At 37.5% G+C, this 54130-nt stretch overlaps 2 protein-coding genes across 2 annotated transcripts in view; both read left to right on the top strand.

Annotated features, from left to right (window-relative positions):
• TRIM69 (tripartite motif containing 69) overlaps positions 1-7541 on the top strand; it is a 14825-nt gene extending 7284 nt beyond the window's left edge. Inside the window, exon 6 of the mRNA XM_067749444.1 lies at positions 6980-7541. Coding sequence (XP_067605545.1) covers positions 6980-7521 — 542 coding nt within the window. The 3' untranslated portion in view covers positions 7522-7541. The remainder of the gene's footprint in view (positions 1-6979) is intronic.
• A 5947-nt stretch (positions 7542-13488) lies between these two features.
• On the top strand, positions 13489-34117 carry TERB2 (telomere repeat binding bouquet formation protein 2). Its single transcript, XM_067749564.1, has 7 exons — positions 13489-13552; positions 13669-13750; positions 14533-14672; positions 16898-16959; positions 20477-20562; positions 28568-28656; positions 33975-34117. The coding sequence occupies exons 1-7, from the start codon at positions 13489-13491 to the stop codon at positions 34115-34117; spliced, it is 666 nt and encodes a 221-aa protein (XP_067605665.1).
• The last annotated feature ends 20013 nt before the right edge of the window (positions 34118-54130 follow it).

The raw sequence follows: 54130 nt of genomic DNA on the forward strand, positions 1-54130 counted from the left end.
TTTTCTTTCTGTGCTTCATTTTGAATAGCTTCTCTTGCTATTCACGTTCTCTCATTTTTTTTTTTTTTTTTTTTTTCTGCGGTACGCGGGCCTCTCACTGCTGTGGCCTCTCCCGTTGCGGAGCACAGGCTCCGGACGCGCAGGCTCAGCGGCCATGGCTCACGGGCCCAGCCGCTCCGCGGCATTTGGGATCTTCCCAGACGGGGGCACAAACCCGTGTCCCCTGCATCGGCAGGCGGACTCTCAACCACTGAGCCACCAGGGAAGCCCAGTTCTCTCATCTTTTCACCTGCACTGTCTAATCTTCTGTTAATCCTGTTCAAGATGTTTTTCATTTCAGATACATTTCATTTCTTCAAAAAGTTGGGTCTTTTTATATCTTCAGTTTCTCTCCATACCGTGTTATTGTTTCGTCTACATTCTCATGCAAATAGAAGATATATATAAAATAGCTGTTTTAATGTCTTTGCTAATTCCACCACTATTGTAATTTCTAACATGTTGTTATTGCGTGAGTTTTCTTGAGACTGTAGGTCATATTTTCCTGCTGCTTTGCATGGCTGGTATTTTTTTAAATTTTTAATTGACTTAATTTTTTTAGAATACTTTTAGATTTACAGAAAAATTGAAAAGATAGTACAGAGAGTTCTTGTATACCTCATTCCTAGTTTATATTATTATTATCTTATATTTAGTGTGATACATGATTTATAATTAATGAATCAATACTAATACATTACTATTAACTAAAGTCAATAGTTTCTTTAGATTTCCTTCTTTTTTTACCTAATGTCATTTTCCTATTCCAGGATCCCATCTAAGGTTTCACATTACATTTAGCTGTCATTTTTCTTTAAGCTCTTCTTGGCTGTGACAGTTTCTCAGACTTTCCTTGTTTTTTGATGACTTTGACAGTTTTGGGGAATACTAGTCATGTATTTCGTAGGATGCCACATTATTGCAATTTGTCTGATGATTTTCTCATGATAAGACCAGGGTTATGAGTTATTGAGAGGAAAACCACAGAGTTAAAGTGCCATTTTCATCACATCATATCAAGCATACATACTGTCAACATAATTTACGACTGCTGATGTTGGTTTTAATCACCTAGCTGAGGTAGTGTTTGTCAAGTTTCTCCACTGTAAAGTTATTCCCCCCTCCCTTTTCCATACTGTATACTTTGGAAGCAAGTTACTATGTGTAGCCCACACTTAAGGAGTAGGTAGTTATGCTCCCTCCTCCTTGAGAGTGGAGTATCTACATAAATTATTTGGAATTTTGCATGAGAGATTTGTCTCTTCTGGCTGTCAAACATGATCAGTTTTACATTGCTATTTGCTGAATTTTGTTGTAATCCTTTAAGCTCTATGGATTTAACTTTGGCATTTAGTGAAGTTATTTGAAATAACTTTGTTCCTTTTGACACTTTAAGCTTTGCTGAGCCTTTAAGCTTTGTGAGAGTGGTTCAAGAGCAGCCTTTAATCTAGGGTTAACTTTGGCAATTTTCTAAGGTATTAACCTTCTGAGTACTCTGTCTGATGTTCTACATACTATAACATTTTTCCATTCTGGCTGACAGGATTGAAAACTATTCCCAGTCTTGTGTGAGCTTTAGAAATTATTAGGCCTACTGCTTTCTGGAGATTTGCTCTCTGGACTTAGTGAGTTTCACCGCATGCATGTGGCAATATTCAGCCACAGCCTTGAGGGAATCCCTTTGTAGATGTTTGAAAGTCTATGTACAGCTCCCTCCTCTGGGTTACTCTACCCTGCAAATTCTAGCTGTCTCAGGATCACAGTGTTTTTCTTCTTGTATTCTTTGCTTGTAAAATCAAATTTCACTTTTAGCAATCATTTAAAGCACAAACTGATTTTTTTCTTTTTGGTACAACTTTACATTTAAGAAAATCAAATGGGATTTATTTAATAGGTGGCTATTTTAATAATAATGTACCATGGTCAAACGCTGGTAAAATATACTTTATACTTCTTATTTCTAGGCCTTTGCTTATTCTGCAGATTCATATTTTCTTCTTTCCTGCCTTATAAATGAGGCTGTTGCTTTAGGATAGGGGCTGATACTTTTTCTGTAAAGGGTCAGACAGTAAATATTTTAGGCTTTTTGGGCTGTTTGGTCTTTGTTGAAAGTACTTAACTATGCCATTGCAGTGAAAAAGCAACCATGGACAATATGGCTTTTCATGTATTCCAGGGTAGGGAATTGTTTAACTTAAAATATTTTAATATATTTCCTTTAGTTTTGTGTGTATTAGTAAAATACCACCGAAGTTCACTCATTCATTCAACACACTCTTCTAGAGGGCCTACTACATGCTAAGCATTAAGTTGGGCTCCAAGGATATGGAAATAAAAGACAGTTTCTCCTCCTCAGGAAAGGCTAGAAGACCAAGTTAGAGTCTATAGCAACCCTCTAGGTGAAACATTATTAAGATGTAAGCCAGAGGCATGGGAATGGGAATGGAAAATAAAGAATAGATTCTGGAGACAGAATTCCTGGAGCTGAAATATACAGGACAGTAACTGGTGGTAAGGGATAGAGAAAGGTGATGTCAAGGATGGAAATACAGGAGATGCAGATTTTGGAGGGTGCTGATGAGTTCAGTTTTGGCCATGTTGTGTTGACCTACAGGACAACTAAGTGAATATATTCAAATGGGTAATTATTCTAACTGGAGCTTAGGAGAGAGGCCAGAGCTGGAATAATCAATATAGAGTGGGGGTAGCTGAAGCTATTCATGTAAATGAGATTTCCTAAGGAAACTGAGAACATACAGTCAAAGAGAGAGCATGTTATAGAGAATAACAACAGATGAAGGTCAATGAAGCGTCAGAAGAGACTGAGGAATTCTGGCAACAGAAATAAAAGAAAAACCAGGAAATGAAGTCCACATGGAATCTAAAACAAAGAGACTGTCAAAGAGAAGGGAATGGTCATTCACGCCAAATGCGAAGATCAATTTAGAAAATGACTGGAAAAGAGATATTTTAAACCACAACTGGTGACTTTGGCAAGGCCAATTTCAAAAGAGTGGAATGAGTAGAAGTTATTGTGTAGGGTTCAGGAGTAACTTGGAATGAGGCGGTAATGAAGTGAATAGATCACTCATTTGAGAAGTTTCACTAAGAAGGGAAGATGTATGAATGGAAAACATGCTGAAGGGAAGTAGCCTGTAGAAAGGCAGAAATCAACAGTATAAGAAAGGAAATAATTGGTGGAAGTAGGGAAGAGTGAGAGCTACAGCAGAGAGAGGTATTGACTTTCCACAGTTTCCTCTGAAACTGGAAAGGAGATAAAGATGGTAGAAGTGAACAATTCTGTGGGGTGGGGTTTGCAGTATGAGTGGGAAGAATTGAGGGATTCCTATAAGACGTACTGTAGCTTCTCTGTGAAACAGCAGATGAAGTCTTCTGCCTGGGAGTGAGAAGGGAAGTGTTGGAATAGGGGTTTGAGGTGGGAGTTGAAGGTTTGAAATTGCTGTTGTGAGGAATTGGAGAGGATTTGATTTGGGAAATATAAGAGTTCTGGGCAGTGCTGATGGCCAAGCAGAGAGTGGAAATAATGAATTTGTAGTGGTACCTGTATGCACAATTTTGTGATTTTCCTCCTGCAATGGTCAGGAATTGGGGTGTTAATTTGAATAGTTGAATAAATCCAAGGTTAGAGAGTTGCATGGCAGATGCTGCGGAAATAGCATAAGAGGATAAAAGTGTTGAGGCTATTGACAACAAAGCTATCACTGCTAACTGTTTAGGGAAGGATTTTAAGCCAGGAAGGAAAGAGAGATAATAAAGAGAGATAGGGGACCAGAGATGTTAATGAAGTCAAGTAATGGTTGTAGGGAGAGATGAGAGTGAGAAAGCTCAAAAAATAAAGAGTGTGGCATATCTGAATTGAAGATTTTAGAGAATGAATAGTTCCTGATGACTACAAGATCCAGAATATAGTCATTGATATGGACAGCTTGGATGTAATGGAGTCAAAAGTCACCAGCAGTAAAGTCAAGGACATGCAAGAATAGAAGAGTAGCTGTATATAAAAGATAGTAAAATCACTTGAGATGATGGGCTGGATTTGGGGTAGAGAAGTAAGGTTAACCCAAAGTGCAGGGGGTATAACCAGGAACTTTGTACATAATAGCATCAAATAGAGATAGAGGGAAATATGAAATGGAATGACAAGAGTCTCAAATGAAGAGTGATGTTTTTACATGAGGATGAGGAGTAGAGTATGGGTCTGGAAGTAGCAGTGGTGGCAACCTGATCTCTGGCATCTGAATTTAGAAAATGAATAGTCTCATGAACTTCTGGAAGCTGTTTTTTAGTTAGTTTGTTTTTTGGAAGAACCAGCCAGATTTATGTTAAATTAAGGAGGTGATGAGAGAATTCTGTAAACTGAGGATACAGGAGAGATAATTAGGGAGGTAGTTCTAAAGGGCAGAGTGGAAAGGGTTGGGTGGGAACAGTGGAAGGATGGGTGAAGGCAGAGGAGGTAAAGAACAGAAGAGTGGGGATAAAAGTACAGTAGAGAATAAATCATTAGAGGAGTCTACATTCTGGGCATTTATGCCAAGGATAACAGGAATATGAAGCATGGTGAAATTAATTAGTGTCAAGGTTTCAAATGGAACTCTAATTGAAGTTCATTTATTTGTTTAATAAATAGTTACTTGAATACCTAGGAACAGTTCCAAATTTTGAAGATATATGAGGAAACAAAACAGATATGGTCCCTGCCCTTCTAGAGACTACACTCCAGTGGAAGAGACAATGAACAAGTAAATAATTTCACATAGTGATAATTACTGTGAAGAAAACAAAGCATGGTATACTCAGTAAATAATTATTCATGAGAGAAAATAAAGCAGGATAAGAGTACAAACAGTGATAGACAGACGAACATGCTATTTTAGATAGAATGGCCAGAGAAAACCTCTCTGAGCAAACAGTCCCCTCTCCCTATGTTTTACTGTGGACATTTCTAAACATACTGAAAAGTTTAAAGACTTTTACAATGAACACTCCTACACCTACCTAGATTCTATCATTAACATTTTACTGAACTTGCATGAATAAAGTCCTGAATGATGTGAAGGAGTGAACATATGGGGAAAGAGTGTTTAGGGACAAGGAAAGAAAAGTGTAAAGTCTCTGAAGTAGTAATGAGCTTAGTATGTTCAAGGAACAGCCAAAAGGCAAAGGTGGTTGGACCAAACTAAATGGGGCGAGGGGGTGGTAAGTGGTGGGAAATGAGGTCAAAGAAGTGGGTAAATCATGTATGTCTTGTTTGGTCTGTAAGGACTCTGGATTTTACCTTGGGTGATGGGAAGCATAAGTGCATTTTGAGTAGGAGAACTGGATGATCTCATTCATGTTATGGGCAGGATAGGCTGCAGATAGGCAAGAGTGGAAACAGAACAGTTAAAAAGTTATTGCAGTAGTTCGAAGCCAGTGGTATTTGTGGAAGTTATCTGTCTATATATTCTGAGTAGGCTCAGAATATATTTTAAATGTGGAGCTGACAGAACTTACTGTTGGATTGAACATGGCATAAGAAGAAAAGCGGGGATGCAAAGCTGACTCCTAGGAATCCTCAAAACCAAGGCCGGCTGAGCTAGCTGGAGGTGTCAGAGGTTTGGTGATGAGAGCAGACTGTGGTTCTTAAAAGGTTGGCAGGAATTCTTTATGATACCTCCAAAGAAATCCTAGTTCTCATACTGGAAAAAGTAACAACCCAAAGTGGATGAGGATCTGTGTGAGAGAGAAGATTCAGCCTATATGGGAACTTTTCAGGATTCTTCAAAGCCTCTTGTTAGAAAGAAAAAATCCTTGGGATGATGGAAAAGATTCAAGCTTTTCTGAGAAGAGAGAGATAGACTGGATTGATCTTCCTTCCAAGTATAAGTAAATCCATTAACAACAAATGTATGCATATTTGTATCTGTGTCCATGATGTGAACATACAATAGTTTTTGTGTTTCCTGTATCAAATTTTGTGCCAAGGTTCAATTACCTCACATCTAGTATTTGTGTCACCTTCTTGCTGATATGCTTCCAATCTCTCTTTATTTAGAAATTCTTTTTTATACTGCTGCCTATTGATTTGTCTAAACCAATACTTCTCAAATTACCTGTGATAAAGGATCAGTTTTTAAAACTGATTATGTTTGTAGAATACGATATAAATTAATTACTTGAAAAAGTGGAATTAAAATAACAAAGATTACAAAGTGCAAGCCCAGTTTTTTAACAAAATCAACTGGCAAAATTACTGTCAGAATTCTATGAAAGTTTCCAAGAGCTTACTCTCAATTCTGTACTATCCTGTCACAAACTGGCAACTACACAGTTTGTGAACCACATTCTGATTATCAGTGGCATCAACCATTCCAGACCTCAAAAGTTCCAGTGTCTATTAAACCAAATGTAAACTTATCACCATTGTCCTCTAAATTCTGTGCCAGTTAGCTCAGTCTCACCTGCTTCTAACGGGCAAGCCCTTATCTTCTCTCTCATGCAAGCTACTGTTTTTAACTCATTCCTTTTTTGCCTTTTTTTACCCAAAGCATCCTGATACATCTCATAGATGTTACATCAAAACTAAAATGGTTATTGCCCTTAGAAAGCTTTCCTAGGACCCACTTACCTAATCTTTACCCTTTCAGCATTTGTATTTTCTTATATTTATTAGTACAGATTTATCTTATTTGCATTTTTTATTAGAGTATAATAATTGCTTCAGAGTAAAGTCTGATTTTTACCACAAATATAAAAATGTCTAGAATATAGCCACATGGATATCAAAACAATATAAAGTATATAAGTAATTACCTGCCTGTCTAAGAGTATATGGCATGGGGAGATAAAGCACTGGTGTCTATGTGAATACTATCTATGGGAACCTGCATTCATCCCTTTTCCCCCATGCCCTCCCTGATTTCTCTTATTTTCTTACTAGGCCTATCTCCATTAACTCTGGACCCTAAAACTGCTCACCCAAATCTAGTGCTCTCCAAAAACCAAACCAGTGTGTGGCATGGTGACATGAAGCAGGTAATGCCTAATGATCCAGAGAGGTTTGACTCAAGTGTGGCTGTGCTGGGCTCAAAAGGCTTCACATCTGGAAGGTGGTACTGGGAAGTAGAAGTAGCAAAGAAGACAAAATGGACAGTTGGAGTCGTCAGAGAATCCATCCTTCGGAAGGGCAGCTGTCCTCTAACTCCTGAGCAAGGATTCTGGCTTTTAAGACTAAGGAACCAAACTGATCTAAAGGCTCTGGATTTGCCTTCCTGTAGTATGAAACTGACTAACAATCTCAACAAGGTGGGCATATACCTGGATTATGAAGGAGGGCAGGTATCCTTCTACAATGCTAAAACTATGACCCACATTTACACCTTCAGTAGCACCTTCATGGAGAAACTTTATCCCTACTTCTGCCCTTGCCTTAATGATGGTGGAGAGAATAAAGAACCATTGCATATCTTACATCCACAGTAATTTGTCATACTATTGTATAAATTCAGAGCATTATTAAAGAGGTATTGAAATAGTTTACCAGTCTCACTGGTTTCTCTTCCCAATTTATGGAGAACTCTGGAATAATGAAAAGAGGATTCACAAATTGAATTCTGTTCTCACTGTTCTAAGTGGATTTCACTGGAGCTTTTCAAGCTGTCATTCTAACTCTCTGGGCAGGAGCCATTCTCATGAGCATGATCATCATCCTATTATAACTGGAGCAAAATGCAACTTGAGTTTGTGATGCTCAGGAACCCTTTTAAAACGTGCTCAGAAATTCTATCATACCGTCCTTATTCTCCAACATAATGACTCAATAGATTAATTTTTAGATGTGTGCTCTTCTTCCTATTTAATTATCTTTTAATATACATTTTGCAACACATTTATTTTCTGGAACTTGTTACTGTAATTTAAAAAAAAACTGTTCCAGAGATTTAAAGAATAAAATGTTCTGGGCTAGTTTATACTCTTGTCTTAAATTCTCTCAAGATACTTTTTAGTCCAGCGAATCTCTGACTCTTTCTCAATCCCTTTTTCTTGCTTTACCTACCTATGGAGCACTTGTTTTTCTGTATTCAAATACATTTAAGTATTTCCATTTACTTTTGACCATATCCTTTTAGTCATTCCTGCCTATAATTTAAATACCCGTATATTTCATTGTGTCCTCTCCAATATACTCATCCTCTAGCTTGTTCCTTCTTTCTAAGCCTAAACTTCTTAGGCTTATTGATCTCAGCAGTACCCTTGATGAAACCACCCCTATTTCCCTTCCTTTGGAAGTCCCATCTAACTGGGCTTCATGCTCTATATCTGACAGGTTTTTTGGGAGAGATGGGGGGCAGGGGTGCAGTACTTAGGACCTGCAGTATGGCCCTCTAAAATTACAATTAGCACAGCTCTTTGGGCAGGATAAAAGCCCTCTATCCTATCTGTCACAGTGGGAAGGATACATACAACTACAGGTAATATTCGTGTAGTGTTGGTATATACAATATACATACATTTATAGCTGCTGATTTGGGCAAATAGCCATGACATGTTATGGCTACATTTAAGAAATTACCTTTTTTAAAAAGAAATGAATTCATTTTAACTGGAATGTAATAAGGACCTATTTTGAGCCTGGAGCCTTGCTAGATGTTTCGAAGGATATAAAAGAAGCATAAAAAGAAAAAAAAAAGGTTCATCTAGGGGGATATAAAAGAAATTCAGGTGCCTGGACCCCACCTAAGACCAATTAAATAAAAATCTCTAGCAGATGGGGCCTAGGCATTCGTAGTTTGTAAAAGCTTACTAATGTGTGGCTAGGGCAGGGAACCACTGAACTAAAGGAACATGATTTCTCTCCTTTTTTAATCTTTAAAAAAAATTCAAATGTAGAGGAAAAAATTACATATTTATATGATAACTCCCATATACTCTCCACCTACATTACCAGTTATTAACATTTTGCTACATTTTCTTAGTCTCTCTCCCTCACATCCACCCCATATGATTTTGTGTGTGAGTATAATTATTACTAATGTTATTTTTGCTGAACTACTTTAGATTAAGTTGCAGGCATTATAATTCTTATTCCTAAATACATCGGCAAGTATCTTCTAAGAACCAAGGTAGTCTCTTACATAATCACAGTACTAAATTATCAAATTCAGAAAATTTAACATCAACACAATACTACTTACTAGCTAATATACAGTCCATATAAATAGGTAAATAATTCTAATGGTGGGATTTTAGGCACTGTAAAATTTCAAGTAATGTGACAAAGAATTTGGGAGAAAGAAGAGGGTCTAGTTAAGCCATAGACAGAATTCTAGATAACTGATATCTAAAGTCTGTGCTTGGGGACAGACGAGTGCTACAGAGTTCAAAGAAAGGGGAGGTCAGTATTCACCAGAACAGGAGAAAATTCTAAGGAAAAGACAGATTAAGTTGGACATAATGAAAGATGAGTAGGAATGAATATAAATTCTAATCTAGATTTGGAAAATATACTTCTTAAAAATGAATGTTTTGTATTGATGGTTGCATAGCTATATAAATATACTAGAAATAAATGAACTGTAAACTTATAATGGGCAACTTTTTGAGATGTAAATTATACCACAATAAAGCTGTGTTTAAAAAAAGGGAAAGAAAAAAATGAATGTTTTATTCAGGTCACCAGGGGAATTAGAACAGGCCACAGGTGTATACATATTTTCCACTATCTGTAGGAGTCAACCTTAATACTTTTTCTGATATACTATCTCAGCTCTCCAGTACTTGTCTTAACACAGATGACACAACTTTTCCCCCAGTTTTCCCAGATAATTGGTTATTTTTATAATTGCTTATTCTATACTGAGTAATTTGAACAATCCCTCTACTTAGAACTCAGACTATAATTAAAGGCAGGAATTCGGGACTTCCCTGGTGGCGTGGTGGTTAAGAATCCACCTGCCAGTGCAGGGGACATGGGTTCGATCCCTGGTCCGGGAAGTTCCCACATGCCGCGGAGCAACTGAGCCTGTGCGCCACAACTACTGAGCCTGTGCTGTAGAGCCCGTGAACCACAAGACCCCGCTCGCCGCAACTAGAGAAAGCCCACGCGCAGCAGCGAAGACCTAACGCAGTCGTAAATAAATAAATAAATAAAATAACATTTTTAAAAAGGCAGGAATTCTTCTAATGAGTATGAATTATGAAACACCAATACGGGATTTCCCTGCTAGAAATAGACTCTGAATAGTATTCACTAAGAAGCATGACTGGGGCTATCTTATATACTGTTTTCTCTCAGGCCACAGGAGATGAGGCTGATAGTAACCAAAAAATGAAGTAGAGTATAAAGAGGCCCCAGTCAGTGTGTTGGGATTCACTGAGGTGAGAACCTCAAAAGGAAAATGCCTTGTAAAATACATTCAGAAGCATGTATGCAATGTATATGTACAGTTTGGAGAATAATACGAAGAAACAAACACTCATTAATTCACCATCTAGCTTTGGAAATAGAACAGTATCAAAACCTTTGAAGGCCCCTATGTATCTCTCCCAGCCCTGAGGTAATCACTATTCTACATTTTGTGTCTGGATTTTTCTTTTTTGCAAATAATTCATAGGTATGTTTTTCCAACAAATGTATTGTTTAGTTTTTTCCATTCTACATATGTATGTATTCCTAGAAAGTATAGTATCATTACGTCTGTTCTTTGAACTTTAAATGAATGGAATCATGTTGTACGCCTTCCTTAGCTTTTTTAAAATTCAAACTTATGTTGTATTCCAGTGTATGAAAATTCAACAATTTAAACATCCAAACTACTGTTAATAGGTAAGTAGTTGGTTCTAGTTGTTTCATTTTTTTAATTTTGCTGTTGCTATTGCTATTAGCAACAATGTTGCCATTAACATTATTGGATATGTGACCTGGTAAATGGGAGCAAGAATTCTCTAGGTTTACACCTGATAAGCACTGGTACATAGGGTATGCACATCTTCAAGTAAGTAATGCTGAACAGTTGGTCAACTCTATTGTGCCAATTTACACTGCCACCAGCAGTGGGAGTTCCCATTAATCTATGTCTTTGACAATTCAGTTTTTATCAGTAAGGTGGGTACACATAATGGTATCTCCTGGTTTTAGTTTGCATTTCCCTAATTACCACTGTGGTTGAAGCATCTTTTCATAATTTTATTAACCACTTAAGTTTCCTCTTCTGTGAAATGCCTATACAGATGTTTGCCCATTTTTGCATCAGATTGTCTCTTATTGATTCATAGGGTTACTTATATGTTCTGGATACCAATCCTTTGTTGGTTATTTGCACTGCAAATATCTTCTCCTATGGCTTAATACTTGTGTCTCATTTACAAAAAAATCCTTCTCAGAGGTCAGAGAGATATTCTCCTATGTTTTATTCTACATGTTTTAAAGTTCTGCGTTTTATATTTCAATGCTTGTTCAATCAACTAAAAGTAACAAGTATAAATTTGCATGCACCTAACAACATAATTTCTGTATAGATAAAGCAGTAATTAACAATAAATTAATAAATCTACAAACAACTTAGGAGATTTTTAACATGCCTCTCTCGGTAACTGATAGAAGAATCAGACAATATGATTAACAAACTTGACTCAATGAACATATGTTAGAACAGTGTACCCAACACCTGAGAACATCCAACAGCTGCAGGGCATTCTTTGTAAACACACACAGAACACTGACCATATACTTCAGTCAGAAGGAAAATTACAACAAATTTAAAAAGATTATAATCACACAAGCTATATTCTTTGACCTTAATTCATTTAAACCAGACATCGATAACAAAATAACTAATCACATGTATTTGGAAATTTTAAAATATTTTAAATAACCCATGGATCAAAAAAACTCCTATTGGAAATCTGAAAATATTTTGAATTGAATGATAATGAAAAATGACATCTGAAAAACTGGCACACAGTTTAAAGGGAATCGATAAGTCTTATATGCACATATTAGAAAAACAAAGGATGAAAATCAGTCATCTCTTTCAAGAAATTAGAAAAAGAACAGCAATTTAAAGCCAAAAAAAAAAGTAGAAGGAAATTATAAGAGCAGAAATTAAGGATATACAAAAGAAATATATGGGAGTCATATAAAAAATGTCGTAAGTTTGTTCTTTGAAAAGTCTAATAAAAATGACAAACTTCGGGCTTCCCCGGTGGTGCAGTGGTTGAGAGTCCGCCTGCCGATGCAGGGGACACGGGTTCGTGCCCAGGTCCGGGAAGATCCCACGTGCCGCGGAGCAGCTGGGCCCGTGAGCCATGGCTGCTGAGCCTGCGCGTCCGGAGCCTGTGCTCCGCGGCGGGAGAGGCCACAGCAGTGAGAGGCCCGCATAACGCAAAAAAAAAAAAAAAAAAAAAAATGACAAACTTCTGGTGAGACTAAGAAATGAAAAGAAGGCACTAACATCAGTAACTAATATCAGAAATGCAAAAGGAACCACTGCCACAGAGCCTGCAGACATTACAAAATATTATAGAAGGTTTTATGGTCAACTTTATATCAATATTTTTGAAATTTTAGATTAAGTGGACCCAACACCAGAAAAATATAGCTTATTAAAACTTATGTAAGGCGGGGGATGGGGAAACTATAAAGAAAACATAATTTGAACACTGGTGATATATGACTATATTAAAGAATTGCTATTTTTTAATTTTTTTTTTTTTTTTTTGCCTGCACCATTCGGCATGTGGGATGTACCATGTGGGATCTTAGTTCCCGGAACAGGGATAGAAGCCCTGTCCCCTGCAGTGGAAGTGCGGAGTGTTAACCACTGGACCGCCAGGGAAGTCCAATGATTTTTTTTTTTTTTTTTTTTTTGTGGTACGCGGGCCTCTCACTGTTGTGGCCTCTCCCGTTGTGGAGCACAGGCTCCGGACACACAGGCTCAGCGGCCATGGCTCACAGGCCCAGCCGCTCCGCGGCATGTGGGATCTTCGCGGACCGGGGCACAGAACCCGTGTCCCCTGCATTGGCAGACGGACTCTCAACCACTGCGCCACCAGGGAAGCCCCAATGGTACTGTTTTTTAAGACGTCTTCATCTTTTAGAGATTCCAGCTGAAACATTTATAGATGAAGTGATAAAAGGAGTTTTGCTTCAAAATAATAACACAGCACAACAACTTTGTTAATACTTAGGGTTTAAATTTCACAAGCACGACTGACCTGCGTCCTCCACCGAGTCCGAGGAAGCTGAGGGTCCTCCTCACAATACGACGAGCTGGTCCGCACAGGCGGGCAGCGAGGGGAACCTTCTCCGTTGCGCCTCAGGCTTTCCCCGCCCATTACTCTGAGAACCAGTCATGGAGCTGGCTTCAGACGTCCGACCAATCAGTGATCTCGGCTCCTGGCCCCCCCCTCCCCCCACCTCCTCGCTTGTGAGGCGTGTGAGGCGGCGCCATGTTTCAAGGACAACGGGCTTGGTTCTGCCGCAGCGTCAGCTGCAACCTGAGGCAGTTCTGGGGTAGGAAGCTGGGCAGAAGCGGGTGGCTGAGGTGGGGAGGGGAGCACCCCTTCCTCCCTCTGGTACCTTGGCCGCAGGACACTTGATGGGCTTACCCTGTGCTCTTGCCTCCACAGTGGCCGAAGGGGGGACCATCAGTGACCCGAGGGCCGCCGATTTCTTGTTCAGCTGCGATGCCTCACACCCAGACACGCTGAGGTACCTGAAGCCCACCTGGCAGTACCTTTTGGGTCATGAGGAGCCAGGATTTGGAGATAGAAGTTGCAGTCCACTAATAAATATTGATAATAGGAAGATACTGGAAACGAGCAAGTTTTCAGTCCAATCCTAGATGTGCGGGGAGGAAGTAGGCGCGGGAATAGCTAACCTTTCTCCTCTCTTTTCTGCCGCAATGGCATGGCTTCCTACCTGGTCCTCAGATCTTTTCCCGAGTTCCAGTGGTGTGTTTCCATTTGAATCTCCCACATCCCCGTGGCGCCTTGAAGGACCCTCATATTCAACATGTTTAAACCAAATCTCCTGACTGCCTCTCATACCTGTACCAGCTGCTGTGTTCTTAAACTTAAAACCTTGGTAGTTTCTTTTGAATAATAACCCCTATCCCCATTAATCCATTAATTAATCCATGACCAAACACCATGGATTGTGCCCCTGTAAATGTTCTTTGTTCTTCCTGCCACTATCTTAGTATACAGCGTAAATTACCTCTTACCCCCAAATCACAGTAGTCTATCTGAGAGGTTGCTGTGCCTCCAATCTGTCCACCTGTGATCCGCCTTCACATTGCGGTACGATTATGTTTACAAAACAGACGTCTGATCACCGTCCTGGCTGATCCCCTTCTCACCCCTTCACTCCCCCACCCCCAGTCTCCTGATTACCTACCAATAATTCTCTTTCTGTTCATTTATTCTGTTTTGAAATGTTGAATACATTCTTGTTCATTGCATAATTTCAAATATTTCCTTTCTTTCTCCTAGAATATATCAGAGTCTTGATTACATAGAAGATAATGCTACAGTTTTTCACGCCTGCTATCTCTCTGCAGTAGCTAATGCTGAAATAAAAAACTCGGTGGCTTTAGGTCATTTTATTCTTCCTCCTGAATGCCTTCAAAAAGGTTAGCAAAGATCTTTCATCTAATCTCTGTTAGACTGCCAAATCCAGCTATGTCACCCAACTTTACTGATCTTTGTTCTCAGAGATTTTTGTGTTTTGTATCATTTAATATAAATAGAAAAGCATGTACTTTGGATCAGATTGCCTTGGGTGTGCATCCTCGCTTTGTTTATCATTCATTCACACGTTCACTGAGCTCTTATTGTGTGCCACGTTTCAACCAAGGTGCTGGGGATTCAGTGGTGAGTAAGATACAGATCTTGTCCTCACAGTGTTCACTGGCTAGGATCCAACACTTACTAATTTTGTCACCTCCCGAGTTGTTTTGAGGATAAAATGAGATAATATATTAAGTAGTCTGCCTGTGAGTATATAATAAATGTTCGTTGCTAGTTTTGAATCTCACCATTATTTTTCTGGATGTTTTTCCTGATATTTCAAGATTCAGTGTGATAATAAACCCATATATTTATATTGTTCTTTATATTATTGAAAGTACTTTCACATTAATTATTTCAGCAACCCTATCAAGTAAAGGGCAAGTGAATAAATTGCTTCTGAGATTGGTCCTTTTAGTTTTCCCTGCTTGGAACCCCCTTTCTTATCCTGTTCTGTCCAAATCCTACCTATCTTTTATGGACTAACTTTAAATATCCCATTTTTGTAAGTCTTGCATTATTGTCCAATTCTTGATGTGTTTTTCGATGTGTATTTGTCCATCCCTAGAAAGACAGACTGAAAGTAGTAAAAATTCCCAGTGAGCAGAGTATTTAAAAAAAAACAAAAAAACTTGAAAAATGTTTCTATAGAAGAGCTTTGGAAACCCCAAAGATTGGGTTCCTTCTATAGTTGATGTCCTGGTGAGACCTAGTTATAATTTATAAAAATAAATTGTTCTAAGTGGTTATGCAAATAAATTAATGACTGGATAGGAGAATTGATTTACTCAAAAACTGCAAATCAGAGAATACCCACCTTCAGGGAACTTATATTGTGGAATGACTATCTGATCTAATTTTAAATTATCACTCCTATTAAGTCTTTGTGTTTAGCATCTTACATTAAAATGCATTCAATTTTTTTAAAAAAATTGTTTTAAATGAAAACATGATCCTTTTTAAAAATGAAAAGTATGCATTATTATTCACCTAGACCAGGATTGTCTAGTAGAAGTGTGAGAGGCAAACAAGTGTAAGCCACACACTAATTTAAAATTTTCTAATACCCACATTAAAACTAATAAGAGATGAAGTTAATTTTAAGAAATATTTTATTTAACCTAATGTATCTAAAATATTATCATTTCAATATATAATCAATATAAAAATTATTGATAAATTTTACATTCTTTTTTGATACTGGATTTGAAATCCATTGTTTATTTTAAACTTACAGCACGTCTCGTTTTGGACTAGCCACACATCTCAATATGTATCTAGTCTAGTGGCTGCTATATTGGACAGCTTAGGTCTAGAGGAATGTTAACTTTTTGTCCTTGAGTGGTATACTGTGGAAACTTTTGAGATCATTGATTTAAGATAATTTCATAGTCCTTTGACATGCTGAGCATTGTAGAATTCCTGTACTACCACGCCCACTAGACATGTTGTTCATCCAACCTCTTTTTTAACAAAGTAAATTCTTGAAGCACTCTACAGATTCAGGAATTTTATGCCTTTTATTTATTTATTTATTTTTTGCTGTACGCGGGCCTCTCACTGTTGTGGCCTCTCCCGTTGCGGAGCACAGGCTCCAGACGCGCAGGCTCAGCAGCCATGGAATGGGCCCAGCCACTCCGCGGCATGTGGGATCTTCCCGGACCGGGGCACGAACCCGTGTCCCCTGCATCGGCAGGCAGACTCTCAACCACTGCGCCACCAGGGAAGCCCTATGCCTTTTATTTTGACTAGACAGTTGTCTTCTTTATAATGCTTGGCCTAAAGACACTGACATCAGATGAAGATATGTATTACAGCCAAGAAAGTTTACAACAATGATTCTCATAATGCACTGGAGTGATCTGGAGAGTTTGTTAGAAATGCAATTCCCCAGCTTCTCCTCAATGATCTGGCTCAATAAGAATCTGCATTTTAAACAAGTATCTTAGGTACTTTTGATGCAAGTGGAATAATACTGACTTAGAAATTTGAAACCTAAACAAAATTCAGAAAATTCTACAAAGTTACTTTTTAAAAAACAGTATTGGATTTGTTTTTCTTACTACAGAAATAAGAAGAAAAATTGGTAGTTTTATTTGGGAACAAGACCAACATTCTCTGATAGAAAAGGTAAGAGTAAATTAAGGTGCTCGATTAGAATCTACAGTTTCAAAAAATTTTGAAAGCAATGTAATCTTAAAAATGCTTACTTGTGATATGTTAGCACCAATGACCCAGAGTAAGGAACTTAAAGGACATGCTTTTATTGAACATATCTAGTTTGACATTATTTTTACACTAGTACCTTAGTAAAATTGAGATTTTTTTGAATGAATAAAATTATTCACGTAAAAACTTGAAAATTTGAAAAAACTTGGAAATCTCAGTAATATTAAGGGAGTAATAGGTACACAGTATTTACCAGTTCTTTACTGCCAGTGTAGATGCTATTTGATTAATTCCTGTGTCGTACCATTTGTTAAATGTTATGAATAATACCCCTTAATAAATGTGTGCAATACTGAAAGTTTTTTAGCTTTTGCCATCCTGCCTCAAATTTGCCTGTGCTTGTGACTTATTTCAGAATCTTTATGCAAAGCCAAATTTGGGATAATTTGAGCATCAAAAAGAATAATGGATTATATACATTAATTTTTTTAAAATATAAATTTATTTATTTTTGGCTGCATTGGGTCTTTGTTGATGCTCACGGGCTTTCTATAGTTGCAGCGAGCGGGGGCTACTCTTCGTTGTGGTGGGTGGGCTTCTCATTGCGGTGGCTTCTCTTGTTGCGGAGCACGGGCTCTAGGCGCGCGGGCTTCAATAGTTGTGGCACGCAGGCTCAGTAGTTGTGGCTTCCGGGCTCTAGAGTGCAGACTCAGTAGTTGTGGCACATAGGCTTAGTTGCTCCGCGGCATGTGGGATATTCCCAGACCAGGGCTCGAACCCGTGTCCCCTGCATTGGCAGGTGGATTCTTAACCACTGCACCACCAGGGAAGCCCATACATTAAATTTTTTTAAAAATCCGTGATTCCATAGTGATACTCCAAAAGCATAAAGAAAGAAAAAAGGAAGAACAGAGGAAGGAAAGGAGGAACAAAGGTGGAAAAGGAAGAAGGAAGGAAGCAAGGAAGGAAGGAAGGAAAGGGTGGGATAAGGGAAAATTTCCTTTCAGAATAAAAGGTAATAAACGAAGAAAGGATGATAGAATAGAAAATTCGCACTGTACCACCCCCAGTAAAATAATTGGTTTAGGCAAGTGTCATTAATGGGTGTTAAAATCATGATCTAAAATGATCACTTCATTGATGATTACTTATTAATTACAAAGGCAAGCAATGCTTGTACCTTTACAATGGAGGGACCTGGCAGACGCCACCATAACCAACTGATAAAATTTAGCATCACCAATATTGGAACAACCTCTTGTTATGTTCAGCTCGATGTGATATAATAAAAAGTACACAATATAGGGAATTCTCTGGGGATCCAGTGGTTAAGACTCGGCACTTTCACTGCCATGGCCCCGGTTCGAATCCTGGTCAGGGAAATAAGATCTCGCCCACCTCATGATGCCAAAAAAAGAAAAGTACACAATATTATCTTGTAGTGTTCTTGTTCAAAATTGTGAATCTAATCATGAGTAAATACTCAGATAATTCCAGATTATGGAACATGTCACAAAGCAACTAACTGGCTTAGACTCTTTAAAACGATGTCATAAAAAAACAAAAAAAAACAGGGCAGACTGTTCTAGATTGAGACATAAGAACCAAATGTGATGTATGAACCTTGAATGGATTGTGGATTTTTTAATTTAAAAAAATGTAAAAAAGAAATTTTGAGGACAGTCGGAAAAATTTAAATATGCAATGTATATATTAGGTGATATTGAGTTAATGTTAATTTTCTTAATTATGATAGTGGTATTAAAATGATAAAATAATGTTGTTGTTTTTTTAGAAAATGCATGCTAAAGATTGAGTGAAATGTCATAATATCTGCAAATATTTTCAAATGGTCCAGCAAAAATAAAAAATGAGAGAGAGAGGGCATGCAGGGTGGCAAAAATGTTAACACTTTGTGAATCTGGGCAAAAGGTATATAGTACTTATTGTATTATTCTTTAACTTTTCAGTAAGCTTGAATTTTTTCAAAATAAAAAGAGAGAAAATCTCTATGTCTAAAGCCCAGCAATTAATTTATGCATTTTGTATTCCTTTCATTAACTTGTTATTTCTTCCCAAAGCGTCATCATCTGAAAATAATAGCTCTTTTAGTATCGTTGGCTATGTTGTACTAAGGATCAAATATCTAATCCTTGACTTGTCAGAGTGTTTCCAGGGACATGAGTGGTGGTAGAATGGTTATTACTTGATAATAATTATTGAGTATACCGAAAGGCCCTTAAAGTTCGTTAATTTAATCATTCTGTTTTAGAAATGAGAAAACTGAGGTAAGAAGGTAAAGACCTGACTTAGTTCACATAACCAGATGTTAGCAAAGTGGAACCAGATTTTATCAGCTCCAATCCAATCTAATGTTTCTTTCTACTAAAAAATTAGTAGCACATGCCTGTACTGACTGTTGACTCTAGAAATTGTATGATTATACGATAAAGGATTTTGTTCTTTCAAATATTGATTGATGTTGAGTATTATCCAATTATAATAATGTAACCATGGAATATGTAAGTAGAAGGTACTTCATCCAATGGCAATAATAAGGGTAAATCTGGGGACTTCCCTGGTGGTCCAGTGGTTAAGAATCCGCCTTCCAATACAGGGTATGTGGGTTCAGTCCCTGGTCAGGTAACTAAGATCCCACGTGCCATGGGCAACTAAGCTCTAGAGCCCACGTGCCACAGCTAGAGAGAAGCTACAGACAAGCCTTCACACTGCAACCAAGACCTGATGCAGCCAAATAAAGAAATAAATATTTTTTATAAAGGGTAAACCTGGAAGGTAATTTGGGGAACATTATTATTGTTTGGAGTGGATTTGTGACCCAAATATAGAAATTTCCTAATGGCATATTAAGTAAACATATTATGTGATAGGTACCAGTATCTGAGGTCAGTCACTTTCACATAATCTTTTGGAAAAGCTTAATATACATTTAGTTCTTTTGTAACTTCATAGCTAAATACTCCACTTTAATTTTTAAGGGGAAACTTAATTTGTTCAGCTTACTTCATATTTTTGATTTGTAGCTCACAGGAAGCCTAGGAGTTTTCAAGTCAAGGATTTTAAGAAAGTTTAAATTAATAATACTTTTTTTGGTTTCCTTATTTTTTTAAACTAAAAAGTAATATGACCACATTAGGGAAAATTTCAAAAAATCAAAAAGAGAATAAAATCAGTCAGTTTTACTATCTAATACAAACACAGCTGATATTTTAAAAATCCTGGTCTTCTTTCTTTACGTATCTCTAAAAATATATAATATAATTCTGTGTGTGTATGTGTGTGTGTACAAAATTTTGTGAGTTTTTCCCACCAAACTAGATGGGATGGACCTGAGTGTATAAATATTTTTGTGACTCTTGATATATATTGCCAATTTTTTTCTTTACTTTTTTAAAAAAATTATTGATTGCATCATTGGTGTGCTGATTTTTTTAAATGTGATTTCTTTTGCTCTCAGCATGATGAAGTAACACCAAATGAAATAAAGTCCCTTAGGGAAAGCAGTGTACTAGCAACGGATCACAAAAAAGAATTATCTAAAAGGTACTGAATTTGTATACTTCACTGATATTCAATTAAGTATAGACACCTTTGAACACTGTGTGTTTATCTCATTTAATTTTCACAGTCGTCTTATGAGATTGATATCATTGTCACCATTGCCATTTTACAGAAAAAGAGATCAAGTATATATAGATTAAGTAATTTGCCCAAAGTCATACAAACTTTTACTAAATGGGAAGAAGCAGGATTTGAACTGGGTCAGTCTAATTCCAGAATGCATGCATTTAACTATTATGCTAGACTATCCTTGCAGAAAATAAACAAAAATTTTATGTATATTTTGATCACTGTTACATTATTTTTAAACTATGTATTATAATAAGAAAGAAAGAAATATTAGCAGTAATTTTATTAGGATTGGGAGTTCTGGGTGATTTCCCCCTTTCCTTCCCAAATTGTTCGTAAAGTGGCTACTTTGGTTTAAGAAATTAAAATTATATCTTAAAAGACAAACAGACATGGACTTGCCATCGTGTTAGGTCCAATCTCTGAGAGGCCCCCTTGTTTCAGACTTACTCATTATCTAGTCCTAATTCTGTATTTTCCAGTTCAGTGGTTTTCATATGTTCATAGGGAGCATTAACTATATGAAAGTCTGGTATTTAGCTGCTGAAATAAAAATGATCTTTCTTCAATATAAGAATTAATGAGTTTAAATTATATAGTTTTTTTAATTTTAAGTTTTTTCCCATAATTTTTTATACCTTTTGTACCTCCTGTTTTTCTTTAATTTGAAATAAGTTATTATCTGATTTAACATAAAGTTTTATATTTAATTATTTTAAGTTTAGTAAACTATTGCTTCATGGTCCTATGACTTCTAGATAATCCACCGCTTGGGTTTGAGTATCCATATTCTAGGTCTTTGGGATCTCTATGTATAGCACTCCTTTGAACTTGTTATGGTTTCTGAGATAAGAAGCTGGTAAGGAGAGGAAGAAAAATGAAATAGAAGTAGAAGAAAATGGTTATCCTAAGTGACCTTGTAAGAGAAGAATGGGAAATAGAAATTAAAAAGTAAAGTAACTCCCAGTGATTCACTTGACTTGGAAAGACATCAGATATATATGGTTTTTTTTTTTTTTCAAGAAATGGTTGTCCTGGGACTTTCCTGGAGGTCCAGGGGTTAAGACTCCACTCCCAATGCATGGGGCCCATGTTTGATCCCTGGTCAGGGAACTAGATCCTGCATGCTGCAACTAAGAGCCTGAATGCTGCAACTAAAATATCCCACATGCCACAACTAAAGATCCCAAGTGCCGCAACTAAGACCTGGCACAAGCAAATAAATTTTTTAAAAAAAGAATTAAAAAAAAAAAGAAAAAAGAAATGGTTGTCCTGCAAAATGCAGAAGCATAAGGAAAAGATTGATAATATGACTACCAAAAATATTTTAAACTTGCACATGGAAATAAAAATACCATAAACCAAGACAAAAGAAAAATATACACTTGAAAAAGTATTTGACAAAGGCTATTTTCCTTAATATACAAAGAGGGCTTACAAATCTGGGGAAAATATGTCCAGTATTTTCCAATAACAACAACAAAAATAGACAAAGTAGGTGTCTAGTTAGAGCCTTTTTCTTTGTAGAACCACCAGAGGGTGCAGTGCAAACATAGATAAAATACACTTTGTCCCTACTCGAAGTTTATTTTTTTGGCATGCTACTAGTGATAGTGAACACTAAGTGGTGAGCTAGTTTTTGAACACTTGCCAAATATAAGACATTTGTGAGCTAAGCAGTTCACAGTATTTCATTTGATGCTCACAACCTTATAAGATAGTTAAATAGCATTAGCCTCATTTCACAATTGAGGAAACAGGTTCAGAGAGCTAAATAATTCACCCAATATTATTTAAGTAGTGAACATAATTTGATACCGACTCTAGCTGATCCAGAGTCCAAACTCTTAATCACTATGCTGTTTTCCTTTCCCAGTAAGTTCCCAGATCTTCTGAAAATGGCATGAATTTTTGCTTATTTTTCTTGTTCTTAATTATTTTATTATAAATATAAAGCATGTAATTTGTCAAGATGGAAAATGCTAAAAAAAGAAAAACTACTAAAAAAGAAAAGAATAAAGAAAATTTAAATTATAAGCAAACCCACCACTCAGATAACCACCATCAACATTAGTACATTTCTTGCTAGCTTTTTATAGACATACACATTAAGCAGAGTTGAGGTCAGACTGCAGATATAGTCTGTCTCTTGATTTTCCATTTAATATTCTATGGGCAGTTCCCCATTCTGAAAAACCTTATTTAATATTATGATTTGTAATGGCTGTATATGGCATTTAATCTTATTGTCTGTTTAACCACCTTCCTTTAATTTTTTTTTAAAAATTACAATTTGTTGCTCTTGTGGCACCTTCATGAACATCTTTTTAAAAATAAATCTTTCTCTACTTTTTAGATTTTTTTTTCTTTTGGCTGTGGCATGTAGCTTGTGGGATCTTAATTCCCCAACCAGGGATAGAACCCGGGCCCTTGGCAGTGAAAGCACAGAGTCCTAATCACTCGACCACCAGGGAATTCCCTTGATAATTTTCTTAATGTAAATTCTCAGATGTGGAATTTACGGTATTAATGAGGTATGAGTGTTTTTAAAGGCCATGATGCCTATTGTCAGTTGCTTCCCTCAAAAGTACAAATTTAAAACTGCCACCAGTGTTGGTCTCACCACATCCTCATCAGTATATTGAGTATTAATAAGAAGGCTTGTGCTAATTTAATAGATGAAAAATAGCATCTTGTTTTTTGTGGGATTTTTTTGCAGTACGCGGGCCTCTCACTGCTGTGGCCTCTCCCGTTGTGGAGCACAAGCTCCGGATGCGCAGGCTCAGCGACCATGGCTCACGGGCCCAGCCGCTCTGCGGCATGTGGGATCTTCCCGGACCAGGGCATGAACCCGTGTCCCCTGCATCGGCAGGCGGACTCTCAACCACTGTGCCACCAGGGAAGCCCAGCATCTTGTTTTAATTTGCATTTTTCTTTGATTACTAGTAGGTTTGAATCTTTTTGAATTTATTAGCATTTTACATTTTCTTTTCTGTGACTTGTTTTTATCCTTTCTCCATTTTCTATTGGGAGTCTTATTGCTTTTCTTATCAACTTGTCTGACATTTTTAGCTATATTATCCTTTTGCCAGTTTGTCACATTATTTCCTCAGATTGTTCTCTGGCTTATATTTTTTAGAGATACAAGCTTTGAGTTTTTACATTGTTAAACTAATCACTTTTCCTTTATTGTTTCTTCTATCGCTTTTATGTTCAGAAAAGTCCTTTCCCATTCAGGTATCAAATTGGTTTTTAATTCTGCAGATAGTTATTTTGATGTATGGTAATAGGTGAAGATCGAAGTTTATTTTTGTCTTACAAATAAGAATTTTCCACCAGTTTTTTAAGAATAAATCTATCTCCAACTGATGTGATTTCCATTCTCATATGTTGTGTTTAATGTCTGGAGATCTGTTTTTAGACTATTTGTTTTATTCCATTAATCTATGGATCTATTTTGATATAAACATAATATTCTTTTAAGTTATATAACTTTATGTATTTTAATACCTGACAAGGCAAGTAAGTACCAAACTCATTACTCTCCTCTTATTTTTATTTATTTATTTATTTCAAATGATACTGTTTATATGTGGAATCTAAAAAAATGATACAAATGAACTTATATGCAAAACATAAACAGACCCACAGACATAGAAAGCAAACTTATGGTTACCAAAGGGGAAAGGTGGGGGGAGGGATAAATTAGGAGCATGGGATTAACATACACACTCTACTCTATATAAAACAGATCGTCAACAGGACCTACTGTATAGCACAGGGAATTTTTTTTTTAACATCTTTATTGGAGTATAATTGCTTTACAATGGTGTGTTAGTTTCTGCTTTATAACAAAGTAAATCAATTATACATATACATATATCCCCATATCTCTTCCCTCTTGCATCTCCCTCCCTCCCACCCTCCCTATCCCACCCCTCTAGGTGGTCACAAAGCACCAAGCTGATCTCCCTGTGCTATGCGGCTGCTTCTCACTAGCTAGCTGTTTTACATTTGGTAGTGTATATATGTCCATGCCACTCTCTCACTTTGTCCCAGCTTACCCTTCCCCCTCCCCATGTCCTCAAGTCCATCCTCTAGTAGGTCTGCGTCTTTATTCCCATCTTGCCCCTAGGTTCTTCATGACCTTTTTTTTTTTTTTTAGATTCCATATATATGTGTTAGCACATGGTATTTGTTTTTCTCTTTCTGACTTCACTCTGTATGACAGACTCTAGGTCCATCCACCTCACTACAGATAACTTCGTTTCTTTTTATGGCTGAATAATGTTCCATTGTATATATGTGCCACATCTTCTTCATCCATTCATCTGTTGATGGACACTTAGGTTGCCTCCATGTCCTGGCTATTGTAAATAGAGCTGCAATGAACATTGTGGTACATGACTCTTTTTGAATTATGGTTTTCTCAGGGTATATGCCCAGAGTGGGATTGCTGGGTCGTATGGTAGTTCTATTTTTAGTTTTTTAAGGAACCTCCATACTGTTCTCCATAGTGGCTGTATCAATTTACATTCCCACCAACAGTGCAAGAGGGTCCCCTTTTCTCCACACCCTCTCCAGCATTTATTGTTTGTAGATTTTTTGATGATGGCCATTCTGACCAGTGTGATACTCTCCTTTTAAAAATCTCTTCCTTAGTTCTTCATGCCTACTTATTATTTTTCTACTTTCAAATTTTAATTATTTTTTAGGAAGTATATTCATATGGTTCAAAATCCAAGATACACAAAAGGGGAAACTATGAAATATACTGGCTCCTAGATAGCCAGTTTCCCTCTCAGAGGCAACCCCAATGTTATCAGTTTCTTATATATGCATATACTACTTCACAAATAGTAGTATTCTATAAACATTGTTCAGCACCTTGCCTTTTTTCTCTTAATAATTTACCTTGGAGATCATTCCATATTACTACATAAAGAGCTTTTTCATTTTTGTGCTGTGTACTATTTTATTGTATGGATTTACCATAATTTATTTAACTAGTCTCCTATTTTACTGGACTTTCAGGTAATTTCTAAGTTGCTGTTAAAAACAGTGCTTCAGTGATTGATCATGTAATGTCATTTTGCATGTGTGCGAGTGTCTTTAGGGTAATTCTTAGAAGGGGAATTGCTAGGTCAAAAGGCATATACATTTTGTATCCTTGATACAATCATTGTCAAATTGCCCTCCATAGAGGTTAAACCAGTTTACATTCCTATTGTTTGTGTATTTAAGTACCTTTTCCAGGCTAGGGTAACCAGCCATCCAGGTTTGCTTGGGACTGTCCTGGTTTTAGCACTGAAAAGCCCATGTCCTGAGAAACCCCTCAATCTAGGGTAAACTGGGATGGTTAGTCACCATTCTTTCTTCTATACTTTCTCCAACACAGTGTGCTAACATATGTTTAGGTCTTTCCTAATCTGATAGATATAAAGTGGTATCTTACTCTAGTTTTTGTCTGAATTGCCATTATGAGTGAGGTTGAATGTCTTTTCATATGTTTAAGAACCATTTATAGTTCCTATTCTGTGAACTGTTTGTTCATATCCTTTGCACGTTTTTCTATTGACTTTTATTTTTTTGCAAGAACCCTTTACGTTTAGGAGAATTAATTTTTTGTGAAATAAATTACAGTTATTAGCTTATGTTTGTCTTTTGACTTTAAAAATGTTGGGTTTTGCATTCAGAAATTTTTTACTATATGTATTCATTCTTATTAATATTTTCTTTAATGGCTTTTTGAGTTTTATGTCATAATTAGGAAAGTCTTCTCTAAGATTACTATTATTTTGCTATGGTTTCTTCTTAGTGATTTCTTTATTTTTAAATTCAAATCTTTGATACGTTTGGAATATATCTTGGTGTAAGATATGAGGTGGCGATCTACCTTCTTTTTTTTTTCAGATAGTTACCTACTCTTGGCTATTGATTGAATAATTCATCTTTTTCCCCACTCTACTGAAATGCCACCTTTATCCTAGGTTAAATCCACATAAGTATCTGGGTCTATTTCTGGACTTTATATTCGAGTCCATTAATTTGTCATGCAACAGTGCCATTCTGTTTCAGTTGTTTATAATATGATTTAATATCTAGAGCTAGTTCCTCCTCCTTACTCTTTTCCAAATTTTCTTAGTTAACTATTCTTCCTGGTTTACTTTTCCATCTGAGTTTTGGAACCAGCTTGTTCATATTAAAACAAAAACTTCTGTTGTTATTTTTAGTGACATTACAAAAAAATATAGATTAATTTAGGGAGACTTTGATGCTGAATCTTCCTATCTGAGAAAATGGTATTTTTTTCCTTACTTGTTCAAGTTTTCTTTTGTGGCCCTTAAAAAACACTTTCATATTTCCTTCATATAAATCTTATACTTCTTTTAAGATTATTCCTAGGTTTTTTTTTTCATTCTATTGTAAATTTGTTCTTGCCTCCTATTAGATCTTCTAACATGTGATTGTTCATGTGAATTTTAGAATTATTTTTTTCTTAAACACTAAAATCCCTTTGGGATTTTATTGAGAATTATATTAAAGGTTGAGAAGAATTGATGTCTTTATAATTTTCAGTATTCCTATCCAAGACAATGCTTTTTTGTTTTTCTTTATTTTTCTTTTCTATATCTTAGTAAAGTTTCCTGATTTTTCTACAGATAGAATCAGAAACTGCTTATTATGTTATTCCTAGATTTTTATGAATTTTGTTGCTATTGTGGATTGGATCATTTCTTCCTTCATTAGTTATTGCTGACATAGAAAAGTCATTTATTTGAGGGTATTTGTCTTATATTTACCCACTTGGAATCTTTAAGATTCTAAAAATATTTCAGTTGATTCTCTTGGCTTTTCAGGGTACACGTTTATATCATTTGTTAATAATGAAACTATTTCTTCTTCCGTTTCACTATATAACTCTTCCATTTCACTAGATATCTCTTCCATTTCTTTCTCTCCCCTCCCTCATCTCTTTTTGCTTGGCCAGAAATTTTAGAGCCATGACAAATAATAGCAATGATAATGGGTATCCTTGTTTAGTCCCTGAGTTTTCTGGGAATATTGTTTTGCTTTATTTGTAGGATCTCATCCTAACTGAGCTATGGTTTCTTTTAGAAGAGTTTAGATGAACTCTAACTTTTAAACAAATTGAAAGTAAAACCTTTGTTATCACTCAGTGTAATTTTAGAATTTTTAGGAAAATAAATTTAAGGATGACTCCAATTTTTTATTAAGGTTTTTATTTTCATACAATTGTATTACCTATGGATTATATGTAGTCTAAATATAGTAAATTGTTATTTGGCAGTTAGAAAATAGGATATTTTAGTTGAAAACTGCTTAGCTCTTTAAAAATTAGAATATAATTAATTATATACTATACAACCACACTCAGAATAATTTAACTTTTTTTCTTTTTAACTCAGAAGTCACTTAGTATACCTCATGATTTTCCCAGACATCATTTTTTATTTATTTTAAAGTGTGGAAATACGAATTAATAGAGTTCCAATTATTTGAACACTGAATAATAATAAATGCTGTGATTATTTAAAATGGAGCCTTTTCTTTTAACATATTTGAGATTACATATGTATATCTGTTTTTTATCTAATTATAAAGTATTATTGCATTATTATACTTTCAAAAATATTGAGAAAAAGACCCACATCTGTATTTACTCAGTAAATATTTGTTTTAGGAAGCAGCCCAGAAAGCCAAAAATATCTGTATGGGCCCTTGTATTACTTAGAAGCACAAAGGAGTTCGTAGTTAATGTTTTCACCCAGTAAGACTGAAGTCTGATCACAGAGCAATTAGATTGCTATATATATTGCCTGGAATCATTTCTCATTTGTAAAACAAGTCCAAAAAAATATAAACATGACTTTCTATGTGTTTCTATATTTTATAGCACAGAAAAGCATTTTATAAGGACTCCAGTTGTAGAAAAGCAGATGTACTTCCCTCTTCAGAATTATCCAGTGAACAACATGGTAACAGGTAATTTAAAATAAAATTTAGAGTCAACCCAAGTAGGGAAGAAACAAGGGAATATTTTGTACAAAGTAGAGCCCCCTCTATTATACATGCTAATAGAAGACATCATTCACACGTTAAATAAATTAATCTGCAGAACTAATCCAAAGACAGGCTCCATATTTTCTGTGTTAAAATGCTGGTCTGTCCTGCCCCTAGACGTAGAGAATAGACTTGAGGACACGGGGAGGGGGAAGGGTAAGCTGAGACGAAGTAAGAGAGTGGCATGGACATATATACACTACCAAATGTAAAATAGATAGCTACTGGAAAGCAGCCACATAGCATAGGGAGATCAGCTTGGTGCTTTGTGGCCACCAAGAGAGGTGGGATAGGGAAAGTGGGAGGGAGACGCAAGAGGGAGGAGATATGGGGATATATGTATATGTATAGCTGATTCAATTTGTCATGAAGCAGAAACTAACACGCCATTGTAAAGCAATTATACTCCAATAAAGATGTTAAAAAAAAATCCTGGTCTATGGGTAAGGTGAAAACACACCCCTGTTTACATAAGACAGTCCCAATTTATGCGTGTTGTCCTGGCATTAGCGTTTACTCTTTTTTATTTTTTTAACATCTTTATCGGAGTATAATTTCTTTACAATGGTGTGTTAGTTTCTGCTTTACTCTTAAGTGTCCCAATTTGGAAGATTAATTGTATGGACAATTCTAATTATAGTTTCCTTTGAGAATCTGATGAAACATAAGTCCCTTTCCCTAAGCATACACACACACAAACATAACACACAAATTTACATGTAATTTAAAGAGGCTCACTTATGCCCAGAAGCCCTTTCATGGATCATCCAGGTGTCAATGGACTCCATATTTGGGTTTCCTAGTGCCCAACATAAAGAGAAGACCGCTAACTGAGGCTGACATTGAGAGGGTGCAAACAAGGGAACTAGTTGAAAAGTGACCATTGGGATTTGGATAGTGCTACGTGAGGTGAGATAAGGAAATAATATTTGGATAATTTGATCTGGGTAGTATTCAGCAGGGTCATTGATAATTTTAAAAATAGAGGTTTTAAAAAAATTGTTTTTAAGACACTGCAATTAAACAGTATAGGCTTTTTGACATTTCATTATAAAATCATTTGTACATTTATCATTTTCTCTTTATTTAGCAGTGTCAAAACTACCTCTTGCAGCTAGTTCACAAATTCCTAAATGTCTTCTCTCATATTACTGTTCCTTCTAACCAATTTGTCTAGACATTTGTTTTATTATTTTTTTTCTTCTGTTCATTTGATGTAAAATAGCTTTCAGAAAAGCACTTCAAAAAGAACGTTTAATGTGTAGTTTTGGGCTGAGTGTTGGAGACATCAAAGAAAACTTCTATCCAACTGTGATAGTAGAAAAGTCAGTTTTGGAACTCTTAGGAGCAATTGTTGACTCCAAAGGACAATGAACTAAGTAGAAGTACAGTTGACCTTTGGACAACATGGGTTTGAACTATGAGGGTCCACTTATAAGAGGATGTTTTTCAATAATAAATGCTACAGTTCTACATAATCCTCAGTTGGTTGAGTTTGTGGATGTAGAACTACAGATAAGAGGAACCTTGAATCCCCAGGGCTAGCTATATATTATAAGTGGATTTTCGACTACAGGGTGGGTTGGCACCCTTAACCCCAACCTTACTGGTGAGTCAACTGTACTTAAGTACTAAGACTGGGAGTAGCTGATTGCTGCCTAGATTTATCCTTACACCTACATATTCAGATAAAGTGTAGGTACCTTAAACCATGGTTGTGGTATAGTACTGGTATTGATTTTGCTTCAGGCAACTCCATCACCAGGTACTAAATATCTTTTGTTCATTTGGACTTACCAAGTGTTTGATAACATATTATAAAGATCAATGATAAATATTAAAATCAGCCACATAATAAAGACAAATGCTTAGTTTTGGACAAGTAACAATGTTGCTCTATGTTTCATTGCCATCTGACTGTTCAAAAAGACATAACAGTGTTATATAAAAGCAAACTAAAAAAGAACTGTAAAAATAATCATTAGTAGAATCTTTAAAGTATAATTTTAACCTGTGGTAAGCTGGTATTGATTTTATCAGTAGAAGTAAAATTTTTGATTTTTTTAATTTGTGCAATTGAATAATTATCTTCCTTCTTTAGATTTCTAAATTAAATTTTAAAATAACACTTTCTTGGAAGAAAGCTTCATTTTTTAAAAGATAATTCAGGGACTTCTCTGGTGGTCCAGTGGTTAAGACTCCATGCCCCTTAAGACTCCATGCTTCCATTTCAGGGGGCACGGGTTTGATCCCTGGTTGGAGAACTAAGATCCTGCATGGTATGGCCAAAAAAAAAAAGATAATTCATTTGTCTTTAATTTTGAGGTAAAGTGACAGTCCTTCCTTTTTTGTCATGCCCATCTGCTTGTACAGGAAGAAATAACTTCTTGTTGGGAAAATCATCTTGTGTTAATTGAAAATGTTGTGAATGAGAGTTCTAATTTAGGCAGTGGTATCAATTTTTGTGACTATACCTTGACTGTCTCTTCCTCAAAATGGGTTGAGTTCAACTCAGTGAATGTTAAATCTCTTAAAATAAAACTAATTAGATGTTTGGTTTTAGAAAGTACAAGTTGGACTATACTGTAGAACAGGGTTTCTCAGTCCTGGAACTGCCAGCATTTTAGGACAGGTATTCTTTGTTGGAGAGGGCAACCCTGGCCAGTGCCCACTAGATGCCAGTAGTATCCCATCCAGAAACCTTTCCCCACCCCCGTTACCCCTAAGTTGTGACAACCAAAAATATATACAGGCATTACCAATGTCCCATAAAATATCAACGGATTTTTTTTTGGTCTGTTTTTTGTTTTTGACTGGAATTAAATCCTCTAGGTCTGATATCACTGGTTATTACCCATGATAAAAAGTTCTGATTAACAGCTACATGTGTGATTAATAAAAGGAAAAAAATTACTAATAATGATAAATATCTTGCAGGCAAAAATTTTTAAACAAAAATTCTGATAATTAAAAGTTTGGGAACTTATAGTAGATACTGTATTAATTATCTATTGCTGTGTAACAAATTGCTCCAAAACTTAGCAGTTTAAAACAATGGACACTTACTATTACATAGTTTCTGAGGGCCAGGAATCCTGGAGCATCTTAGTTGGATTCTTCTGTCTCATAATCTCTAATAAGGTTGCAGTCACGTTGTTTGCCAGGCTGCAGTTATTTCAAGGGACAGCTGGGACTGGAAAATCCATTTCAAAGCTCATGCATGTGGTTGTTGGCAGGCCTTGGATTTTTGCTGGGTTTTGGCAAAAGGCTTAGACTCCTCGCCAAGTGGACTTTTCCATAGGGCTGTTCACAACATGGTAGCTTTCTTTCCTCAGAGTGTGAAATGCAAGTGGGAGAAAGAGTGTGCCCAAGACAGACAGAAGCCATGTCTTTTTTATATCCTATTCTCAGAAGTGACATATCATGACTTCTGCCAAGTGCTGCTGGTCATATAGACCAACCCAAGTACAAAGTAGGAGGAGACTACACGAATTCGTAAATACCAGGAGATAGGGATCATTCAGGGCCATCTGGGGGGGGCTGGCTACCACAGACTCATATGGAATTGTCCACCAAGAATGCCTTTCCTAAGAACTCTCTTTTCTTCTTCCCAATTCATTTGGGTTACATTTTCTAAAACATGAGCTTGCTCCTACCCGCAACAGTTGGTTTGGGAGTGAATGCCTGATCTGAGCTGGGCCAATCACAGTTCTTTGTCTGGATTTCTAGACATGGAATGCAACAAGTCATGTCATTCTTATTCAAGTGACCATAGCTCTAAGATATAAAACTTAAGAGCTATCAGCGGGCATGTTTTCTACCATGTACGGAAAGCCAGCTTGTGTCAAGAGAGGAAAATGAAACTAACATGCAGAGGAAAAAACTGGAGGTTAGTGACATGGCCATGAGAGCTGGTGCTAGTTATTTCTGACTCCCAGCAATATGTTTGTTATTTCCAACTCCCAGCAATATGTTTGCCTTCCTCATAGTTTGACTGATATGGCAATGTCCTTCCAGTAAACTCCTCTTTTGTTTAAGCTAGTTTAAATTGGGTGTATGTGAACTTCAGCCTAAAGTCCTAACTACTCCAAAACTGCTACAATAATCCATTTTTATGCATAAATGTCCTATCCTTCTTTAACTTACAGGAATATTTTTATTAATATGGTAATTATTTTAAATTTTTGTATCCTCATATATATCTTTAGAAACTTCACACAGTGTATATGTGCAATTAATTAAACATTAATATTTTTATGTGCTAGTTTATTTTACATAGAAATCTAGCTGTTAGGCAAAGACCATGAACAATATGGAGTATAGTAATTGTGCTTTAAAAGATTTTCTGAAGTAAATGGCTATGATTGAAATATCTTTAAAGATAGGAGTCTATTTTATATGATTGGCTTCATAGTTAATTTATTAACTGTGAATTTATTATCTATTATTATAAACAATCAAACTGTATAGATAACCTGGTGATAATGGTGGTGGTCTAAATTCAGTCATCCCTGAGCTCTACCAGAATTTTTTTCATACAGTATCTACTTTTAAACCAGGTTTCAACTTTAGTATAAACCACAAACATATATTACACATGAAACATTATCACTCAGATGAGCAGCTGCTATCAAGGAAATATTGCTTAAAGTCATTGAGTCCTTAAGCTCTCCCCATTCTAGGTTTTCTTTTTGATTCTCATATCTATTTCAGATTATTAATGACATCAGAATTCCTCACACCTGTAACCTTTGTTGACCAAGCAGTGATAACAATTTTCCTATTAATTTTTTAATAAAGACTGTTATCTCAGTGTTAGCAGTGCAGGAAAGTGTCGCTTGCTCTACTAGGGAAGATGAGCTAGCTGTTTGTGCTGTGAGTAGCTAGTTGGATAGGTAATTCTAAGTGATTACATTCTAAGCCAGACACGTGTCCCAGTTATTTTGGTCTAGGTACTTTTATGTTCCATCCCTAACCTGTACATCACACTCTCTGTAGTCAAAGTGGCAAATCAAGAATCTGTGTTTTAAAAGGAGGTAGAAGCCTGGGGGGATAGTGGTGAAGGGGGGAGGGAGGTGTTCCCTGATAATTATCAAGTTTCATGGAGAATCTTCTCACTGGTATTTCTTCTTTTTACTTCTTTTCTAAAAACATTCTTTGGGAATCTTATCTAATAAATCAAAGACATTGAAAAGCAGATAATATGATAGAATTTCCTATATATATATTTTATTCTGTAGGTTATATATCAATTGATGCCATGAAGAAATTTCTTGGGGAGCTACATGACTTCATTCCTGGAAGTTCAGGTTATTTGGCATACCATGTTCAAAATGAAATTAACATGTCTGCTATAAAAAACGAATTGAAGAGGAAATACTAAGTTAAATATTGTCCTTCTATCTCGGCATTTATTTTCTGTAAAATATTGCCAAAAGAGTACATAATTTTAAATTCTCCTCTTTGGGACAGAGGGATGGGGAAATGGAGAAGAAAGAATTCATTCTTCCTCAAAATGTCTCTTTAGGAAATTCAGATTCATTTGGCTCTGTGTTTTGACATTTGGGCTGGACTTTTCCCCTGCTTGTAAGGTTATGTCCACAAATTCTGAGTGCACAGTTGTTATGGAGTAATTGTCAATGAAACATACTTCATAAGAAGTCTTAATTTCTCTCTCGCTCTGTCAGATATTCTTTTGGCTTTAATGTTCTATTAATTATGCATATTTTTTCTAGGGTTAATGTTGTGAATGCTAAGTTTTATGATTCTGGTCATCTTATTTTGACTAAAAAATTAGAACGCGATAGTTGAGTTTTGAATTACTGTTTCGGACTTGAAAAATATGTAAGAAAGTAAAAGTAAAACATTTTAATAATTCAGACTTCATGTATGGACAGTTTCTGATAATAAATGTATCAGAAGTGATTTAATGTAAACAAGTGTTATGTCTTCTGAAATGAACCCAAAAGGCGCCATAGAATCACAGCGCTGGAAAGGACCTTAGAGAATACTGAGTCCAGCCTGTTTGTTTTTAATGAGAAAATGAAGGCCTTGAGAAGTTGTCTTGCTTAGAGTGACTAACTGGGAGCTAAACCAGGACTGGAACACAACCCTCTTGATTTTCCAGGCCAGTGCTTCCCCACTCTCCCACATGGTATACGCTGTAGTCTATGTCAGTTATAATAGCAGATCTGCAAAGGGGACTCAGAAACAAGCAAGCATGCTTGGCTTGTCTTTTAAATAAGCTGAAATAGTGTTGAGATTTAGTGATTTCAAGAGGCAGCTTCTTATCTTTATTCATATGATCATGCTATGTAGAATCTGGTGGGTTTATTACATTTTGGAGACTTGTAAATGACATACCTGTGAAGCTATGATCTTATTAAAACTGTACTTTCTTCTGGGAAGTGCATACCAGTTGTAGAATTATCTAAAGAAAATGAAATTTTTTAGTGTTTGGATCATTTGTGTATATGTGGGCCCCGGACTTTCTCTCATGACTCAAATTCATAATACAAAATTTTAACACTAATCTCAGCATCAGCTGAGAAAGTTCTGTTTTTCCCATATGGTAACTTTTGCTTATATATCTTCATATTTGTGGTTAAATTCTTCTGAACACCTAAGTATCAATTATCTTTTTCCTGAAACGTATTAAATATTATCTCTCCTGAACACTTTATCTTAGTCACATCCAGTTGATTATGTTTCTTATGTAAAAACCAAGCCTGTCTGTGTATTTTTTTTTTTTTTTTTTTTGCGGTACGTGGGCCTCTCACTGCTGTGGCCTCTCCCGTTGTGGAGCACAGGCTCCAGACGCGCAGCCTCAGCGGCCATGGCTCACGGGCCCAGCCGCTCCGCGGCATGTGGGATCTTCCCAGATTGGGGCACGAACCTGTGTCCCTTGCATCGGCAGGCGGACTCTCAACCACTGTGCCACTAGGGAAGCCCCTGTCTGTGTATCTTGAATTGATTAAAAGGATTAAGTAAATTTACACCAAGTTATGTACTTGGGATTTCTTGGGAGTGTTCCGGTATTTTTCTGACATAGGTAGTGTGCACGTATTAACAAAGTAAATAAAAAATTACAACAAAAGTGATTCCCAAACAGAAGTGATTATATCTTTAAGTGTATATAGAAAAGGTCAGATGCAATATATATGCTTGAAATAGAACCAGAAGCAATAAAATCAGTTGCTAATATAAGCCTTTCAGGAATTAGAAGCATGTGAACAAATAAAATAGGCAAAGATAAACTGTTTTGTTAAAAATCTATTGTCTTCTTTATCCATTCATCTGTTGATGGACACTTAGGTTGCTTCCATGTCCTGGCTATTGTAAATAGAGCTGCAATGAACATTCTGGTACATGACTCTTTTTGAATTACGGTTTTCTCAGGGTATATGCCCAGTAGTGGGATTGCTGTGTTGTATGGTAGTTCTATTTTTAGTTTTTTAAGGAACATAAATGGGAGTGAAAAGCAGTATGATTTTTTCATTGATCATTTAAACTGTTTCTTTTTATTTGCCTTTCTGTATCTGATAGATTGCCTCTGGCTCCCATTTTGTTTAAAATGCTGCCCCACACTAGAACTTTTGGTTACTTCTCTGCCCTTCTGCAATCATGTCTCCTATGATGCTTTTCACTATTAGGCATAGTTATTCCTCATACTGTTTATTTAGTGTGTAGTTCTTAGTTCATCTTATTTATTTCATCCTTCGTGATCAGATTATTTTTCTTTCTAGCTTTTGGTAGGGTTTTATGTCATTAGATAAGCTATGAGTCATTGGCAGAGTCTGCTACTAACTTCTGAATGTCTGTTTGTTACCCTTTCTTCCATGATGACAGAACCCCTAATTTCTATCTGGGCACATGCTACCTAGAATAAAGATGATATTCTCAGTTTTACTTGAAATTAAGTATAGCTGTGTAACAATGTTTTGGTCAATGGATGCACAGTAGAAATGGCTTCTGGGAACTTTCTTTTTTTTTTCCACGCTGCGTGGCTTGTAGGATCTTAGTTCCCTGACCAGGGCTCAAACCCAGGCCCTCGTCAGTGAAAGCGCCAAGTCCTAACCACTGGACCACCAGGGAATTCCCTGGGAACTTTTCTTAATGACATCTGGCACGTCCCCTTTGTTGCCCTTTTCCTTCCACTCATTTTTCCTACTTCTTTTATCCTGTTGCTTGGAATGGGGATGTGATAGCTACTATTTGAACTGTAAAAGCATACTCTACGATTTGCAAAGCAGTAAACTAAAAGGAGCCTGGGGTCCTGAGGACATTGTGGAGATATCTGCCACCCCAGCCCTGGGTTGCCTACCTCTAGACTTTTTTTTAAAAAAAATAAATTTATTTATTTATTTATTTCTGGCTGCATTGGGTCTTTGTTGTGGTGCGCGGGCTTCTCATTGCGGTGGCGTATCTTGTTGTGGAGCACGGACTCTAGGCACGCGGGCTCAGTAGTTGTGGCTTGCGAGCTCTAGAGTGCAGGCTCAGTAGTTGTGGCGCACGGGCTTAGTTGCTCCGCAGTATGTGGGATCTTCCCAGACCAGGGCTCGAACCCATGTCCCCTATATTGGCAGACAGATTCTTAAACACTGTGCCACCAGGGAAGCCTTAGAACTTTATGTGACAGAGAAATAAGCTTCTCCTTTGTTTAAGGCACTATAGTTTTGTGTCTCTTACTGCCAAACTAACCATAAATGAGGCTTAAGAACAGGCTACTGACCTTGTTTTATGGAAGATAATTGTGTGGAAGATAACTAGTTCTTTACATCTGTAAAGTATTGATCTTGAAGTTATAAAGATGACCTTAGTGACATTACATGCCTATTAGATTTATAGCAGCTTTAGTAGAAAATAGTCTTTCAAATGGAATATTTGGTTACACTGTTACTCAGCAGTGTGGAAAAACTGAAAATGACCTCAGTATTTAATAATGAATTAATAGAATGGCACCTTAAATCATATTGTATCAATTTAATGGAATAGTAATTTTTTTCTTTTTAACAGCTTTATTAAGATATAATCACATATCACACAATTCACCCATTTAATGGTACAACTTAATGGTTTTTAGTATAGTGACAGAGTTGTGCAACCATCACCACAGTCTGATTTAGAACTTTTTCATCACCCCAGAGAGGAACCTCTTGCCCACTAGAAGTCAACACCTATGCCCCTCTCCCACACCCATACTGCTAGCCCTAGACAACCACTAATCTACTTTCTGTCTCTGTACATTTGCCCATTCTGGACATTTTATATGAATGGAATCATATAACACATGCTCTTTTGTGACAAACTTCTTTCACTTAGCATAATGTAGAGTTTATTCATGTTATAGCATGAGGTATCAATACTTTATTCCTTTTTATCGCCAAGTAGTGTTCTATTGTATGGACATACCACATTTTATTTATCTATTCATCAACTGATGGATACTTGAGTTTCCACTTTTTGGCTATTGTGAATAATGCTGCTATGAATATTTCATGCACAAGTTTTTGTGTAGATGTGTGTTTTCAGTTCTCTTGGGTATATATCTAAGAAAGAAATTGCTGGATCACATGGAAACTACGTTTAACATTTTGATGAACTGCCAACTGTTTTCCAAAGTAGCTGTATCATTTTACATATCCACCAGCAACGTGTGAGGGTTCCAGTTTCTCCACATCCTCACCAATGCTTGTTATTATCTATCTTTTTGAATATAGTCATCCTTGTGGGTGTGAAGTGGTATCTCATTGATGTCTATTGTTGGGGATATAGTTGGTCATCAAGAGGATGTGACCACTGGTTGACCTGTGAGCTGGACCTGGGGTCAGTGGCTTACCATCCCATCCCCTATCTTTGGAATGTTTGTTCTGCCCACTGTTCCCACAGTGGGAGCCACTTTCAAGGACACAGCCTTGGAACTTCCCTGGCGGTCCAGTGGTTAAGACTCAGTGCTTCCAATGCAGGGGGCTTGGGTTCAATCCCTGGTCAGGGAACTAAGATCCCACATGCCATGCAGTGCGGCCAAAAAATAAAATTTAAAAAAGAGAAAAAAAAAAAGGACGCATCCTTGAGAGAGTAATGTGTTGTTGAGACCATCTGGACAATATACGTGACTGAACCCAGTTAAGGACTCTTTATAAACTTCTCAGATTCCAGTGGATGGGTGTGGAGATCTACTCGTATTGTGGCCACACAAGACAAGCCTCATATGTCACTTCCCTTGCTTATTGAAACTGCCATCTTCTAATCATCTTCTAATCTGCAGTGGTCTGCCTTTTCTTTTGGTCTCTCCTTACCCTCCATGTAGGGGGACCAGTTACAGATTTTACCTGGGAAGCTCCCAAGTTTGCCAACCAATAGCTATTCGAGTCCTTTGCCCATTTTATTTGTTTTGTTGTTTTGGTTTGTTTGTTTATGTTTTTCTTCCTTTGCCCATTTTAAATTTGGGTTGTCTTTTTATTATTAAGTTATAAGAGATCTTTATATACTCTGGATACAAGTCACTTATATATATAAATTGTAAATACTTCCCCCCCACTATGTCAGTTGTTTTTTACTTTCCTTTTTCTTTTTATGTATAAATTTATTTTTTAATTAAGCTTTTATGAAATTGCCATTCTATATTTGGACTCTTTTTTTTAATTTCTTTTTTTTCATCTTTATTGGAGTATAATTGCTTTACATTGTTGTGTTAGTTGTTGCTGTATAACAAAGTGAATCAGCTATATGTATACATATATCCCCATATCCCCTCCCTCTTGTGTCTCCCTCCCACCATCCCTATCCCACCCCTCTAGGTAATCACAAAACACCGAGCTGATCTCCCTGTGCTATGCTGCTGCTTCCCACTAGCTGTTTTACATTTGGTAGTGTATATATGTCCATGCCACTCTCTCACTTCGTCCCAGCTTACCCTTCCCCCTCCCCATGTCCTCAAGTCCATTCTCTATGTCTGCGTCTTTATTCCTGTCCTGCCCCTAGGTTCTTCAGAACCATTTTTTTTTTAGATTCCATATTAATGTGTTAGCATACAGTATTTGTTTTTCTCTTTTTGACTTACTTCACTCTGTAGGACAGACTCTAGGTCCATCCACCTCACTACAAATAACTCAATTTTGTTTCTTTTTATGGCTGAGTAATATTCCATTGAATATATGTGCCACATCTTCTTTATCCATTCATCTCTCGATGGACACTTCGGTTGCTTCCATGTCCTGGCTATTGTAAATAGAGCTGCAATGAACATTGTGGTACATGACTCTTTTTGAATTATGGTTTTCTCAGGGTATATGCCCAGAGTGGGATTGCTGGGTTGTATGGTAGTTCTATTTTTAGTTTTTTGAGGAACCTCCATACTGTTCTCCATAGTGGCTGTATCAATTTATGTTCCAACCAACAGTGCAAGAGGGTTCCCTTTTCTCCACACCCTCTCCAGCATTTATTGTTTCTAGATTTTTTGATGATGGCCATCTGACCGCTGTGAGGTGATACCTCATTGTAGTTTTGATATGCATTTCTCTAGTGATTAGTGATGTTGAGCATCCTTTCATGTGTTTGTTGGCAATTTGTATATCTTCTTTGGAGAAATGTCTATTTAGGTCTTCTGCCCATTTTTGGATTGGGTTGTTTGTTTTTTTGTAATTGAGCTGCATGAGCTGCTTGTAAATTTTGGAGATTAATCCTTTGTCAGTTGCTTCATTTGCAAATATTTTCTCCCATTCTGAGGGTTGTCTTTTCGTCTTGTTTATGGTTTCCTTTGCTGTGTAAAAGCTTTTAAGTTTTTTTAGGTCCCATTTGTTTATTTTTGTTTTTATTTCCATTTCTCTAGGAGGTGGGTCAAAAAGGATCTTGATGTGAGTTATGTCATGGACTGTTCTGCCTATGTTTTCCTCTAAGAGTTTTATAGTTTCTGGCCTTACATTTAGGTCTTTAATCCATTTTGAGTTTATTTTTGTGTATGGTGTTAGGGAGTGTTCTAATTTCATTCTTTTACATATAGCTGTTCAGTTTTCCCAGCACCAGTTATTGAAGAGGCTGTCTTTTCTCCATTGTATATTCTTGCCACCTTTATCAAAGATAAGGTGACCATATGTGTGTGGGTTTATCTCTGGGCTTTCTATCCTGTACCATTGATTTATATTTCTCTTTTTGTGCCAGTACCATGCTGTCTTTTTTTTTTTAATTTTTCATTCTAGAATTTTAATTTTTTTATTTTACTTTTAAAAATTTTGTTTATTTATTTTTGGCTGCATTGGGTCTTCGTTGCTGCATGCAGGCTTTCTCTAATTGTGGTGGGGGGGCTACTCTTTGTGGTGCGCGAGCTTCTCACTGTGGTGGCTTCTCCTTGTGGAGCACGGGCTCTAGGCATGCAGGCTTCAGTAGTTGTGGCATGTGGGCTCAGTAGTTGTGGCTCGCAGGCTCTGGAGTGCAGGTTCAGTATTTGTGGCACACGAGCTTAGTTGCTTAGTTGCACACAGCATGTGGGATCTTCCTGGACCAGGGCTCGAACCCATGTCTCCTGCATTGGCAGGTGGATTCTTAACCACTGCACCACCAGGAAAGTCCCCTATACTGTCTTGATTAATGGAGCTTTGTAGTATAGTCTGAACTCAGGGAGCCTGATTCCTACAGCTCCGTTTTTCTTTCTCAAGACTGCTTTGGCTATTCGGGGTCTTTTGTGTTTCCATACAAATTGTACATTTTTTTGTTCTAGTTCTATGAAAAATGCCATTGGTAGTTTGATAGGGATTGCATTGAATCTGTAGATTGCTTTGGGTAATATAGTCATTTTCACAATGTTGATTCTTCCAATCCAAGAACATGGTATATCCCTCCATCTGTTTGTATCATCTTTAATTTCTTTCATCAGTGTCTTATAGATTTCTCATACAGGTCTTTTGTCCCCTTAGGTAGGTTTATTCCTAGGTATTTTATACTTTTTGTTGCAATGGTAAATGGGAGTGTTTCCTTAATTTCTCTTTCAGATTTTTCATCATTAGTGTATAGGAATTCAAGAGATATCTGTGCATTAATATTGTATCCTGCTGCTTTACCAAATTCATTGATTAGCTCTAGTAGTTTTCTGGTAGCATCTTTAGGATTCTCTATGCATAGTATCATGTCATCTGCAAAAAGTGACAGTTTTACTTCTTCTTTTCCAATGTGGATTCCTTTTATTTCTTTTTCTTCTCTGATTGTTGTGACTAAAACTTCCAAAACTATGTTGAATAATAGTGGTGAGAGTGGGCAACCTTGTCTTTTTTCTGATCTTAGTGGAAATGGTTTCAGTTTTTCACCATTGAGAACAATGTTGGCTGTGGGTTTGTCATATATGGCCTTTATTATCTTGAGGTAAGTTCCCTCTATGCCTACTTTCTGGAGAGTTTTTATCATAAATGAGTGTTTAATTTTGTCAAAAGCTTTTTCTGCATCTATTGAGATTATCATATGGTTTTTATCCTTCAGTTTGTTAATATGGTGTATATCATTGATTGATTTGTGTGTATTGAAGAATCCTTGCGTTCCTGGGATAAACCCCTCTTGATCACGGTGTATGATCCATTTAATATGCTACTGGCTTCTGTTTGCTAGTATTTTCTTGAGGATTTTTGCATCTATATTCATCAGTGATATTGGTCTGTAATTTTCTTTTTTTAGAGTATCTTTGTCTGCTTTTGGTATCAGGGTGATGGTGGCCTCTTAGAATGAGTTTGGGAGTGTTCCTCCCTCTGCTATATTTTGGAAGAGTTTGAGAAGGATAGGTGTTAGCTTTTTTCTAAATATTTGATAGAATTCACCTGTGAAGCCATCTGGTCCTGGGCTTTTGTTTGTTGGAAGATTTTTAATCACAGTTTCAATTTCAGTGCTTGTGATTGGCCTGTTTATATTTTCTATTTTTTCCTGGTTTAGTCTCGGAAGGTTGTGGTTTTCTAAGAATTTGTCCATTTCTTCCAGGTTGTCCATTTTATTGGCATATGGTTGCTTGTAGTAATCTTTCATGATCCTTTGTATTTCTGCAGTGTCACTTGTTACTTCTCCTTTTTCATTTCTAATTCTGCTGACTTGAGTCTTCTCCCTTTTTTTCTTGATGAGTCTGGCTAATGGTTTATCAATTTTGTTTATCTTCTCAAAGAACAAGCTTTTAGTTTTTTTTAATTTTTAAAAATTTTTTCGGTACATGGGCCTCTCACTGTTGTGGGCTTTACCGCTGCGGAGCACAGGCTCCGGGCACCCAGGCTCAGTGGCCATGGCTCACAGGCTCAGCCGCGCCACGGCATGTGGGATCTTCCCAGACCGGGGCACGAACCCGTGTCCCCTGCATCGGCAGGTAGACTCTCCACCACTGCGCCACCAGGGAAGCCCCCAGCTTTTAGTTTTATTGATCTTTGTTATCGTTTTCTTCATTTCTTTTTCTTTTATTTCTGATCTGATCTTTATGATTTGTTTCCTTCTGCTAACTTTGGGGTTTTTTGTTCTTCTTTCTCTGATTGCTTTAGGTGTAAGTTTAGGTTGTTTATTTGAGATGTTTCTTGTTTCTTGAGGTAGGATTGTATTGCTATAAACTTCCCTCTTAGAACTGCTTTTGCTGCATCCCATAGGCTTTGGCCGTCGTGTTTTCATTGTCATTTGTTTCTAGGTATTTTTTGATTTCCTCTTTGATTTCTTCAGTGATCTCTTGGTTATTTAGTAGTGTATTGTTTAGCCTCCACGTGTTTGTATTTTTTACAGATTTTTTTCCTGTAATTGATATCTAGTCTCATAGCATTGTGGTTGGAAAAGATACTTGATATAATTTCAGTTTTCTTAAATTTACCAAGGCTTGATTTGTGACCCAAGATATGATCTATCCTGGAGAATGTTCCATGAGCACTTGAGAAGAAAACATATTCTGTTGTTTTTGGATGGAATGTCGTATAAATATCAATTAAGTCCATCTTGTTTAATGTGTCATTTAAAGCTTGTGGTTCCTTCTTTATTTTCATTTTGGGTGATCTGTCCATTGGTGAAAGTGGGGTGTTAAAGTCCCCTACTATGATTGTGTTACTGTTGATTTCCCCTTTTATGCTGTTAGTATTTGCCTTGTATATTGACGTGCTCCTATGTTGGGTGCGTAAATATTTACAATTGTTATATCTTCTTCTTGGATCGATCCCTTGATCATTATGTAGTGTCCTTCTTTGTCTCTTCTAATAGTCTTTATTTTAAAGTCTATTTTGTCTGATATGAGAATTGCTACTCCAGCTTTCTTTTGGTTTCCATTTGCACGGAATATCTTTTTCCATCCCCTCACTTTCAGTCTGTATGTGTCTGTAGGTCTGAAGTGGGTCTCTTGTAGACAGCATATATATGGGTCTTGTTTTTGTATCCGTTCAGCCAGTCTGTCTTTTGGTGGGAGCATTTAATCCATTTACATTTAAGGTAATTATCGATAGGTATGTTCCTATTCCCATTTTCTTAATTGTTTTGGGTTTATTATTGTAGGTCTTTTCCTTCTCTTGTGTTTGCTGCCTAGAGAAGTTCCTTTGGCATTTGTTGTAAAGCTGGTTTGGTGGTGCTGAATTCTCTTAGCTTTTGCTTGTCTGTAAAGCTTTTGATTTCTCCGTTGAATCTGAATGAGATCCTTGCTGGGTAGAGTAATCTTGGTTGTAGGTTTTTCCCTTTCATCACTTTAAATATGTCCTGCCACTCCCTTCTGGCTTGCAGAGTTTCTGCTGAAAGATCAGCTGTTAACCTTTTGGGGATTCCCTTGCATGTTATTTGGTGCTTTTCCCTTGCTGCTTTCAATATGTTTTCTTTGTACTTAATCTTTGATAGTTTGATTAATATGTGTCTTGGCATGTTTCTCCTTGGATTTATCCTGTATGGGACTCTCTGTGCTTCCTGGAGTTGATTGACTATTTCCTTTCCCATATTAGGGAAGTTTTCAACTATAATCTCTTCAAATATTTTCTCAGTCCCTTTCTTTTTCTCTTCTTCTTCTGGGACCCCTGTAATTCGAATGTTGGTGCATTTAACATTGTCCCAGAGATCTCTGAGACTGTCCTCAGTTCTTTTCATTCTTTTTTCTTTTTTCTGCTCTGCAGTGGTTATTTGCACTATTTTATCTTCCAGGTCACTTATCCATTCTTCTGCCTCAGTTATTATTCTGCTATTGATTCCTTCTAGAGAATTTTTAGTTTCATTTTTTGTGTTGTTCATCATTGTTTGTTTGCTCTTTAGTTCTTCTAGGTCCTTGTTAAGGGTTTCTTGTATTTTCTCCATTCTCTTTCCAAAATTTTGGATCATCTTTACTATCATTACTCTGAAATCTTTTTCAGGTAGACTGCCTATTTCCTCTTCATTTGTTTGGTCTGGTGGATTTTTACCTTGCTCCTTTATCTGCTGTGTATTTCTCTGTCTTATTATTTTGCTTAACTTACTGTGTTTGGGGTCTCCTTTTTGCAGGCTGCAGGTTCGTAGTTCCCATTGTTTTTGGTGTCTGCTCCCAGTGGGTAAGGCTTGGTTCAGTGGGCTGTGTAGGCTTCCTGGGGGAGGAGCTGGTGCCTATGTTCTGGTGGATGAGGCTGGATCTTGTCTTTCTGGTGCGCAGGACTGCGTCCGGTGGTGTGTTTTGGTGTGTCTGTGAACTTAGTATGATTTTAGGCAGCCTCTCTGCTAATGGGTGGTGTTGTGTTCCTGTCTTGCTAGCTGTTTGGCATGGGGTGTCCAGCACTGGAGCTTGCTGGTTGTTGAGTGGAGCTTGGTCCTAGCGTTGAGACAGAGACCTTTGGGAGAGCTCTCGCCGATTGATACCATGTGGGGACAGGAGGTCTCTGGTGGTCCAATGTCCTGAACTCAGCTCTCCCACCTCAGAGGCTCAGGCCTGACACCTGGCCAGAGCACCAATACCCTGTCAGCCACACGGCCAGACAAGCAAAGTTGAGAGTCAAAGAAAATTTTCACTTTGTCATTTCATGGCATAGCAACATTGCTATCCTTGATTTTCGCAACAGATCCAGAGGTCTTATGGTATGTTTACCTCTTAGAATAAGCCAATTTGAATCTTGTTTCATAAGAAGTTCTTATAAGATCCCTAGAGATGATTTCCCATAGTCTTGTGATAATTTCATAGCCACCTCTTGTTGCTATGGCATGGAGCTCGACTGTTGTGAGCATCAGCTTCAAACGCCAGAGACCATTTTTTCACTTTCTTGATGGCACTGTTTGCAGCCCACAAGTTTTTAATTTTGATGAAATCCACTTTTTCTATTTTTATTTTGTTGGTTGTGCTGTTAGTTTTGTATCTATGAAGTCTTTGCCTAAACCAAGATCATGAAGTTTAGTCCTATGTTCTCTTCTAAGACTATTATAGTTTTAATTCTTACATTTAGGTCTGTGATTCATTTCAAGTTAATTTTTGTTCATGGTGTGAGGAAGGAGTACAAATTCGTTCTTCTGCATGTGGATATTCAGTTGTTCTAATACCATTTGTTGAAAAGACTATTCTTTCTCCCATTTAATTGTCATAGCAGGACTAACTCTTTTATTTTTCTCATTATGTGCGATGTGTTCCTATAAAAAATTAAATGGCATGTAAATAAATAATATAAAAAGTAAAAGGCCCTTAGAATTCTACCTCCAAAGATAATAACTGTTAATACTATAAATGAGTGGTCTGGAATAATTGATCTCTAAGGGACCTTCCACACCTATGTGTATATAAAATTTAACTAGGTACAAATTATTCCCAGAAATACTATTTAGCATAACTTCCTATTTAACATGGGTGATTCCCTGAAGGACTCAAATGAAGGGCCTAGTGGCCCAGTGATGTATCTATCATCTTGTTACTAGTCTATACCAGGGGAACCCACTTTAAGCTATTAATACTTTTATTAAAATATACAGATCTTTCCTGGAATACCCATCTGTTCTTTTTTATTTCCTACTTTGCATTCTTCATTATGCCAAGCAAACATGCTCCTAAATGATACTTGCACTCATCTCTCTGCACTGGAGAGGGCATCACATCTCAATATCAATAAAAAGGAGTGGCTAAGAGCACAGAGTCAGATTGCCCTGTTTATTTTTTGATTTTTAAAATTAATTAATTTATTAATTAGTTAAATTATTTATGGCTGCATCGGGTCTTCGTTGCTTCACGCGGGCTCTAGTTGTGGTGAGCGGGGTCTACTCTTTGTTGTGCTATACGGGCTTCTCATTGTGGTGGCTTTTCCTGTTGCAGAGTATGGGCTCTGGGCGCGCGGACTTCAGTAAGAATGATAAAAGATTGTGTTCACCAGGAAGATATACAACTCTAAATTTATACTAACCTAATAACTTAGCCTCAAATAAAACAAAGATTTATAGAACTAAAAGGAGAAATAGGCAAATACAGAATCATATTGAGAGCTTTTCAAAATACCTCTCTCAGTAATTTATGGAATGCAAACTGAATCATTAAGGATATATATTTGGATATACAAACCAGTGAACTTGGCTTAATTGACACATAGAACATCACACCTTGAAATTACAGTTCTTAATTCTTCTTAAATATGCACAGAACATTTAAACAAATTGACCATGTTCTGGATAACTATTGCTGCATTACAAATTATCATTAAATGTAGAACTCAAAATAACAATTTATTATTATTATTTTTTTTTTGGCTACACTGCACAGCTTGTGGGATCTTAGTTCCCCGACCAGGGATCAAACCCGGGGCCCTCGGCAGTGAAAGCACAGAGCCCTAACCACTGAACGGCCAGGGAATTCCCAGCAATTTTTTATTATTATTATCTTTATTATTATTATGTTTCAAGGTTCTGTGGGTTGACTGGGCTCAGATGGGTGGTTTTCACTTGGCATCTCCTATGTGACTGCAGACAGATATCCAAGATGGCTCCTTTAGTCACATGTCCTGGCATCTTGGTGCTCCTTGCCCTCTCTTTCTCTTCTCAGTGTATCTCATCCTCCAGGTCTTTCCACATGGCTTGAGTCTTTCACAGCTTGGTGGTCTCAGGGTAGTCAACCTTCTTAACATGGTGCCCATCTTCCAAGAAGCTGGAAGGAAAATTTACCAGGACAGCTATTTTATCCTGGTTAGTTACAGGCCTTCCTAGATTAAAGGGGATGAAAACATAGACTCGCCCCTTGATGGGCCAGTGGCAAAGTCACATAGCAAAAGGGTATGTGGCATTGGGATATTGTTGTGGCCATCTCTGGAAAATATAATCTTCTACAGACCATATGCTGGGCCATAAAGCTAGTCTCAACAAATTTCAAATAATTGAAATAGTCAAAGTATGTTCTCTAACCACAGTGCAATTAAGCAAGAAATCAATGAAAATAATAACTGGAAAACCCTCACATTTGAATAATAAGAGATATAAATACGTCTAAATGACCCATGCATCAAAAAAGAAATCACAGTGGAAATTAGAAAATATTTTAAACTAAATGATAATAAAATACAAAAGTCGTGGGATGCAGCAAGCAAAACATGTGGGATGTGTGCTTTAGGAAGTTGTATAGTCTTAAATACACACTTTAGACAAGAACAAAGGCTAAAAATCGATCTAATAAGCATCCATCTCAAGAAACTAGAAAAAAAATCACCAAAAACCCCCAAGGAAAATAGAAGGAAGGGAATAATATGGTTAAGAGGAGAAATTAATGAAGTAAGAAACAAACCTATAATAGAAGGGACCAGCAAATCAAGAAAATATTTCTTTGAAAAGACTAATTAAATTGATACATTTCTGGCAAGACTAGTTAAGAAAAAGAGAAAGAAGCATATAAAGCCAATAGCAGAAATGAAGAGGAATACATCTCAGACCCAATAGACCTTAAAAAAATTATGAGATAAATTTGACCAAATTTATGCCAGTAAGTTTGAAGATTTAAAAGAACTGTCTAGGGCTTCCCTGGTGGCACAGTGGTTGAGAGTCCGCCTGCTGATGCAGGGGACATGGGTTCGTGCCCCGGTCCGGGAAGATCCCACATGCCGCGGAGCGGCTGGGCCCGTGAGCCACGGCCACTGAGCCTGCACGTCCGGAGCCTTGCTCCGCAACGGGAGAGGCCACAACAGTGCGAGGCCCACGTACCGCAAAAAAAAAAAAACTGTCTAAATTCCTAGGAAATATATTTTACTAAAACTGACACACAGAAAAGAGGAAATCTGATTAGTCTTATAACTATAAAAAATATGAATTTATAAGATAAAAAACTTCCTACAGCCCCATGAGTTACTAGTGTTGTGATCTTGCCAAGCTATGTACCTGTTTCCCCATATGAGAAATGAAGATAATAACATAATGTCATAGGTAACACTGTGAGGATTAAATGAGATAATGCCTGTAAAAACACTTTGCCCATGGCCTAGTAGTTGTCACCTGCTCAGTGTAAGCTAGCCATTGAGTCTCCTTTACAGCTCTGGGTGTGTATCACTGAATGCAAAAACGTGCTCTGCAGGTGCCCTAGTATGCGTGTTCTGAAAGGTAAAAGGGCCTGGTCTCTCTTTTTCTGAAGTAAAAGTGGTTGGGGGCACTAGATGCATTTGAAATTTTAAAATAAAATTGAAAGTAAATCAGTTTTGTCCTTAAATCAGATTCTTTCTGCTTTCCTTTTGTACACCTGCCTCAGTGTACAATTTTTCCTGCCACTGTGGGTGCAACTTATATTTGTGTGCAGAACTGCCTACACACCTCCAGGCATGAATCTCGACTTTAGTGGCTTGGAAAAGGCTGTCAGAACTTGTAATTTATACTCCAACCCAGTCAATGGCTGTTTCCATTCTTCTTCTGTCTCCCAGGCTGTTGTCTGATTCTTGTTCTTACTGCTCCTTGATCTCCGGGCATTCAGTACTTTCTAGCTAGAATATCGCCCACGTCACATAAGGTTCTTTTTGCCTTATCTGATCTCTACTCATACTTTGTCACTCTGGGGCTTTGCTCAGATCTGGTTGTGTAACATTCTTTAGGAGATTTCCCTTTCCTTGGTCGGAGGGCTCTTCATACCTCTAGTCCCTGCCTCCGCCGCTCTGAGTTTGTGACACAGACTTACCTCACCACCTGGAATTCCCAGCTTTGCTCCCTCTCCAGGCGAGTTCTTCTTCGCAGCATTGCCTTCTTAAACAAGAGTTTAAGAAGGAGGTGTTTATATGTCAATCCCAATGTCCCAATTTATCCCTCCCTCTCACCGCACCGCACCCCCCACCCGTAACCATAGGTTTGTTTTCTACATCTGTGACTCTATTTCTGTCTTGTAAATAACAAGATTGTAAATCAACTATATTCCAATAAAAATTTTTTTAAAAAAAAGAAGAAAGGGGCTTCCCTGGTGGCGCAGCGGTTGGGAGTCCGCCTGCCGAGGCAGGGGACACGGGTTCGTGCCCCGGTCCGGGAAGATCCCACATGCCGCGGAGCGGCTGGGCCCGTGAGCCATGGCCGCTGGGCCTGTGTGTCCGGAACCTGTGTCCGCAATGGGGGAGGCCACAGCAGTGAGAGGCCTGCGTACCGCAAAAAAAAAAAAAAAGAAGAAGAAGAAGGACCTATGGAGCCCTAACCCCTCTAATGGGTTTTTTTTCTCTGCCACCCTGTGATTTCTTCCACCCTGCTCTTTGGAGTCCATTTCATTTCCTTGTCTTAATTAGTCTCTTCACCATACCTCCTCTGCATTGTGTTTCTTCCCATCTGTCAAATTTTTAAAGCTGTTTCTTTCCCTCCCTCCATTCCAACTGTTCAAATCCTGTCCTACCTTCAAGTATCATCTCAAAGGATAAGTCTGAATGAAGCTTTTGCAAGTGCCTCTTCTTACCCCCTCTCCCCACAGGACTATTTATTCTACTTATAGAACTTAGTTTACTCAATCTAAAATTATAATTATTTGTGTATAATTATTGTATATAATTATTTGTGCTCTCTACTAGATACTTAGGGACTTGAGGGCAAGGATATTTTTTACTCATCTTTGCAGCTCCCAAAGCACCCAGCATGGTGCCTGGAACATGGGAGCTGTTCAGGGACTATTTGTTAAATTGAATTCATGAATATGAGACCCCAGAGGATAAAGGCAAGTGTTTCCCTCAGTTTTCAGGCTGAGACCAACAGTGCCCTGAGTGGCTTCATTGTTTAATCAGGAAATGGGTTGTATGAATCTGGAGGTCCCAGATGAAACGAAGGCTTCCATAAAGCATGTTCATCAATCTTGTAAGAATTGTCTCATTCATTCATCAACAAACACCTATTGAGACTAAGTGCTAAACCTAGTGAAGAGAGATTACAGGGAATAGGAAAAATGCCATTAAGACATTAGTAATCTTGTTTAGAAGTTTGAAACATAAACATCTGACTGTAAGGCAAAGTGAAACAGGTACTATAATAAAGTATAGACCAAATTCTCTGAGAACATTAGTCCTTGATTTCAGGAGGGGGAAGGTAGGGGGACACTGGAATAGATGATGATGGCTCAGAAGACGAGCAGCTTTGTTTTTCCTATTGGACTCATAGCATCAGCGTGACAACAAGGCCCCTGAACTTTTCTGGCTCACCCCTCAAATCCCTGCACCTGATGGGAATAGGAGGTAAGAATAGGAAGGAGGAAGCAAGTCAGGTTACTCTAGACCTGAGCCGTCTAATACAGTAGCCACCAGCCAGATGTTGCTACTACTGGACGCTTGAAATGTGGCTAGTCTGAATTGAGATGTACCTAAGTATAAAATATTCAGTGGATTTTGAAAATTTAGTACAAAGAATTAATTTTATATTGATTACATGTTGAAAATAATATTTTGAATATATTGGGTCAAATACAATATATTCTTAAAATTAATTTCACCTGTTTCTTTTTACCTTTTTTTTTTTTTTTTTTTTTGCTGTACACGGGCCTCTCGCTGTTGTGGCCTCTCCCGTCTTCCCGGACTGGGACACGAACCCGTGTCTCCTGCATCGGCAGGTGGACTCTCAACCACTGCGCCACCAGGGAAGCCCTCTTTTTACCTTTTTAATGTGACTACTTGACAATTTAAAATTAGATACAGCAGGACTTCCCTGGTGGCGCAGTGGTTAAGAATCCGCCTGCCAATGCAGGGGACACAGGTTTGAGCCCTGGTCTGGGAAGATCCCACATGCCGCGCAACTAAGCCCGTGGGCCACAGCTACTGAGCCTGTGCTCTAGAGCCTGTGAGCCACAACTACTGAGCCCTTGAGCCACAACTACTGAAACCCACGCGCCTAGAGCCAGTGCTCCGCAACGAAGAGAAGCCACCGCATTGAGAAGCCTGTGCACCACAATGAAGCATTGCCCCTGCTTGCTGCAACTAGAGAAAGCCCGCGCACAGCAACGAAGACCCAATGCAGCCAAAAATAAAATTAATTAATGAATTAATTAAATAAAAAAATAGATACAAGGTTTGCATTATACTTCTGTTGGGCAGCACTGTTCTGAAGTCTGTTCCCCAGGTTCAGGGAACCTAGAAAATTTGGAAAACACATAGACAGATTTTGATACTGAACCAGGACCCAGGCCCAGTGGTATTTACCATTCCTGACCTGGATCCAAACCCTCAGGGACTTCAGTCATCACTTGGGTCTGGGCTGGGGCAGAGTTAGGCCACAGATGGGAAAGTTGGTTCTCTCCCTACTGCATTTCCTTGTGACTAAGGTCGCAGGGACAAACATGACAGGGAGTTGGTTTCTCTTCTGTGTTTCTTTCAAGCAGCTTCCTTGAAGTTTCTGAAAGGCAAAGATAAGGGGCTGGTCTGGTGGAGTCTTCCATAATAACAACAAGGCCTTTGATCATTAATCATTTAGGTTGGTATAGTGCTTGCCCAAGGTGAGGGTGGCACTTATATCAAATTGCTCACTGTTCTTTAAAGAACTTTAAGATGATATGCATTACTAAAATAAAACCCTGAGGGTGTGAGAACAACAAAGTCTTAGTGGAGGAGCTTCAGCCCTTGATAACACAGTAAAGCTACCCATTATGGGCATCTAGGTTCCCAAGTGCCCTACCCTACCCTACTGCTTTTACCCTTTGGTTCTGATCTCCCACAGCCCTCTGACTAATGCTTTCAGATTCTGCCCACCACCCTTAATATTCTCTCCAAGGTATTCCCTGTGCCAGGAATAGTTTCCTGTTTCCCTTAGGCCCCACTGTTTCATGATCCATTTTTAAAAATGAGATGAAACTACCACATGGATTCTTTTTGTTTTAATTAAGCTCTTTTGTAAGAAATAAGGATTAATAGTCCAGCTCAAGTAATAGGAGTTTTTTGGGTTTTTTTTGTGGTACGCGGGCCTCTCACTGTTGTGGCCTCTCCTGTGGCGGAGCACAGGCTCCAGACGTGCAGGCTCAGCAGCCATGGCTCACGGGCCCTGCGTCCGCTGCATCGGCAGGCGGACTCTCAACCACTGTGCCACCAGGGAAGCCCAGGAGTTTATTTTAAGATGGCATGTAGCAATAAGGAAGATAGGCGAACCATGGAAATCCAAGAACAGGGAATCTTCTGGGTGCAAGATGGCTCTAGGAATCTCAGTGACAGGAGTTAATAGATCTTCACTGTACTGTTCTTCTGTTTGTGACTCATCTACTAAGACTTTGCTTATTAGGGGAGTTACCACCTCTCCTGAGCATCCATTCGATATCTCCTCTTCAGCATCCATTCGATAGCTCCTCTTGACCTCACTACTCTTGTATACTCATAGTTTCTGTTTCGTCATAACTTAGCCCTACTCAAGAACCACAACTTGCTTCTGGCCCCACAACTTCCTCCCTCCTTATGTCTTTTTAGCTTCAGTTCCTGCCCCTAATTTCTTGATTCTCTTCTTACTTCCCATTTCAGATTGTAGAGAGCAACCTGCTGCCACCTTACTTTTTAGGCAGAACTTTCTCCACTAAGCTACATCATTAGTATCTGATCAGCCTGTGGATCTAGCTGACTTTGGGGAATTGGGTGCCCACACATGGTCCAATCAACTGTGGACCAACTAGGCTGCCCAAGTTCTTTCTCAACAAGGGCTGTAAGTATACCAGTCACCATGATTGCCGTGTCCAAGATACTTTCACTTATGTCATCTCATTTTAATCCTTATAATAATCCTGACAATAGATACCATCCTATTTTCTATAGATGAAGAATCTAGGGAACAGAGAGATTAACTAAGGCAAAGTCAGCATGCAATCTCAAATCTGCCATCAGAAATCACCATGCAGAAGCCTCAAGGAAGCATGTTAAGTGAATTCTCTTGAAACAAAATTACAAGGCAGAGAGATGTCAGAGGTTGGACAGCACTACTGCTGCCCTCTGTTCCTCCCACAACTGCATAAAGGACAGGTTTTCCTAGGAGAACTAACCCATGGTTAGTGTGTGTGTGTGGTGGGGGGGCATCCTGTGCATTCAAACCCGGGATA

Source organism: Pseudorca crassidens, chromosome 1 (assembly GCF_039906515.1).
Source record: "Pseudorca crassidens isolate mPseCra1 chromosome 1, mPseCra1.hap1, whole genome shotgun sequence".
Taxonomy (NCBI): domain Eukaryota; kingdom Metazoa; phylum Chordata; class Mammalia; order Artiodactyla; family Delphinidae; genus Pseudorca; species Pseudorca crassidens.

Coding starts and splice junctions, on each gene's coding strand:
- TERB2 (XM_067749564.1), top strand. CDS start 13,489: ATGTTTCAAGGACAACGGGCTTGGTTCTGCCGCAGCGTCAGCTGCAAC. Junction 14,673..16,897: donor TCCTGAATGCCTTCAAAAAG/GTTAGCAAAGAT, acceptor TTCTTACTACAG/AAATAAGAAGAAAAATTGGT. Junction 20,563..28,567: donor AAAAAAGAATTATCTAAAAG/GTACTGAATTTG, acceptor TATATTTTATAG/CACAGAAAAGCATTTTATAA.